At 33.6% G+C, this 62299-nt stretch overlaps 1 pseudogene; it reads right to left on the minus strand.

Moving 5' to 3' along the window:
• Positions 1-15727: 15727 nt before the first annotated feature.
• Positions 15728-50404, minus strand: LOC115277416 (annotated as a pseudogene).
• Between the last annotated feature and the right edge of the window lie 11895 nt (positions 50405-62299).

The following is a 62299-nucleotide window of genomic DNA, read 5'->3' on the forward strand; positions in this document are numbered from 1 at the left end:
GAGAAATCAAGAAACTGATCCCATTCACAATTGCACGAAAAACCATCAAATACCTAGGAGTAAACCTAACCAAGGATGTAAAAGACCTATGATGAAAACTATAGAAAACTTATGAAAGAGATTAAAGAAGACACCAAGAAATGGAAAAACATTCCCTGTTCATGGATAGGAAGAATAAACATTGTGAAAAATGTCATTACTACCCAAAGCAATCTACACATTCAATGCAATCCCCATCAAAATTGCACCAACATTCTTCTCAAAGCTAGAACAAATTATCCTCAAATTCATATGGAACCACAAAAGACCCTGAATAGTCAAAGTTATATTGAAGAAGAAAATCAAAATGGGAGGCATCACAATCTCAGACTTTAGCCTCTATTACAAAGCTGTCATCATCAAGACAGTATGGTGTTGGCACAAAAACAGACACATAGACAAGTGGAATAGAATAGAGAGCCCAGAACTGGGCCCACAAATGTACGGCCAATTAATTTTTGACAAAGCAGGAAAGAGTATGCCATGGAAAAAAGACTGCCTCTTTAGCAGGTGGCGCTGGGAGAACTGGACAGCGACATGCAGAAGAATGAAACTAGACCACTTTCTTACACCATACACAAAAATTAACTCAAAATGGCTGAAGGATCTGCATGTGAGACAGGAAACCATCAAAACCCTCCAGGAGAAAGTAGGGAAAAACCTCCTAGACCTCCACCGCAGCAATCTCCTACTTGACATATCCTCAAAGGCAAGGGAAAACTGAAGCAAAACTGAACTCTTGGGACTTCATCAAGATAAAAAGCTTCTGCACTGCAAAGGAAACAATCAAGAAAACTAATAGGCAACTGACAGAATGGGAACAGAGAGTTGCAAATGACATATCAGATAAAGGGCTAGTATCTAAAATATACAAGGAACTCACCAAACTTCACACCCACAAAACAAATAACCCAGTGAAGAAATGGGCAGAAGACATGAAAAGACATTTCTCCAAAGAGGACATCCAGATGGCCTACAGGCACAAGAAACGATGCTTAAAATGGTATTTTAAAGCAGAAGAAATCAAATAGTTGTATGTCAAATTGTATAAAGTAAAAACTAATGTCACATCTCTACCACCACTCTGCTTACTCTGCAGAGGTTATCCTAGTGACTTAATATGGAAATCTCTCTTCATTTTACTGTTCTCCTTCTTTTCATTTCTCTGTGTCTTCATCATGCTCTTTTTTTCTGTTTCAGGAAGTATCCCTTCCTTCAAGGTTAACTCTTCCACTTATACCTTTGTTTCTTTCACCAGATAGTTTTAAAAGACTACCTTACCAATTATTTCCTTATATCACATTCTCAATGTTTCCTGTTCCCATGTATCCTTCCTACTTTGTCTTTACTTATGATTGGCCCTCCTCTAAAACATCATCTGAATAACAAACAAAAATGCTTTTTCCTTCTCATTTATCCTCCACTCCTAGCAACTTTAATAAAGCACTCTTCCTTTTATCTTACGTAAATTTCCATCCTCAAATCCTGTCAAAATACTTCCCATAGTTGACTATTTCTCAGCCCCTCTGTGACCACCACCCTAACTTAAGCCACATTTTTCTTTCTCCTCACATATTAAAAGGATTACTCACCAGTTTCCCTGCTTTTGCTCTCTTCTCCCAATTCCGCATTATGAGACATAGGAAGAAGACACACTAAATGTTTTCATTTTTTAATAAAAATAATTAATTTCCCATTTATGTTCAGAACTCCAGTAGTTCTCCCCTCTCATATGAGAATAACACCTAAAACCCTTAGAGTAGCATGATTTTATTTTCTAATACCTCTCTGATTCTGTTTTCTATCATCTCTTTAAGATTACACAACACTCTGGCCTCACTATTCTCCCTCAGCAGACCATGTGGGCTCTTACCCTGGGAACTTTGCCCTTACCTCTCTCTTCTGCCTGAAAACCTTTATCCTGGTATGCACATTGCTTGCTTTCTATTCTCTTCACATCTATGCTCAGATGCCACCATCTCAGAGAATTTGTCTTTGACTACTGTGGTGGCTCATTTTTTTGTGTCAGCTTTACTGGGCTAAGGGTTGCTCCGATTGCAGGTAAAACATTATTTCTGGGTGTGTCTCTGAGGGCATTTCTGTAAGAGTTTAGGATTTGAATTAGCAGATTGAGTAAAGAATATCTACCATCAACAATGGGTAGGCACTGTCAGATCAGCTGAGAGACCAAATAGAGCAAAAATATGGAGGACGGACTTTCTTCTTTGGCTGGGGATATCTGCCATTTATCCTGCCCCCAGACACCACAGTTTCTGGTTCTAGGGCCTTCAGACTCAGACTGCAAGATACACCATTGATTTCCTATTTCTGAGGTCTCTGCACTCCAAGTAAATTAGGTAGATTGTGAGCATCTCAGCCTCCATTAACAACATAAGCTAATTCCTATAGTAAACCTCATATCAATCTCTGTATCTGTCTGTCTATCTATCTATCTATCTATCTATCTATCTATCTATCTATCTATCTATCATCTCTATCCATTTCTTATTGGGTCTGTTTCCCTGGAGAACCCTAATACAACTACCATCTTGCTTCTTTCCTTTAAACATGCTAAACTTTTCTTTATAGCATACAGAACCTCTGGATCTACTTACACATTTATAGTCTTCCATGATATTTGGTTCTTGGTGAGCAGGTTTTATTCATTGCTGCATATAAAGCAGTTAGAACAGTGCCTGGAACATGGTAGGTGCTCAAAAATATTTGTTGAATAAACAAATGAAATCTTTGGAGCTCATTCTAATTATACTTATACTCTTAATGATGAATGGCAAATCATGTTCTGCCAGGAAAACTGAATGAATTATCCTGGGGAATGAAGCAGCATCTTTAAGTGAATTCATTTAAAATGTGAAACAGTTTTCAAAGTATAAGGAACATGAAAGAAGGTGTTTTGGGAAGCTATTAAAAATTAAACTAAACATATAAAATTTGTTTTTACAGTTTTTTTCTTAATTCAAGCTTATTTATTTATTTTGAATGAGAGAGAGACAGCATAAGCAAGCAAGGGAGGACAGAAAGAGAATCACTAGCCCCTGGGTATAGGACTGGGTCAAGATCTGAGTCAAAATCAAGAGTCAGAGGCGTACCTGACTGAACCACCCAGGGGCTCTTAGTTTTGCTTTGCATTTTAATGTTTGGGATTATAATAGCAATACATTGCCAGTCTTAGAATCATACAAACAATTAATAATGAATATTTAAAATAAATAAATAGATAGGTAAATAAATAAACAAAATATTTGCACAGAACAGTATTTTCTATATTTTTCCAATGCATTTAAGTTTGAAACTGACTCTTTGAAGGTTATTTTTAACAACATCAAAAAAGTAAAGTTTCACCAATTTTCAAAAGAGCTCAATAGTTTTGTACTTAGTTCACTCATTTTGGAAATTTCCTATTGATTTTCTCTCCTTTGAGTATTAATAGATCAAACTGTCAGATTCTAAGTAGTGATGAGCTTGAATATGATTTAAAAACTATTCCAAAGTCACCAAATGAAATACTGAATCCTTTAAAGGATTTGTTTGTTCACTTTGCCATATATATAGTATTTTATTTATAGCACAAATATGTATGAAACCAAAAAAGTTTTAATGCCACTAGACATAATATGCCCTGAAGTAGAAGTAAGTGACAAAAAACTTTTGAGAGCAAAAGTTTTATGTTATAATGACTTTTGTTTGAGGATTGTGATAACTTTTGTTTTCTGTGAAACTCACTTTGTGAGGATTCAGATATAAATACTCAGCAATAAAGAATGATTGTTTTGCTAAAATAGCTCAATTTAGCTTAGAAAATAGGGTTGAATATTTTAGCTCTGAGTTTCAACTCTGTCCCTTACTACTAATGATAACATTTTCTAGTGATTTACAAAGTTATCAACTAATTAACTCTGCAAAATACATACCTGAAGTGAATGGTTTTATAACATTGTGAATGAAATTATGAAATTATGCAGGCAGGGATACCAGCCATGGAACTTAGCATGGAATCAGTGTATGGCAATGTATTATTTTATTCAGATGACATAAATAGTAGAGAGAGAAAGAAAGAAAGAAAGAAAGAAAGAAAGAAAGAAAGAAAGAAAGAAAGAAAGAAAGAAAGAAAGATAGAAATGAAGGAAGGAGGGAAGGAAGGAAGGAAGGAAGAAAGGAAGGAAGGAAGGAAGGGAGAGAGAGAGAGAGAGAAAGAAAGACAAAGAGTAAAACAAGGTGTTTCAGCAATTATGTATCTAAGTGATGAGTTCTCTGGGGGGCCTGTGTGGGGCAGTTGGACTTCAGCCAGGTCATGATCTCGTGAGTTCAAGCCCTGCATCAGGCTCTGTGCTGACAGCTAGCTCAGAGCCTGCAGCCTGCTTCAGATTCTGTGTCTCCCTGTCTCTCTGCCCCTCCCAACTCACATTCTCTCTCTCTCCTTCCATCCCTCTCAAAAACAAATAAACTTTAAAAACTTAAAAAAAATAACTGATGAGTTCTAGACAAAACATCAAATTGTCAAGAACAATTATTCCTGGAACACATATACAGTTAAAGGCAAAAGCAGAATAAAGTGATATAAATAAAAATATAAGTAATTGAGTTTTAAAGACCTCTGAATCTGAGTACACTAATAAAAGGGACAAGATTTTTCTATTGATATTTTAGCTTTCTATGGTAGATGATTCCCATAGAGGACTGTATCAGATGAATATTCCTCGATAATTCAGAATTTCTTGGGGAGCCAAAGTGTTTTCCGGGTATTAACACATTTTACCTAAAAATGTCCATGATCCTTTAAATATAGGAAACAGTGAGTTGAGCAAAGGCTGCAGATTTTTTGTTTTTGCTTATTTGCTTACTTTTGTTGTTGGTGGTAGTAATTTTTGTTGTGTTGGAGATGGAAAGAGGTATAAATAAATTGACTTTATTTCCTCTGAAATTTGTGTAGACAAGTGTGCAAGCATTTGAATTTGTTAATAGGGAATATGAAATATGGCATTACTAAAATTATCTACGGATTGCTTAAAAAATCAAAAGTATACTCTAAAGACAACTGTGTTAAAGTTACTAAATCCCTACTCTTCTGCCTATGTAGTTACCAAACAATGGTTGAAAATAAATTGTCTTCATATTCCCATTTTCCATAGAAAATGGGACAGATTGGCCAATCATATTGCATTCTAATCTCCCTAGAAAATCCTCTTTTTGTTGTCCTTTTGTTTTCTAGGCCATTGCTCCATCATTAGAAGACAACATGCTCTAAGTACAATATGCTCTTAGCGTACTTAGAGGCTCAGAAAACTGAAGTTCCAAGGAGAGTGGATTGTACATAAGTGTCCAACCATATTTTGAAAATATGTTCATTGGTAGCAAACATTTCGTATCAGCTATACTTAAGGATATAAATTAGGTAATACAACTTATCTCTAATTAAGAAAAAGAAAGAAAGAAAAAAGAAAACATAGCCATCTTTCCTGGATGGTGGTGTGGATGCAAAGATCACCGGGGTAACTGTGTTCCCTACAACTGTCAAAAGATATTAGGCACAAATCCAATAAAATTCAATGACCTCCACTGGCTGATAAGCTAATTCAGAGGGTAGTTTTATGACCTCATTCTGAATTTAACCATAGTATCTTTTGTGTGTAATTATTAAGCCAGGTTTGCCAAAAACTTGTACATCCTTCTCTAGAGAATGTCTTTGAAATACTCAGTTTCTTCAACACTAGGAATAAAGAATGTATAGATGGTAGAATAACTCCCTACTTAACACAAAACTGCTTTCAGGTAATGAGCAGTAATGTTGAATTTAGCATATTCTTTAAGATTTGGCCATTCAGGAAAAAATGAAAATGTTCCTTATGGTAAAAAATAACCACTCTGGGAATCTTCAGTTCTTTATACATATAACATATTCATTCCTTACTAAAAGAGGAAGAGGTAAGGGGAGGCGGGAGGAGAGAGAAAGAAAGCACGCACAGTCACACATACACACACATACACAGAATTAGAGAGAGAATACTGTTTGATGTGAATTAATCAGCAATTTGTTAATTTCTTTTTATTTAGAACATATATTAACAACTTCATAGAATGTACGTATTCACTAAGGGTAAATCTGTAGACTATTTTAGCTGCCTGTGTGTTTTTCCCATAATGACTCTTATTGTACATTATTAGTTGTAAGAAACCAGGACAAGGAAGCACTAAAATTACTGAAAAAGCTGACAGAAGTTCAGGACTATGAATCAGAAATCTGCCAAAAAAATGTATTTTTGTCATGGACAACAGAGAAATAGTAGGTATGTGTTAGACTCTTGTGGACTTTAATAAACATGGACTAATATACCTACACTAAAATACATACAATTGGATACTTTAAATGAATGGATTGTATTTTATGTGAACTGTATTTCAATAAACTTGATTAATAATAAATAACCAATGAAAGGAAAGAAAGAGAGGAAGGAGTAAACATTAACAATTGTTGGAACATACCCACCCTCCCAGGCGTAACTTACGAGGGTGGGAATGTTAATGGCTTCGCAAATATTAATACAAAGACTTGCATGTAAAGATTCTCATTTTGTTAGTCTGACGCGGACCACACTTTGATACTTGTTAAAGTACCCTCAGATTTTTCCAATATGTGCTTGATTATGTTAAGAATCATTGAGATAGGAGGATTTGGAGAATAAATAAAAGGAAGACTGGAGAGAAAAATAGTTGGCTTGAACAGTATGTGCTATCAACATTGACAGGACATTTTTTGGTCTTGTTAGAATTTTTTATAATTATAACATTTTATACTCCCTTATTAAAAATCTAGTAACAATTTTCCATAAAAGATCAATAGAGTATAAAGCTTTTTTCTGTTTTTCATGTAAATAAATTTTATTATTATTGCTACTTGGAAATGAAGCAGAAAATAAGCATATTGAACATCTAGCACTATTAAAACAACTCAGTTTTTCTACATTTGTGAGATTTCTTCTTAATCACATTGAAATTTCAAATATTTAACGTTATTCACTGCATAGGATCTGGATGTCGTGTCAAGAATGGACAGTATACCCGTCCAGCTCTTATGTTGTTTTTGTGTTTGGGCGCTATTTACCACAAATATTACACCAGTCTGAGAAGACGTTTCTCAGGATATTTGGATTTAAAATTACCTGTGTGCCAATCTTTTCAGTTTTGAAAACTGCTTCTTCTTATAGCTTCACTAGCTTCATTCTCAAGGAAGATTTTCCCTTTGTAAATATTGACAATTAATGTCGATTACTTTCATCCTACAAAATGATTCAGTCCAACCCTCAGCCCATTTACTAAACTGAAACTCATATGCAACAATTTATGCAAATGCTGGTATGGGTGGTATCTAACAAAAATTATTACTTCCATCATGGAAATGTGAATGCATAATTAAGATCAAAGGTCAAAATTTCCATAATGATGTAGCCAGATGAAATGTGTTCCAGGATGCCTTTGGGAATCTAGCAACTTTGTCACACATTAATGCTTATTAGATGAAAATGAGTTTCACTGTCCAAATTAGATCTTGAAAGCTATTCCTCATCACTTTTGGGCTGATTGCTATCAAATATTAGCTGACTTAATAGTATTTATTCAATAAATCTGATAGTTATATTCTATCAATTAACTGCAATTGATTTAGATGTAAATATCACTATAACATAAGAGTAGATGAACAAAGTCCTTGAAGCCTAATGCTTAAAATTTTAAAAATAATACAATATATGAGATAATTGGAAAATTATGTGTATATGATATATACATGTAACATATGAAACTTAGTTTCTATATTTAGTGTTTCATTTGTTAGAAATTTTTGCAGAGTAGGTTATGGATTAATATGTGAAAAATTGAAAGATTCATGCAAGTATGATAACATAATTAATGAAGAGAACAAATGACTGTGACTACATCCAAAATGAAATCTTTTCCATATCCACCATCCTTCATTAACTGTAATGAATTGAAACATTTAAAATTGTAATATAGAACTTCAAGTGTTTTTTTGAAGCATCTTTGGTCAATGTGGCAGTAGGCATTATATCATTTATCAAATACAAAAATGATTTCTAATAACAAAAATAAATTTGGCAATACTTTATATCTGTTAAAATATTATTGTGAAGGTAAACACAAATGTGTTCTGTTGGGTAAAATTAATGACAGATCATGGAAATCAGTTTTGTTTTATTGATTAAGAATGCTAAATTTATTATGAGATTTTCCTAAAAACTTCAAAACAAGGTTTTTGTATTAACTTTTAAACAATGATTTAAAAACAAATTCTGAAACGGTTAAGCAATAAAATGATAACTTGAGCTTATTCTTATATTATTCACTTGGGCTAATTGAAACAATCTGTGCAAAACTCTCAAAACCATCAATTCACTTATTTTCTACCTTGTCTGCTTTTCCAACCCAACTAAACCTGAAGTTCTTTAATGGCAGGCAGAGTATCTAATTTGTTTTTTATTCTTAAAAATAAGCTAAAATAGGCACTCAAATGTTTATGTAATAATAAATAATTGATTCATTATTAGTGTATAGGAATGCAATTAATTTAATTTCCTGCAACTTTACTGCATTCACTTATCAGAACTAGCCATTTTTTGTGAAATCTTTAAGGTTTTCTATATATGATATCGTGTCCTCTGTATAGTTTTACTTCTTTACCAGTTTGGATGCTTTTATTTCTTTATGTTGTCTAATTGCTATGACTAGGGCTTTCAGTACTATATTGAATAAAAGTGGTGTGAGTGGATATCCTTGTCTTGTTCCTGACCTTAAGGAGAAAGCTCTCATTTTTTTCACCATTGTGTGAAAAATGTTTTCTGTGAGTTTTTCATATAAAGCCTTTATTATGTTAAGTTATGGTCCTTCCAGATCTATTTTGCAGAGGGTTTTTATCATGAATAGAATTTGTACTTTGTCAAATGCTTTTTCTGAATCAATTGAAATGATCATTTGGTTTTTATCCTTTCTCTTACTGATGTGATGTATCACATTGATTGATTTACTAGTATTGAACCACCCTTGTATTCAGGAATAAATCCTACTTGATCATGGTGAATGATTTTTTAAATATATTATGGGATTTGATTTGCTAATATTTGTTGAAGATTTTTGCAACTATTTTCATGAGGAACATTGGTCTGTAATTCTCTCTCTCTCCTTCTCTGTCTCTGTGATGTTTTTATCTGATTTTGGTATCAGGGTGATCCTGGCCTCAGAATAATTTGGAAGTTTTCCTTACTCTTGTGGAGTTTTATGTTTGTTTTTGTTTTGTTTGTCTGTTTGTTTTTGGAATAGTATGAGAAGACCGGGGATCTACTCTTTTTTAAATGCTTAGTAGAATTTGCTTGGGAAGCCATATGGCTCTGGATTTTTTATTTTTGGGATTTTTTTTTTGGATTACTGATTTAATTTCATTGATGGGAATTGGGCTGTTCAAATAAGAAATTAAGAGAGCAACCCCCCTTTATAGTAGCACCCAAAACAATAAAATACCCAGGAATAAATTTAACCAAAGAGGTGAAAGACCTGTACTCTGAAAACTATAAAACACTAATGAAAGGAATTCAAGATAATGCAGAGAAATGGAAAAACATTCCATGCTCATGGGTCAGAAGAACAAATATTGTTAAAATGTCTGTACTAACCAAAAAATCTACACATTTAAGTCAGTCATCAAAATATTCAGAACATTTTTCACAGAACTAGAAAAAACAAGCCTTAAATGTATATGGAACCACAAAATACCTCAAATGACAAAAGCAATTTTGAAAAATAAAAATAAAACTGGATGCATCATAATTCCACATTTCTAGTTATATTACAAAGTGGTAGTAATAAAATAATTATATGGTTAATTAATCTTCAACAAATGAGGAAAGAATATACAATGTGAAAAAGACAATCTCTTCAACAAATGGTGTTGGGAAAACTGAACAGTCACATACAAAAGAAACTGGACCACTTTCTCTCATTATGCACAAAACTAAACTCAAGATGAATTAAAGACATAACATGAGACCTGAAGCCAAAAAAATCCTTAAGGAGATGACAGTCAGTGATCTCACTGACATCAGCCATAGCAACATTTTTTCTATTCATGTGTCCTGAAACAAGAGATATAAAAACAAAAACAAATTGAGACTATATCTAAATAAAAAATTCTGCACAGCAAACAAAACAGTCATCAAAACTAAAAGGCAATTACTGAATGGTAGAAAATATTTACAAATGGCATATCCAGTAAAGGGTTTGTAGTATCCAGTACATGTAAAGAATTTATAAACCTCAACACCCAAAAACCAACAATCCAATTAAAAATTGGTAGACACCATGAACAGATATTCCTCCAAAAGTCTCCAAAGAACACATTGGATGGCCAACAGACACATGAAAAGATGCTCAACATCACTCAGCATCAGAGAAATGGAAATTGAAACTACAATGAGATATTACCTCACACCTGTCAGAATGGATAAAATCAAAACATAAGAAATAACAAGTGCTGGTGAGGAGATTGAGGAAAAGGAACGCTGTTATGCTGTTGCTGCAAACTGGTGCAGCTACTGTGGAAAACAGTCTGGAAGTTTCTCAAGAAATTAAAAATAGAACTACCCTAATATCTGAGAATTTCACCACAGGGTATTTACCCAAAATATACAAAAACACTAATTCAGAAGAATACATGCACCCTTATCTTTATTGCAGCATTACTTATAATAACCAAACTATGAAAGCAGCCCGTGTCCACTGATAGGTGCATGGATAAAGATAATGTGAGATATGCCATTAGAAATGAATGAAATCTTTCCATTTGCAACAACATGGATGGAGTTAGAGAGTATAATGCTAAGTGACATAAGTAAGTCAGAGGAAGACAAATCCCATAATATCTCATTTGTATGTGGAATTCAAGAAACAAAACAAATGAGCACAGGAAAAGAAAGAAAGAGAAAGAGAGAAATTAAGAAACAGACTCTTAACTATATAGAACAAACTGAGGGCTACCAGTGAGAAGGTAGGTCGGGCGATGAATAAATAGATGGTGGGGATTAAGGCGTGCACTTATCATGCTGAAAAACTAAAATAGAATAAAGTAAATCTAAATAAAACAAAATAAAATGCTATTTGCTTAGGAATGTCACTTATGATAATGATAGCTGTAATAAGATAAGAAGACTATTGAATGAGTGAATGAATGAATGATTGAAAACTAAGGTATAGCACTGTACATTTAATGACTTCAGTCAGTTTAAATTTAACAAAAGTTTGCAAAATATTAGATCTATTTTTTAACATTGTTAGGAATATTTTTGGCGTTTGCATTTTCTGCACTGTTTATAAGTCCCGATTCTGGTTCTTAACAAGCCGTTTTTTTAATTTGTATTTAGTTTAAAATAGGTAGTAACTCTTGTCTTTATGTACCTAGTATACATTATAACTAAAAGTGATGGAAAAGACTGTATTTTGTAGCATTGATTTGCGAGTTTGACCCATTGAATGAAAGTATTATGTCCAAAAGAAATAATCATTGATTCTATTTGCAACATGGATTTTTTTTCATAATATTTTATTGTCAAATTGTTTTCTATACAACACCCAGTGCTCTTCCCCTCAAGTGCCCTCCACCATCACCACCACCTGCCACATGGATTTTTAAAAGAACCCTGACATCTAAGTGTGGATTTTTCTTTTCTCCAGCACAATTATGTTAATATGGTCGCCGGTTTTTTTTTTTCCAGTTATTTTTGGGAGAGGGTATACATTGAACCATGGGCAGTGGGGTCTACCCTTGATTTTCTTTTAGCACTGACCCCTCTATGAGGAGGATACATTTTGTCCTGGATCACTGAGCTGTTTTTAAGATGTTTGCCTTAACATTTTTCTTGAAGGAGGAATGGATTGATTTTTATATTTTAAAATATTTCCTTAAGCCAGTAAGCAGTTTAATCACAAGTCTTTTAAAAATCAGTTTCTGTTGTTGTTTAAAGAGGAACATATTACTGTTATAACCTGGCAAGAACTGCTTGCCAGGTCCATTCTCCCCCCACTCCCCCTTTTTTTTTTTTTAATTGGGTAAGAAACCCAATATAAAAAACAGTCAATATTTGACAATGTGGAGTTACTAAAAGAGAATATTATGAGTGTATTCGTATTTTTTCTATATCGAATAAACAATGTAACATAGATACGATGTAAATAAAAGTGGTATGACCAGAAAAAAAAAAGAATACCAAGCTGATCAAATAGAGAAAAGATAGTGTTTAATAAGTGATATTGAAAAACTAGATATCTACATACAGAAGAGTGACTTTGGGCCCTTATGTCTCACCATATACAAATATCAACTGAAAATGTATCAAAAACTTAAATGTAACACCTAAGCTGTAAAACTACTGGAAGAAAACAGAGAAGGAGCTTCTAGACATTGGTCTGGAAAATGATTTTTAAACATGACCCCAAAAGCAGAGGAAACAAAACCAAAAATATGTAAGTGTGATTGCATCAAATTAAAAAGCTTCTGCAGAGCAAATGAAACGATCAACACAATGAAAAGACAAGCAATAGGGTGGGAGAAAATATTTACAAACCATATATCTAATAAAGGGTTAATATCCAAATATATAAGGAATCAAGCAACTCAATATCATGAAAACAAACTACTTAAAAACAGGCAAAGGACTTAGAGGGACATTCCTCAAAAAGAATAGACAGATGGCCAACAAGTACTAGAAAGTGTGCTTAATATCAATCATTATTGGGGAAATGCAAATAAAAATGATAATAAGATATTACCTCACATGTTAGAACGACTATTATAAAATAATAGCAAGAATTGGAGAGGCTTCTCAAACAAGGTACATTTTTGATAGACTTGGAAAATCTATGTACTGTTGGTAGAAATGTAAATGGTTGTTGGTATAGCCATTATGGAAGGCAGTATGGAGATTCGTCAAAAATAAAAATAGAACTCTGATATGATTCAGCAGTACCACTTCTGGATATGCACCCAAAGGAAATGAAATCACTATCTTGAAGAGATAAGAGCTCTCAGGTTCACAGCAGCATCCTTCACAATAGCCAGGATACGGAAGCAACCTAAGCGTACACTGATGAGTGAATGGATAAAGAGAATGTGATGCAGGTTTTGTATATAAAATGAAATATCATTTAGTTTTAAAATGAAGGAAATCCTGCTATTTGCAACAACATTGACAAACTTGGACAACACTATGCTAAGTGAAATAGCTAGATACAGAAAGGTAAATCCTGCAGGATCTCACTTGTATGTGGAATCTATGAAAGTCAAACTCAGAAGCAGAGAGTAGAATGATGGTTGCTAAGGGCTTGGGGGATGACAAAAATGAGATGTGGGCCAAATGGTACAAATTTTTACTTATGCAGGATAAGTAAGTTATGGACATTCTAATGGACAACATGATGACTACAGTCAGCAGTCCTTTACTGTACACTTGAAACTTGCTGACAGTGTTCTCACCACACACACAAAAGGAAATTGTGTGAGATGATGAATATATTAATTAGCTTGATTGTGGTAATCATTTCGCAATACATATAAATATTAAAATATCACATGACATCTCAATAAAACTGGAACAAAATAAAATAAAATAAAGTTACCAAGGCAATTAAATGAATATCCTTATTTCTCTAATGCATTCAGCTCAGTAGTTTGAGATTATTGCCTTTTATATTATATACATATTATAAATTAAATTAAATATTGCATAGTAAATTATACTCAAAGAAAACTTTCTCAAGCAGTAATTATAACACTGATCTAGTGATGAGTAAAAAGATATGCTAAATCTTTTAGTTTGATTAATATAGACTGAAGATATATTTGTTTAGAGACACATCTCATGAAAACTAGCTTTTCTGACAGCTAGGTATATTTCATGGCAATTGAAAATATTTTTCTTCACTTTGTGCCATGAATGGAATGCATTTATAGAAATATACTGTTATGAGTCCTAATGGAAATGGATAAACTATTCCCGCCCTCATGTCATTTCAGTCAAATGTGACCAAATGCGTTATATATGATCATAAGATTCTGCCCCTTCTTCCAAGCTAATATATGATGTGTTACATTATTTTAGTAAAAAATTAACATTACTTTAGTTTCAGTATCACCCATTTCTAGAAAGAAGAACATTAGATTTTTATTTTAAATTCAAAAGCAAGAAGCGTGGCAACTGTTCATTGTATTCAAAGAAATTCAATTTTAATAAGAACAAGGCTAAAATTTCATTTTGAAAAGATAAGAAAATAAAAACTATTTGCATTTATAAAATTGTTTATACATTTTAATTGTGTTCATTCCCAATAAATACCAGTAGGTGACCAATTATCTATCAGTATGCTTTATACTAGAAATAAATTTTATTTTTTCAGTGAAACAAAATCCTACTATTAAAAATCACACCCTGATGTGTACATGCATGGCAGAGCATGACGGCAATAATACTGCTTCACATTCGTTGCAGTTTGCCAGGGTTGACTCTGTCCCTGGCAGAAATCTTGATGTAATGTTTACTAATAGCTCTGTAGAGGAGCGCTATTTCCATAGCAACAAATGAACAATACTAGAGAGATTAATCGCTTCTACATTATCAGTGTGCAGTTTTCTGTAAAGCAATGTTTTGTAGTTTGATAATTGCAAGTCTAGAATGATTGTACATTATGAGTTGATTAGCATAAACACTTAAGATGAAGAATGTCTCTGTTGAAATGGGGAGAGCACTGCAAAATAGGCAGGGCTGTATAATAAATATGGCCATGCTTCAAAGACTGTGTGTAGAGCTATTAAATTGTAACATTAGTCATATTACTTGACACTGGTCATTTGATATGGCCCATTCTTGGTGGGCCCTTTATTGGCAACACACACACACACACACACACACACACACACACACAACGCATGAAAAGAGTGACTTTAGAATTGTAGGCAGAAATCCTTCATGAAATCATTTCTACACAGCCCTAGCTGGTCTCTAGAAATTTCAGTCTTGACTAAACATAGATACTACATGAAATCTATTACCTGGGTCACTTTGCATAAACATTTATATTTTATTTAAGTTATCTGAGTATAGCATAGATCTATCATAGATTGCTTCAGGTTACTGTACTGCCCGGGTAGTGTCCTTAATGGAGAACTATGTATTTTACAAAAGAAGGGTTACTGTTTGAAGGCTTTGTGAACAGTACCCTCCTAGAAGCACAAGGCTGGTTTCGTATGTGTGTAGACACAAAAGATTTCACTTACCTAGTAATTCACTACTACTGACACAAAAATAATTGGAAGAAAATTAACTTTTTATTGTATGGAAAGACCTTCCGCGTTTTGTTATTTCATTTGTAAGAATACGAAGTTCCATAAGAATGAATTAGAAGAAAAAACCTACAAAAACTTCTGTAAAATCAGAAGAAACAACAATTTCATTTAAATCTACTACAATTGGAACTAATCTATAAATTCCTTTATATTTGTATTATGGTTTTTTTTTTTTCACCATATGGAGTTATTATTAGGGCAAGTGTGTACATGCTCTGAAACTTATTCCACTTGCAAGTGCGACTGGTGAGGCGTCTTCCTCTCTCTCTCTCTCTACATGGGCCGCTCCTGGGGCCTGGTCAGAATATGCCACCACAGGGGGGGCAAATAGCCTTCCTCTCTGGAGGGGGCAAAGCGTCGGTGTTGGGACCACCTAGCGGGGTTTCCTCCTGCAGCCGCTTACCCTCCTGCTCCCAGCTCTCCCTCCGCAGCTTCTTGCTCTGCTCTCCTGGCCCCGTAGTCTGGATACATGGCCTTCTCCGACGATGCCAGTCGTCTCGGCGCCGCTCAGAAACCTTGCTGCCCTCGGATCTCTTGTAGGAGGTGTCTCCTGAGACTCGGGGAGGACGTAGGGCTGAGGGCGCTGATGGTGGCAGACTTGTTCCTCGGCCTCCCTCAGCAGTTGGACGGCCTTCACCATATCCTTTTCATCCTTCTGTTCTTCAAACCAGGCTCTCAGCACACAGCAAAGTAGCGGCTTTTGTCCCAGTGAGCACAACACGACCCCAGGTGGTGCAGCGCCCGCTTATAAGGCCGCCACACCTTCTGCTGGTGGGTCAGGTGCACAGAGCGCCACGTCCGCCCGCTTCCTTCAGCGGCCGCGGGGGCTCTTGAATTATTTTTTTTTTTATCAATGAATGGCAAAATAAATAAGGGAAAAAGTATTTAAGTGATTACTATAAAAATTGTAAGTTTATATTTTTCATTGGGTAGCATAGTAAATAGTAGGTGTACCATAAGCAACAATCTCTGAATTTTGGATATTATGTTTCTCGTGTTTATTTTTATTATATTTATAAGGATTCTGTATTTAAAAGAAATAAAAGGATACAATATATGACAAATGAAAAAGTGCCCTGCAGCTGTTCAGTAATCAGAATATCATTGACGGAACAATACTTGAAGATTTTCATTTGTACTGAATATACTTAGTATATAGGGAGTACTGTCCAATTTGGGCAGCAAGTACTGCACATATGATTCCACTAAAACCACACCACAGTTCCCAATGGTTGTAAAGGAAACAACCACCACCAGTGCACCTGGGGACTATGTAGTTAGCATCTCTGGAATGAACCCAGTAAATAAGATTTTTTTTCCAGTGTGGAGACCAGCTATTCTTTCCATGGTTTCCATAATAGCTACTTTCCCATGCACTATGGATTAACTAGCAAATTGATCAGTCCCTTCATTAGCCCATAGTTATTCTCACAGATTGTCCTGAGGAGGCTCAACTGAATTTTATAACACAAGGTATCAAATAATTCTTTTGTGAGAAATAGCAAAATTAAAATTAAATGACTATTCTATATATTCATTTATTATACATGTAGATTCTATATTGATATATTCTAATACTTTTGTCTATACAATAAGAGAATCTCAAAAAATCGTGCCAAATTGTTTTGTAAACAAAATGCTTTTCAAACAACTCTGGAACTAAAATTTGATAGATGGTTGTATTGGCATTTGATTTATTTCCCATTAAAAGAGTACCTAATATGTTCATTAATTTCACTGATAGTGCTTAATAGGCTTCAAAAAAACAGATACCACCTGTAAAATTGCCACGAGGAACCTTCTTTAAAATATTTAGTAAGTCTCTTTTAGTTTTTTTTTAATTCAGATTTTCATATATCTGACTTTATAAAGGCAGAGATTACATGTAGAAAAATGGCATATCCTCTAGAACAGTACAGGATATTGTTATCTGCTAAATAATACTGTTTGAGTAACAACATTAAATTACATTTATTTTTAAAATAAGTTATTTATTACATATTATATTAGCATAGTATATATTCTGTTGTAGTAGGGGATAAAACCCTAAACCAAGACACTAAATTCTAAATGTAAGTCTCCAGATATTAATATTCAAATTTGTTTTTCCTAAAAGTGCTTTCGACATTGTTCTGGTGGAGATGGTGAGGAGGGTGTGTATCTTGGGGAGGCAGAGGAGGGTGATTGCTGTTGTCAGTGATGTGGCTCCTTTTCCTTCTCTTTGGCTCACTTGGTGTTTTGGATACTGGTAATACATACAGTACACCTTTAAATAAATAGATGATGCATCTGCTTCAAGAAAATATAATAATACATATGTTTTACATTTACAATAATGTTTTAAATTGGGAGCAATCTATTTATAAATTTTTTCTGAATTTTTGATAATTAAAGCACTCAATATTACTAAAATTATGAGTAACTATGCAGTATGTAAACATTTAAAAATGTACACAAGTGTATACATACAGGATGTATGTATGTAATGTAATTGCATGTATGCATGTAAATGAAAGTATATATAAGTATATCTGACTATGTAAAATTTGGTGCTTATTTTTAAAAAATTTTCAGGGAAGAGTTGTGTAAAGTCCTCAAAAATTTAAAACAATACGTTTTTCTTTAAGTTGAAGTATAATTAACATATAATGCTATATTAATCCTGGGTGTACAATATACTGATTCAACAATTTTATGTATTACTCAGCACTCACCATAAGACCATAAGTCACCAAACAGCTTTTAATGAATGTGAAGTAATACTTTTTATCAATATAAAATATTCAGTATTATCCTATAGCATTAAATTTTATATATTTTTTTTCTATTTTGATATTATAAAAGTGTCATAAAAATCTCTTAAGTTTACATATAAGGCATATAATTTACATCTGAATAAATTTCTTAATATTTGATTAAGATAGTGTATTAGATATAAGGTTATATTTTTTCTACCTGTAAATCCCAGTTTTTAATTAAGATTTTAGTTTATTAGGTCAGTTTAAGGTCCAGAGCAACACTGAGGAGTGGATACACGGATTTCCCATATATCCCCTGCATAATACTCCCCACTACAACAATCTCAACTGGAAGTTACATTTGTTACAATTGATGAACTCATATTAACATATCAGAATCACCCTAAGTCCATAGTTTACATTACAATTCACTTGTTATAAATTCAGTGGTTTTGGGCAAATGTATAATGACATATCCATCATTATAACATCCTAAAGAATTTTTTTCCTGTCCTAAAGATCTTCTTTGCTCTCTCTATTCATCTGTTCTCATATCACCTGTAACTACTGAACTTTTTTGTTGTCTCCATAGTTTTGCTTTTCCTATAATATTATAGAGTTTGAATCATGCAGTATGTACTCTTTCAGATTGGCTTTTTACACTTAATAATACACATTTATGTTTCCACCCATGTCTTTTTATAATTTTATAAAGTCCATTCATTTTAGCACTGAATAATATTCCATTGTCTGATTGTGCCACAGTTTATCTATCCATTCACCTACTGAAGGATATCTTGGTTACGTCCAAGTCTTGTTAATAAATAAAGCTTCTATAGACATCCTTGTGTAGGTGTTTTGCTTTGTGTGTTGTTTGTTTTGCTTTGTTTTGTTTTGTTTGTTCTCTGTGAGCATAAATTTGCACCTCATTTGGGTAACACCAAGGAGCTTGATTGCTGGATTGTATGGGAAGGGTATGTCTGGTTTTGTCCAGAAACTGCCAAACCTCCCACCAAAGTGGCTCTCCCATTTTGGTTTCCCACTAGCAATGAATGAAAGCCCCTATACTTTTACAGTCTCCTCAGTATTTGGTGTTGTCTTGGTATTCAGATTTAGGGCATTATAATATATTGGTAGTGGTACCTAGTTGTTTTAACTAATATTTCCCTCATGATTTATGATGTGGAGCATCTTTTCATATGCTTATTTGCAAAAAAAAAAGATCATTCCCCATTTTTAAAAATCAGGTTGCTTGTTTTCTAATTATTCAGTTTTAACAGTTCTTTTTGTATTTTGGATAAAATAAGAGTTACACTTTTTATCACTATGTAATAAATTGGTTTTAACCATTTATAAAAGATTAGGCTGGTTGAAGGAATATCAGTAATATAACTTTGTTTTTCAATTTGACAACTATAGAAATACTAAATCATTTAAATCACTTTCATTAAATATTTTAATGTCAGAAATATAAAATTCATGAAGATAATATTTTCTAAACCTGCATATATAATTTCTGCATTTTCAATTGTGAACTCAAATGAAACCATTCCTGAGCTCATACTTGGCTTTTAATATTCTTTTTTTTCCCTTGATAGCTAGTCAGCTATTGAGTAAAAATCATTTAAAAATAGTCTTTTATGGATTTCCATCCTTGAATATGTTTTAACATGCAGCAATTCAATGTTAAGAATCTCCATCAACTTACATTTAGTTTACAGACTGCTTCTTTAAATTTACATAGAAAACTAGAAATAAAGTCTTATCTGCACAAAATACAATTCTATGAATCTATTTATTCCCAGCAGATGGAATTTAAATGCTTCCACCAAATAACCACTTCAGCCATTTAATACACAAAAACTACTTTAGCCATGGGATATTTCCAGGGCTGGGTATTGGAATCATTTCTCTAGAGAGGCTCATGCAAGAAAGAAGGGAGGATGAACAGATCAGGAAGAGAGAATAATGTGTTAGAAAAAAGATTCCTGGCAGGGCATAGAAGAAGGAGGAATAAAAAGGGAAATACAGGGTTGGTACCACTATCATAGTTCAGCTTTTTCCTGAAATTCAAGTTAACCTGAAAGAGGAGATAATTTTTTGTCTACAAGATGTTACTTTGGTGTTAAATAAAATTCAGGATCACCCTACTTTTTTAAGTTTATTTTTTCAAATAAAAAGTGCCCTTTGGTGGGGCACTTTTTTGTTAGATAGTTTGGGGGAAAAATAAGGGTCATTTTCTTAGGACCACCTTGTGTTGATAACAGATTCAAGAAGTCTTATTTTATTTGTTGTAATAGTTGTTTTTTTGGCCTAGAGAAAATATCAATTTAATAATTGTCAGCAGAGAACTAGTTTATTCTTTTTTTAAATCTTTTTTTATTGTTTGTTTATTTTTGAGACAGAGCATGAATGAGAGGGAGACACAGAATCTGAAACAGGCTCTAGGCTCTGGGCTGTCAGTGCACACCTGAAGCGGAACTCGAACCCAGGAATCATGAGATCATGACCTGAGCTGAAGTCAGACATTTAGCTGACTGAGGCACCCAGGCACCCCACTAGTTTGTTCTTTAACATTTATCAGTTGAGGCTGACTTGCTTCAGAATATGAATAAAAATAACGGGATGAGAGTGTATGAGATCTGGAGTCAGTCACGGATTTTCTTCATTGTTTATACACTTATGATTTAGCAATTACTAACTTATTATTTATAATGTGAACAATTTCTCACCAAATTAATACTACAGATATTTTAAATTAATATTACATTAAATTCATAGGGTATTTTAAAAAATATATTTTTGGATATTTTTTAAACGTTTATTTATTTTAGAGAGAGACAGAATGCAAGTTGGGGAGGAGCAAAGAGAGAGGGAGACACAGAATCCAAAGCAGGCTCCAGGCTGTCAGCACAGAGCCCTATGCAGGGCTCAAATCCACAAACCGTCAGATCCTAACCTGAGCCAAAGTCAGATGCTTAACTGACTGAGCCACACATGAATAGGGTATTTAAAGAAAATGTATTCCTTTGTTCAGAAATTAGTTTCACTCTCACTTTTAGTTTTATTACTAGAGTAATAATTTTTTGTGTGAGTACAGTTAATGCTTGACAATATGGGTTTGAACTGTGCAAGTACATTTATTTTTTTCCCAACAAATATATATACTTATAATATTGATATAGTACTGTACTGTAAATGTATTTTTCTTATGATCTTAATACCATTTTCTTTTCTTTAACTGTTTTACTGTAAGAATATAGTTTTATAATACATATAACATACAAAATAAATGTTAATTGACAATGTTTTGGCAAAGCTTCTGGTCAACAGTAGGCTATTAGTAGTTAAATTTTTGGCAAGTCAAAAGTTATATGTGGGTTTTTGACTACACAGGAGGTTAGCACTCCTAATACCCATTTTGTTCAAGGAGCAACAATTACTTAAAATCAAAATATATTTGACCAATTATTATATGACTCAGCAGTTGCACTACTAGGTATTTGTCCAAAGGATACAGGAGTGCTGATTTGAATGGGCACATGTACCCCTATGTTTATAGCAGCACTCTCAACAATAGCCAAATTATGGGAAGAGTGCAAATGTCCATCAACTGAAGAATGGATAAAGGATATTTGGTGTATATGTGTGTGTGTGTGTGTGTATATATATATATGTATATATATATATATATATAATGGACTACTACTTGTGTGTATATATATATATAATGGACTACTACTTGGCAATGAAAAAGAATGAGAATTTGCCATTTGCAACAAATAAATGGAACTGGAGGATATTATGCTACAGGAGGTAAGTCAGTCAGAGAAAGACACATATCATATGTTTTCAGTCATATGTGGAATTTGGTTAATTTAACAGAGATCATAGAAGAAGGGAAGGAAAAATAAGATATAGAGAGGGAGGCAAACTATCAGAGACTCTTAAATACAGAGAACAAACTGAGGGTTGATGGGTGTAGGAAAAATGGGTTATGGGCATTGGGGCAGGCACTTGTTAGGATGAATACAGGGTCTAGTGTGTAAGTGATGAATCATGGAAATCTACTCCTGAAACCAAGATTACACTGTATATTAGCTAACTTGACAAAAATATATATATATACTAATTTGATGACAAAATGACATAATTAATTAAAGGATTGAAAAGAGAAAAGCATAATAGGACATCTTTTTTATATATGTAATTATTGTCAGGTTAGCTAACATACAGTATATACAGTATGATCTTATATAACACCCTCCAGTTCTACCCACGTAGTTGCAAATGGCAAAATTTCATTATTTCTAATTGCAGAGTAATATTCCATTTTATATACATTCCAAATCTTCTTTATCCATTCAACAGTTGATGGAAATGTGGGCTCTTTCCATAATTCAGCTATTGTTGATAAACATTGGCTATATGTTGATAAACATTCTGCTATAAACATAGGAGTAAGTACATGTGCCTCCTGTTTCCCTTGGATAAATACCTAGTATGTTATTGCTGTGTCATAATTCTATCTTTAATTTTTTGAGGAACCTCCACACTGTTTTCTAGAGTGGCTGCACCAGTTTGCATTCCCAGTAAAAATGCAAGAGGGTTCCCCTTTCTCCATATCCTAGACAACATCTGTTGTTTCCTGAGATGTTAATTTTGAACACTCTGACCAGTGTGAGGTGGTATTTCACTGTAGTTTTGATTTGTATTTCCATGATGATGAGCGATGTTGAGTATCATTTCATGTGACTGTTAGCCATTTGGATGTCTTCTTTGGAGGGTATTTTGAGAATTTGAAGGCAGAGAATTTAGCTATGAAATCCTTTGGAGATTTGGTTACTGACATGTATGCTTCAAGAACAGTCTACCAGACCTATGTTGTATCACATAGAGAATACATTGAGCAAGACTGAGCACATTTTAGTCTGATGTCTAACATAATTTCTTCATTCCTATCACAGTCAATTTATTTTCCACCTAATCAGGTAAATTTTAGTGATAAATAATTTATCCATCTTTAGGAAATGTCCCTGACATATTCCTGAATATAATATATCCCAAGTTTTTATTTATTTTTTTAAATTTTTAAAAAATGTTTTTATTTATTTTTGGAGAGAGAGAGACAGCATGAGCAGGGAAGGGTCAGAGAGAGAAGGAGTCACAGGATCTGAAGACAGGCTCCAGGCTCTGAGCCAGCGGTCAGCACAGACCTGAGCTGAAGTCAGACGCTTAACCGACTGAGCCACCCAGGCTCAGGGATAGGTCCCAACTTTTTAAAGGAAAATATTCAGTAAGAATGGGATAATCTTTGTTTAGGTTGATGCATTTTGGCAAATGCTACTATTAATAAGGAAAAACGCATCAGTCTCATAGTTCTAAGGTGCTTTAAATATTAAAGTGAATCACATTTGACAAATTTTAAAAATATATTAAATAAAATTTAGAAACAAATGTAATATCAGTCAGCATAATCAGTTGGAGATGCATTCCCACCTTCAGTCATTTTTAGCATTTCCAAATTCTCTATTCTTGTTTAATTTTGTATTTTTATGGTGAATGATATAGTTGAGAGAATAATAAAATATATATCCATGAAACTTATATCCCACTTAAGAAATAGAATATATCTCCTTTTTCAAAGACCTCTATGTACTTTTGGTAAATGTCATATTGTTTCTTCCCCTGAGGTCACTACATATCCTGTTGTTTTCTGCTAGTCACTCTTTAATTTTCAAAAAACAGATTTATACACCTGAATGTATACATAAAGATGTATTTTTAGTTTTGATTTTTGAAGAGCATATATTGTAAATAAATTGTATTGTTTGTGACTTGCTTTGTTGGCTCAGTATTCGCTTTTCAGTTTCAACCACTTTGATGTGTGTATTAATATAGTTCATTTGTTTATCCTCATTGCTGTATAATATTATATTGTACACATGCAAATAACTTAATTTTTCTAATCTATTATTGATTGAAATTGTGTTATTGCATTTCTATTGCTTTGTGTTATTATTATGTTACTTTTATAATGTTATAAACATATATACTACATAAGTATCTACTGGTACACATTTTAAATTGTTTCTTTAGAACATATTTATAAGAGAAGACTGCTTTTGGAGGCACTTGGGTGGCTCAGTTGGTTCTTGGTTTGGGCTCAGGTCAGATCTCACAGTTCATGGGCTCAATCCTCACACCTGGTCTTTCCTCTCTCTCTGCCCCTCCCCGACTCGTGCTGTCATTTTCCCTCTTAAAATAAATCAACTTACAAAAGGGATGGGGTTGCTTTCGCTCACAGATTCAAAGGAGTTATGTATTATATAAATACTTCATAAATTGTGTATGCTGCACATATCTGCCTCGAAGTTGTGAATTATACTTTCACTTTTATTATATCTGCTGAATAAGAGAAATTCTTAATTTCAGTGTATTCAAAAGTATTGCTTTTTTTTCATTTATGATTAAAACCATTGGGTTTTGTTTCAGAAACTTTTAGTCAGAAGTTATAAGTACATACATACATGTTCACTTTTGATTTTGAAGTTATTCTTCTAAATCTGGGTTGTTTATTCACCTAGAATTGATTTTCATGTCAGCTGTCAGATAAGAATCAATTATAATATTTTTAATTTAGATAAAAATTTTTTCAGAATCATTTGCCGACAAGGTTGTCTTCCTCAGTAACTGTCAGTGCCATCTCTGTCAAAACCCAGATGTCAGTGTGTGTGTCAATTTGTTCTGGACTCTGTGGTATTCCACAGGTTTCTCTGACCTTTACTCTGCCCAAACTCACAGGTTAATTACTGTACCTTCTAAAACTTCTTAATGATCAAAAACATAAAGGCCTCCACAACATTGTTCTTCAGGTACCTCTTGGCTATTTGCTCTTGAGCTTTTGTTTTTCTATCAAGTTATTCTCAAAATCTTAATTGGATATTTATTGCAATTGAATTAAATATATAGATTAATTTAGAAAAGTCAACTTATGCAATATTGTTTAATGTTTATTTTGTGAAAATATGCTTAGGTATTTTTAATGTCTTACATACTGGATTTTTATATAAAGCTCTTAAATTATTTTGTTATGTATTATTTGCAGACATTGATTGCTGATAAAAATGTTTACATTAAATTATATATTCTCTCTTTATGAAAATACCATTAATATTTTAACAGCTCACAATGTTTCTATAACTACTTGTTATAAACAAGTAAATAAATAAATTACTACTAGATTTTAATATATTTTTATGAATATTTTCTAACAGCTATTTGGCCAACTATATATATATATATATATATATATATATATATATATATATGGTCATGTCATCTCTAAACAGACTCAATATTCTTTTACAATTTGGATGCTTTTATTTTTATTATTTTTGTGCCTTATTGATCTCGTTAGGACTTCTTTATGCCTACGGTAAGAGTGAGCACTGTTGTCTTATTCCTGGTGCCTACTCCTATCACAGAGGGAACATTTCCAACCATCCACTATTGAATATTATCTTAGATGTGGGTTTGTCATATATGGTCTTTATTGTGTTGGTCTATGCCCTTTCTATACCCAATTTATTGAGAGTATCATGAAAGGATGCTGATTTTTATCAAATGTATTTTTCTTCATCTATGAAGAAGATTATGAATTTTATCCATTCCATTGTTATAGTGTATTATGTTTATTGATTTGTGCGTGTTAAAACACTGTTGCATCCCAAAGATAAATTCCACTTAATCATGATATATGATTCTTTTAGTGTGCTGTTGAATGCAGTTTGCTAGAATATTGTTGAGAATGTAGTGACTTTATTTGAGATCAGTTAGTGTGTAAGTAGGATTTATCACTATAAACTTCCCTTTTATTTATTTAGTTATTATTTATGTTTTAAAGCTTATTTATTCATTTTAAGGGAGAAATAGATAGAGTGTGAGAGTGAGGCAGGGGCAGAGAGGGAGAGAGAGAGAGAGAGAGAGAGAGAGAGAATCACACCCAGGTCCTACATTTTCAGTGCAGAGCCTAATGCGGGGCACAGACTTGCAAACTGTGAGATCATGACCTGAGCTGAAATCAAGACAGACCCTTAACTGACTGAGTCACCCAGCTGCCCCAAAACTTCACTTTTAGAACTGCTTTTGCTGCATCTCATAAGTTTTGATATGTTGTGTTTTCATTTTATTCATCTGAAGATCCTTCTTTTGTTGTTGTTTTGTCAAGATACTTTCTGATTTAATTTTTGATTTCTAAGTACACCCATTGGTTGTTCAGGAGTGTGTTGTTTGACATCCATGTGTTTGTGAATTTTTCAGTTTTCCATCCATTATTGATTTCTAGTTTCATACCACTGTGGTCAGAAAAAATACTAGCTATATTGTAATCTTCTTAAATTGATTGTGGCTTGCTTTGTGACCCAACATACGACATATTTACAATATAATGTTTCATGTGCTCTTGAGAAGAATGTATATTCTGGTGTAGTTGGATGGCACACTCTGTATTTGTCTGTTAAGTCCATTTGGTTTATTGCATTATTCAGATATGCTGTTTTCTTATTAACTTTCTGGATGATCTATCCAGTGTTGCAAGTGAGATATTAAGTTCCTTAGTATTGCATTGCTGTCCATTTCCCCTTCAGTTTTGTTAATATGTGTTTTAAACATTTAGGTGCTCCGTTTATAGGTGGGCATACACACACACACACACACACACACACACACACACACACTATCATTATATCCTCTTGATGAATTGCTCACTTTATCATTGTATAAGGCCCTGTGTCTTGTAACTGAATTTGACTGAAAATCTATTTTATGTGATATAAGTATAGTAATTCCTTCTCTCTTGGTTACTATTTCCATGGAATACTTTCATATCCTTAAAGTTAAAATGGATCTCTTATATGTAGCATATTGTTGGATAAGGTTCTTTATTCATTCAGCTACTTTATACATTTTGATTAGAAAATGTAATTCTCTTACATTTAAAATAATTGTTGATAGGTGAGGACTTGACTTACTATTGTTATTTCATCAGTTGCTTTTGTACATTTTTAGTTCATTTTTCCCCCTCCTCTGCTTTAATCCCTTTCTCTTCATCTTTTGTATAACTACTATAGGTTTTTTCCACTATGTATGCATCATTATGTCTAGGTAATGGGGTACCTTATTTTCAAAAGAAAAAACTAGAGATACTGGAGAAATATTGTTGATGTCTGTCATAGATAGTGCTTTAGAAATGCTATTAATATTCAAAAGCATCCAAAATCATAAAATAGCATTAATTCTTTGGCCAGACACAGAAAAATATATCACCATTAGCTATAGGAAGATATCATCCAGAGTTATTCACTTTAAAAAAAATACTGTATTTTTTGCAAGAAAGAGAGTTAGAGCATGAGCAGGGGAGGGGCAGAGAGAGAAGGACACAGAATCTGAAGCAGGCTCCTGGCTCCCAGTTGTCAGCACAGAGCCCAATATGGGGCTCAAACCCACAAACCGCGAGATCATGACCTGTGTTGAAGTCAGATGCTTAACCTAATGAGCCACCCAGGAGTCCCAAGTTATTCACTTTTTAAATGCAGATAATCTGCTTCAGGCTTTGTTTTAGAAGCCTTGCATTTGATAATTTCTCATAGATCTATTCTCTTTGTCCTATCTTCTCATCATTCTTGTCAAAATTTATATAATACAATGGTTAATTAGAAAGATTCACATAAATTCATCTACATTAAAACTTAATGAAATATTTGAAATTATATTGGCATTTTAATAGAAATTCCATTCTCTAACAAAACAATGAAAATTGTTGGCCCCAGATAGAAGCAAATGGACAAATTAAGGCAAATATTTGGGACATTCTCACTGTCTTTCATGTATTCCAATGTAGGAGGTTGACCTTAAGATTCAGCATATAATGCTGATTCTATTTAATTCAGACAGAAGAGAAAAAAATTTAAGTTGAAAAACAAATTTACACACTGTCTAAAATCTCATTGTTTTGAGTCCTATAAGTATAGGAAATTTCCATATGGCTAGTCAGAGTAAAGTTTATTGTACCAAAGAAATATTTTAATAGTATCTTAAGGAAGATGATCAAATCGATGAGGTTTGAATTTGCTTAAAGTCAAAGTAGAGTTTGGGAACAGATAATTTACATTATGCTATCTTTTGTGAACAATATATGTTCAGATCGAAATTGCAATATTTTAAGTTTATTAAACCCAAGAAGTTTATCTACATTTATAAACTATCATATTGAATGCATGGTCAACTTAATATGGAATTAAAGACATCTTAGCAAATTTATTTCCCATTACTAATGATGTAAAGCAAAAATTTGTAATGACACTTGATTTATCCAATCTGCTTTGCATAGAAATGGTGATATATGTAACTGATAACGTGACACTAAACACAAAGTGGGATTTGTAATTATCTAGGATATTCATTTACCTTCATCACTTGACAACATCCCAACATTTTTTAAGGCTAAAATCTTATGTTCCAGTATTTTCTGACAGTTTTATCTATTTGTTTGGAGTTGAGTTATTTTAAAAACACCTTGACTTTTTAGGCAATAATAATGCATTTTACAGTGAAATAAAAGATCCTATTAAAAAATCCAACCAACAAGCTGATAAGATCTGGTTCTTCAAACCTTCATTCTTTCCTAATAAATTAGGCTCATATGCTTATTAGCTGACTGGGGGGAAAAGTACCAAAACTTGAAAATCACATGGAAACAACTCTTTTTTTCCAGAATAATTAATATATAGCATTATATTAGTTTCAGGTGTACAGTATAGTGATTCAATAATTCTATACATTACTCAGTGCTCATCAAGTGTACTTTTAATCCTCCTTACCTGTCTCACCCACCTTGCCGCCTACCTCCCTTCTGGTAACCATCAATTTGTTCTCTATAGTTCAGAGTTTGTTTCTTGGGCTGTCTCTCTCTGATTTTGCTGTTGTTTTTCCTTTGTGGTTTGTTTTGTTTCTTAAATTCCACACATTGAGCGAAATCATATAGGATTTGTCTTTGACTGTCTTATTTGCTTAGCATTATTCTCTAGCTCCATCCATGTTTCTCCAAATGGCAAGATTTCATTCTTTTTATGGCTAAATAACATTCCATTGCATTTATATACTAAGCACATCTTCTTTATCCATTCATCTATCAAAGGCTTGGGCTGCTTCCATAATTTGGTTATTGTAAATAATGCTGCTATACACGTGGAGGAGATGCATGTATAATTGCTGACATATAAAATTTATTCATAAAAGTAGCAGATGTCAGTATAAAGTTGTACAAAATTAATCTTATATATATTTTTTAATTAGAATCAGTATGGAAACAACTCTTTATAAGGGGAACACATGGTTAATTTCCCCTCAAGATACTTCCATACTGTCCCTCAAGTTAGGTTCATTTGCAAAATATTCAAAGTCAAATTGCTGATTGAAAGCACCTGAATTTGAAACCAGCCTTTGTAAGTACAACTTTCCCGTTATTTTTTTAAAAATACTGTTCTATAACTTAATAATAATCAAAGCCATCATCATCAATCTATACAACCTATAATATGGATGCTGTGTTTGCAAATATCAAAATGAAACTTAAAAATTATTTTTTAAGAACTCAGGAAAATAGTAGCCAAATATTTATCCCTTTTCATTCATAATACATACCAGTTATATTCCAGATGAACTCCTGTAATAGACATTTCAACTCAGGGGTATTTACAAAATATACTGGTAGAACATGTTACTTTGAAACACCTTCAATTTTATCTCCAAATATAATTTCCCAAAATAGTCATATACTCTTCAACAGATGGTGCTGAGAAAACTGGACAACTATATGTAAAAGAGTGAAACTCGACCACTTATTTACACCACACACAAAACTAAACTCAGAAGGATTAAAGGCCTAAATATGAGACCTGAAAATATTAAAACCTTTAAAGAGAGCATAGACAGTAATTTCCTGACATTGGCAGTAGCAACATTTTTCTACACGTGTCTCCTAACACAATAGAAACAAGAGCATAAATAAACTATTAGGAATACATCAAATAAAGTTTCTGCACAGCAAAGAAAACAATCAACAATAACAAAAAGACAACTTACTGAATGGGAGATGATATTTGCAAATGATATATCCAAGGAAAGGTTAGTACTCAAAATATATAAAGAACTTATACAACTCAACACACACACACACACACACACACACACACACACACACACACACATCCAAAACCAAACCAAACTAAAGCAAACCAAAAAACCAAACCAAAAAAACTACACACCCAAATCCAATTAATAAATGGACAAAAGACATACGTTCAATAGGCAAATGAAAAGATGGTCATCACTAATCATCAGAGAAAAGCAAATCAAAACCACAATTAGATAGTATCTCCTACCTGTCAGAATGGCTAAAATTAAAAACACAAGAAACAAGTGTTGGGGAGGATGTGGAGGAAAATGAACCCTCCTGCACTTTTGGAGGGAATGAAAACTGGTATAGCCACTGTGGAAAACAGTATAGAGTTTCTCAAAAAAGTTGACAGTAGAATTACCTGTTATTTCATGACTGGGTATTTACCCAAAGAATAAGAAAATGCAATGTGTATTGCAGTATGATTTCAATAGCCAAATTATGGAATCAATTATCCATTGATAGATGAATGAATAAAGATGTAGTCTATCTAGAGAGATATACCATATCTGTCTATTGATCTATCATCTATCTACCTATTTATTGAGAGAGAATGGAAAATTCAGCCATAAAAAAGAATGAGATATTGCCATTTGCAACAACATGGCTAGATGTAGAACATATAATGCTAAGTAAAATAAATTAGTTGGAGAAAGACAAATGCTATGTGATTTCACTCATGTGTAGAATTTAAGAACAAAGCAAACAAACAAAGAAAAAAATGAGATAAAAAAAATAAACAGACTCTTAAGTATAGAGAACAAATTAGTGGTAACCAGAGGGAGGTGGGGGAGATGAGTGAATTAGGAAGAGGATTAAGAATATACTTATAGTGATAAGCACTGAGTAATGTATAGAATTGTTGAATCACTATATTCTATACCTGAAACTAATATAACATGATATGCTAATTATACTTGAATTAAAATAATAAAAAAATGGGAAAGTAAATTTTTTTAAAAGTCATATACTTCTCATTTTAAGACTAATTTCTGGTTGCTATGATAGTTCATATATTTCTTTCACATTAGAAAAACTCTAATGGACTGTATCCACCTTTCTTCAAAACAATGCAAAACAAAGGAAACAAAAACAAGAACTGTTTCTTAATTCCCTCTTCTCTCCCCTACTCATGGAAGTGAGAAGTGGAAATGACATCATATCCCCAAATGTTTTCAGTTTTCACATAATCTTCAAAACACATGATTACTTTTTCAAAATCTATTTAAACATTAGTAAATAAATCTATAACAAAAAATCTATATCTCTGCATTAGTTTCAACTCACCACTGCAAGTTGCTGTAACAACTTACCACAGTATTCTCTCAAAGTTGCTGATGGACAGAGTGTATACATGAGCCAAAATATAGTTAAATCTAACATATCCATGAGGAACTCAAGTAAATAGCAGCAGCAAGAACGTTAGCATCAGCAACATCTCCAGCAGGAGAATAGGCAGAGCCAGAGTGAAGAACTCCCACTCCCTGGGGAGAATCTGTGCAGACTCTTCACAGTATCCTCGCCCCTGCCAGAAGGAATTCCCTGCTCCTTTTAGGCCAGATTAACACCTACTGCCAAAACATCAGAGTTCACTGCCTGGAACTTGGGCAAACTCCTCATGGCCCAGGATTTTTAGGAATACAGTAATGTAAAATAAAAAGAAAGTTTGTTTGTTTGTTTTAAAGGAGTTAATATTTAGGACTCTTGAGATTACAATGGGGCAATTCTTCAAGGAAATACACTTACATAATTAGAAGTCTTTATAGCTAGTAATAAAATAAAAATGACACTAATAAAAACATGATGCCTTAAAAAATACAAAGTTATTATCTTATTCTTCTCAGCCAGAAATCCAGAATGAGTTTCATTGGGGTACTCACTGGAATACAATCTATTCCTCCAAGCACATCTGTATTCTTTCCTGAGGTTCTAGACCTGTTCTCTTGCCTTTTCCAGATTCTAGAGGCTGTACGCATTCCTTGGCTTCAGTCCTCAAAGCCACCAATGATAAGTGGAGTCTTATTGATGCTGCATCAGTTTGCCTCTAACTCTTCCTTACTTTTTAAATTTTTTTTAATGCTTATGTATTTTTGAGAGACAGAGGCAGAAAGTGAGCAGGGGAGGGCAGAGAGACAGGGAAACAGAATCAAAAGCAGGTTTCAGGCTCTGAGCTGTCAGCACAGAGCCCAAGGAGGGGTTTGAACTCACAAGCTGTGAGATCATGACCTGAGCCAAAGTTGGACAGTTAACAGACTGTGCCACTCAGGTGCCCCTTGCCTCTGACTCTTCTGTCTCACTTATAGATACTGGTGATCACATTAGGTCCACCTGGCTAACAGGGGAAGCCCATCTCAAAGTCCTTCACTTCATCACATCCCCAAGACCCCCATGTCCCAGAATTTTCGACATATACCATTATGCCTTCTTAAATGATGTTTTATTAACCCTATGAATTTTGTACTGATATCAACTTTCTAATTTTTTTAATATTAATTTTTCTGTTCTCTCTTTTTCCTGATCAATTTTGCTGAGCCTTAAGAATTGGTTTATAGTTTCATAGAATTTTCTTTTTTTCTTATTTGTACTGTATTAACTTTTGATTTTTATTATTTCCTTCTTTTTGCCTACTCGGGGTTAACTTGCTATTTTTTTCTTGTTCCTTGAGTTGTAAGTTTAAGTTTATAATTGTAAATAGTTTTTCTTTCCTAATATAAGTATTTAATGCTATAGATTTCCTTCTAAGCACTGTTTAAGCAGTATCCCTCAGATTTATATATGGTGGGTTTTGTTCATTCAGTTCAAATTTGCTAATTTCCTGATTTCTCTTGAGAGTTCTCTGAACTTGGAATTTGCATTTGAGAGTTATGTAAAACCTTATTTAGTTTCTAAATGATGAATACAACTCTTTTCCTTTCTTTTCTTATTGAAAAACAAAAACAAAAACAAAAACTGTAGCCTGACAGTATATTTTGTTTTAGTACTTTAAAGATATCTTGCCACTGATTTCTGACTAGCATAGATTGTTATGAAAGTTTCTGAGTCATTGTCTTTATTCCTCTATATGTACTGTCTCTTTTTTCTGACAATCTTTAAGAATTTTTCTTTATTACTATCTGGGGTACCTGGATGGCTCAGTCAACTGAGCTCTGTAGACTGACTTCAGCTCAGGTCATAATCTCACAGTCTGTGGGTTGGAGCCATGCTGTATCAGCTTCTGTGTGTGTCTCTCTCTCTCTGCCCCTCCCCTGCTCACATTCTGTCTCTTTCTCCCTCTCAAAAATAAATAAACATCAGGGGCGCCTGGGTGGCTCAGTCGGTTAAGCCTCCAACTTGGGCTCAGGTCAGATCTCACGTTTGTGGGTTCGAGCCTGTGTCAGGCTCTGTGCTAACAGCTAGCTCAAAACCTGGGGCCTGTTTCCAGTTCTGTGTCTCCTTCTCTCTCTCTGCGCCTCCCCCTCTCATGCTCTGTCTCTCTATGTATCAAAAATAAATAAAACATTTAAAAAATTTAAAAATAAATAAATAAATAAATAAACATCAAAAAATTTTAAAAATAATATCTTTTTATTACTGATATTCAACAATTTATTTATGCTATACTTTGTTGTATTACTGTGTTGTTACCCTGAATAAGTTATTGTATTTCTTGGACCTGCAAGTTTATACTTTTTTAAAAAAATATCTCACTTGGAAATTCTTTAGCTGCTGTTTTGTTAAATGCTTTTCCTCTTTCTTGTGTTATTCAATACACATATATTGAATCATATGATATTTTGCCATAAGTCACTGAAATACTCTTCATTTCTTTCAAGCTTTTTTGTTTCTACCTTTCTGAGCCACAATTTGGATAGTTTCTGTCACTACATGTGCAAATTCACTCATATTTTCTACTATAGTACCTACTCTGTTAACTTTGAGTAGATTCTCCCTTCCACACATTATATATTTCTCCTTGTAATTTCAATCTGATGTCTTTTTCTTATATCTTTAATTCCCCCAATTATTTTGATGTTTTTCTTATAGTTGCTTATCACATTTATAATTTTATAACTATATATCTTTGTCAATAAATTTAATAGAAATCAAGATATCTCTGTCATTTCTGAGGATATATATATAAAGGTTGATTTTCATTTTGGTTAGAAGTTTTACTTTTCTTGTTTTTTCTTGTGACATGGCAGCAAATAATGTTGCCATTTGCCACGAAGATGTTCATGTTCTATTCTCTGGAATCTCTGAATATGGTACTTTCTATGATAATGGAGACTTTGCCATTATTGTTCCAGACATTGAGGAATTTGGAATGAAGAAATTATACTGGATTAGGTAGGTGGGCCTGGCTTAATTACAGGAGTCCTTTAGAGTAGAAAACATGAGTGAGGTCAGGGAGATATAACATTAGAAAGAATGTACCTCCGTTCCTGGCTTTGAAGACGGAGAAGGGGCGTATATGCCCATAGATGTGATAGCTACTTGAAGCAGGTGATGACTCTGATGTTATCACCAGAAAGACTGTGAATAAGGCAAATAACAGGACCTCAGTCCTAAAACCACAAGGAACTGATTCTGCTAACAACCCAAGTAAGCAGGAAACAAATTACTGGCTAAAGCCTCTAAAAAGTGATGGAACCTGTCAACCCCTTGATTTCCGTCTGGTGAGACTCTTAAAATAATTTAATCTATAGCTCTGTGGATAATAGGTTTGTTTGTAGGTTCCAGCCACTAATTTGTAGTAAATATTATGAAAGCAATAAAAATCTACTATACATTTCTAGTAAGTTTTCATCTGTTGCCGGACATTATGAATATAATATCTTTGAATGTTCAGGTTTAGTTTTCTTTCTTAAAAGAGTGCTGGATTGATTTGACAGGTAATGTTACTTGCAAAGCAGACTGTTTACAAAGCTTGTTAGTAAATTACTTTAGGAGGAATCAAATATAGCCCTAATACTACGACATGACCTTTGTGTGGCCTCCAGTAATTTCCCAAAGTATTTAAATAAATGTATTCTGGCCAGATAAAACTCAAATGTCTCTCAAACTTACGTTGTTCTGAGAATTGCTCAATACATAGGTTTCCAACAAGTCTTATTTTCCTCCAGCGCATGATTTGTCAGTACTAACATGTGCAAATTTTTAGCCAAGATTCAGAAGGACCTCTGCAGAGGTCTCCCACTATCTCTTATGCTTCTCCTTTCTGTCCAGCATCTACTCCACGACTTCTCACTGCATCCATCTACCCAAACCTGGTAATAGGTTTTTAGTTCAGCAGATTGCCATGTCCTGCTTTGGGTCACCTTTCCCTTTCTAGGAAGTATACGGCAGACAGCTACCTTAGGAATCTTCTCATTTGTCTCCCTCCTCTGAGTGTTCAGAGTTTTGCTCTGCATGATAGCCAAAACATGAAAATAATTGCTTCATAAGTTTTTATACCTTTGCCCAGTTTTCCCTCTGTTTACAACTTTGTTTTGAATAAAAGATTAATTTACACTCTCATGAGAAAAAAATGCAGTTTGTCTGCCTTTTGTTTTTGTTTAGAGACAAACTCAATTGCATGATAAAGGTTTAGAAAAGACACACACATACATGCACATACAATCTTAATAGTTATTTTAAGTAGGGGTTTATGCAGTTATGCATCCTCCAGAGATCATTCCCTAAATACTAAAATATGTAGTCTTTACCCAACTATGTATACTTTATAATTTCAACAAGAAATTTGTCAAGTGGGAGAAAGAAAAGACTGTTATTTGACAAATGGATTATTTTAAGAACATTGACTATAAATTTAGTGAAGTGTGTCCCTTAGTGCAAAAGAGACCCAGTTATCTATATTTATATGTGCATACATATATATCTACATATACATTTGCATACATATCTACATTCTTAACTCAATGGAGAAAATCTTTGGTTCACAAACACTATTTTTATGTTAAGAAGAGATTCATTAAGAACTGTGGTTTAATAAGATTGACCACACAGAAGTGTAGAGAAAGAAGGATCTAGAGTCAAAGAGACCAATTAGGAGACGGCTGCTTTAATCCGGGTCTAGACTTGATAAGGATTTAAAATATGGTAGTAGTAATGAACTGCACTGAAAAAGTCAAGGGTCCCTAAGTACTTATCAGGGTTGCTTTCTTTTTTACATTTAAAAATATATACATACTGATATCTGTCATTATTATCACCAAAAACTTTGCTGTCTCAAAGAAAGATATTCAAATTAATGGATTTCCAGAGTAGTTAATATTTTACACTTCAAAGGGAAGAGAAATTAGCTAAGATCTTGAAAATTTCCTCCACTAATGTCTTGTAGTAAATCCATTAGAAAACTCTTTGTATCTAATTGTCTAGTCACAACAGAAGACCAAGAGTGACATAACTCTAATGGGATGAAAGTAGATTATGGTTCAATACCCTGTACTCTGATACAGTCTGCAATAGCAATAACCTTGGAGGCCATTTCATTTAATTTACTTAGAGCAAAAGAAGAAAGCCGGGAAATTTTTTTATTAAATGGATTCATAATAATTAAATGGACTCATATTAAGTGAAGATTCTATTAAACAGGACTCATAATGGTTTGTTGTATGTTTAAAATGTAAAGTTAAATCTGGGCTTAATTATTACGTTGTCCTTCAACCACAAAGAAGGAAGGCTATGATTCAAATTGAGTCTCTAAAAAGAAGTCAACTGAGACTCCTCGAATAAACAAGAAGCTGCAGGAAGATTGGCTCAGTAGATTGTAAGTTAGATAAGAAAATAACTTTCAATGCTCCGAGTAACTATGTCACAAAACCTTAGACAATCTGTAGCCCTCTTTGCTCTTACAAAATTCCATTTTCACTCTTTCTCTGTAGAGGAGATATTGGATTCAATGCAAGGCAATTCTTTTTATGACTCTCACTTTATTTTATATTTTAAGATGCACTTTCCTCCAGTTCTCCTATACACCCACTATAAGTGGTAAAGCCCACCACTCAATGAAAAGTATTCTTTTCCAATATCTGCTAATAATTATAGTGACTATTGTATTGCTGTATCTAATAGTCCATTTTCGGTTTTAAGTTGTAACACTCTTCGCAATCAGATGAGTCCTCCTCATCCCATTACTTCTCTGGCCTCATGTCTTGCCTCCTTTCTCTTTACTCCACTTCAGTAGTATAGGCCTGCCTATCTGTGAGTTTCAGCATTGCTAAGCCCCTGACCTTTCTCAAGCATCTGATCGAAGGACACCTTCTCAGTGATAGCTACCCTACCACTGTGTGGGTGTGTGTGTGTGTGTGTGTGTGTGTGTAAATATACACATAGCATAAATGTACCCTTTCAACCATTTTTAAATACAGTAAAACCTTGATTTGTGAGTATAATTCATTCTGGACACATTCTTATAATCCAAAGCACTTGTGTATCAAAGTGAATTTCTAGAACCATTGGCTCAGTTGTGATTGTGTAACATTTGGCGTCACATACTACTTGTATTGGAAGACATTGCTCTTGCATCAAATTAAAGTTGATGTTTACTCGTCTTGCAGAACACTGGCAGCACAAGTTACAATCCAAGGTTTTACTGTATATTGTTCAATGGAGTTAAGCACATTCACCATGTTATGCACCCATCACTACCGTCCATCTCTAAAACTATTGCATCTCAAATGAAACTCTCTGCCCATTACATAATAGTAACTCCCCATGTCTCTCTCTCCAGCCTCTGCAACCAGCATTCTACTCTTTGTCTCTATAAATTTGATTATGCAAGACACTCTTAAACAAGTGGAATCATAAAATATTTGTCCTTTGTGATTGGCTTATTTCACTTAGCATAATGTCTTCAGGGTTCACCCAAGTTCTAAACTATGTCAGGATTTTCTTGTTTTTTAGGCAGAATGATATTCTATTTTGAATATATACAACATTTATTAATCCATTCATTCAACAGTAGTATGAATAATACTACTATGAACAGGGGTATGCAACTATCTTTTTAAGTCTCTACTTTTTTTATTTGGGATATATACCTAGAATTAAAATTGCTGGATCATATTCTATATTTAGGTGGTTTTTTTCAGGATTTTTGTACTGTTTTCTATAGGAAGTGCATTATTTTACGTTACCCCCAGCAATACATAAGAGTTCCAATTTCTCCACATTCTATGTAACACCTATTTTTTGTTTTATTTAGTAAGTTTTTCTTAATATTTTTATTTTATATCTACCTAATTATAAAACAGTTGTTAAATCTATAGTAATATGAGGATGGATAATGTATGTATGTATGTGTGTGTATATATATATATATTTATTTATTTATACACTCATATATACTTATATATTAATGTGTATATTTATACATACATATATATACATACACACACACTTAGATATAATATTTATAAAGAATTACAACATTCCAGAAGAGAATCAAGAGGCACTCAATTTTGAGTTAAACGTGATTGTTTGTACATAAATATATTCTTTTCACTGTTTCAGTTGAATCCTCCATAAAATGGAGGAGGAGGGGTAAGGGGAAGGGAGAGGGATTGAAGGAGAAGGAGAGGGAAAAGAAGAAGACGTTATTGTTAATCAAGGCAAAGAAAAAGCAGAAAAAAAAGGATAATTTATTTATTGGATAAGGATATTGCTTGTTGCAATATTGATGGACAGGGGTCATCGTACTAAACAGATCTCTGAAAGTGGAAACTAATTGGTTTGTGAAAGAATCAAAAAGTCAGTCAATGTGCATAGAAGAAGAGCATAAAACATCAAGAATGAAAATGTCAGTCTCTCATAAAATGATGTGTTGGATGGCACCAAAATAGATCATTTTTATAGACTTTAGGTCCTAAAAATCCCTTCCCCTAGGTAATGCTGTCCTAGAGAACTGAGGGGCTATTATATCGGAAACAGAGGAAGTGAAAGACTAGATAATGAATGATGAGGACACTAGATTCCTTCTCCCACTCAGCTCATGAATGCTGTCATCCCAAGTAAGAGATTACAGAGTTCTCTAAGAAAACTGCTTAGTCCAAGGAAAACCACTATAGAAATGTATATTTAGCATTATCCCAACTAATCACTACAACTAGATAATTGGAACAAGCACAGCTTCTACTGAGCTTTTCAGAGTATCTCTTTAAGTGTAATCTCCTATCCAAACTTCTCTGCCAGACAGATATGAAACAAGTAGAAGAAAACCAAAATATACTGTGCAGATAGAGGAAGAAATTTTCAAAGAAATAATAAAAATACCATCAGATATGTAAGAGAGGATACTGAATTCACAAAATAAGGATAGCAGTTTATAAATAAAAGAACATTCAGAGACCAAAGTAGGTCTCATAAAATAAAAACATGATATCAAGACTGAAAATGAGATCACTCAAAAGTTTGAAAGTTACATTTGATAGTTCTTCTAAAAACTGGGAAAAAATATGAAGATGAAAAATTCAAGTAAAAGATAAAATAATATTAGTGCAGTAAATTATAAAGTGAGTGAAAAGAAAATCCCTAGAAGGAAAGATTCTGAATTTTTAGACAAAGAAGTCCCAGTAACTACCCTGCACAATATGTACAAATAGACCTACTCCAATGTAAGTCATTTAAAAAATTCCAAAATGGTAGGTAGGAAAAATATCCTGAATGCATGTAGGGAGAAAACCAAAATAGATCTCATGTGACAACCTGGACATAAGAATGATATATGACTTCTTCAGAGCCTAATTGAATTTTAGAGGATAATGGACCTGAAAAATGGAGCTCTCACCTTTCATCCACATCCTGGGAGTTAGCTTTATCAAGGAGTAACTGGAGGCAGAATGAGAAATGCAGATATCTTGCTTTTCTCAAGAAGAAAGCCCTTTGACTGGATGCTGGGTGAGGGGAGGCCCTGTGCTCTTGGCTTGTAGCAATCTGGGCTTCAGCCTTCCCCTTACTAAGCTGGGTCAGGGAAGAAGGAAATATTTTGTTGTTGTTGTTCAAATACTACAGTCTTGATTTTCTTGCTGAAATTTCATAGATGGTCTTGAATAGATGTTTCTTCATTTACTACTTTCCCTCAGGATCATTTCCAAATGCTTATTTGCTTCTTAATGATTTGCACCAGTTTCACTGGAGACCAGGTCAGAAAAGCTCCTATTAACATTATGTGGTAGTCAATCTCAGCAATTGTTTCTTATTTTTATTTACTTATTTTTTAAATATTTATTTATTTTTGAGACAGGCAGAGAGACAGAGAGAGAGACACAGAGTCCAAAGCAGGATCCAGGCTCTGAGCTGTCAATACAGAGCCCAACATAGGGCTTGAGCCCACCAACTGTGAGATCATGACCTGAGCCAAAGTCGGATGCTCAACCAACTGACCCATCCAGGTGCCCCTCACTGATTGTCTTTTTTAAATTGAGGAGTAGCATATACATATGTGTATACATATACACATACACACATACATGTATGTTTAACTTATACATGTATATCTGTATCTATACATGTATATCTAATATCCATGGATATTAGATGTATATCTACATGTATATATCTAACATATAGATACATATGTATGTAGTAGAAGATAATTTTTAAACAGATTTAACAAAGCCAAGAAATATCCAATTAATCTTTACTATGTGTCAAGCGCTGTTCCATTGTTAAGCTGAAGACACAATAGTGAATAAAAGAGATTAATGTTCTTGCTCTCTGGAAACATATGTTCTAGTGAAAGAGAAATTAAGTTAGCAAATAAATACATATCAGGTGGAGACAAGTACTATGAATACAAATGAAACAAGATAGGAAGATGGAAAATGAGGGAAGAGTGAGTTCTATTTTAGGAAGATGGACAGGGAAGAACTTTTTGATGACATGATATTTGAGTATACTTCAAAATGATATGAGGAGATAAGTCCAGTATTTATCTCAAGGAAGAGAGTATAAGCGATAGTGATATCAGGTGCAAAGGCCCTGAGATAGGAACATGCTTGGCATGTATAAGGAAATGGCAAAGAAGCAAAAGTGACTTGAATAAAGTTGGCAAAAGAAAGCATGTTAGGAGGCAAGGTTAGAAAAGCAATGGATAGAAGATTGCGTAGGCTCTTAGGAGCCTTGCTTAGGATTGAGTGATACAGTAAACTGTTGAAAATTCAAAACAGAGAGTGGGATGTTCTGAGTTATCTTTAAAAATAATTTCTAAATACAGCATGGATAATAGACTGTAGGGAAGCAGGTGGAAGAGTTAGAGGGCTTCCAACACCAAGCGATAGAACATGGTGGGCTGGACAAGGATATTTGTGGAACAAGGTAGTGAAAAATAGTTAATTATATGTACATTAAGGAAGTTGAACCTGTATGATGTCCTTATGCATTTGTTGCCATATGAGAGAGAGTTTTTTGAAAATAGAAGTTAGAAAAGTGGTGTTACCATGTAATTAGATAAAAAGTTTGAAGGAGAAACATTTGGAGTGTGTGGAAGTAGAATTTTTTTTTGATTCATTGGGTTTAAGATGATGCCCGAAAATCACATTTAGAAAACAAATGTTTAGGGAAAAAGAATAAATGGATATAGGAAAACAACTTAGAGATTTCACAAAGTGACAGTAGAAATGTAGAGGCATTACTCTTAAATAAAGATAATTAGTGGGTAGAAATAATAAGATTGTAGATTTATGAATGAAAGGGAGGAGTCCAGGGTGACTTTGTTTTCTGGCTTGGTTGACTATTTGGAAAATAATTCCATTTATCAAAATGGGAATGACAGCAGGAGGCATATACACTTGAAACTTCATTGTAATTGATTTTTATAAGTACACATATTAACTGAATAGTACTTCTATAATGTCAAATTTAGTGACTTTGGGAGATTAAATATTACTCAGTTAAGGAACTATCACACTGGGCTTTGAATTCTTGGAAGGGACAATGCTCCCAGACTGAATAAAAAGATGATACTCTTAGCCACTGTAAGAATTTAAACAGCACCTGTTAGACTACTAACCAATTCTCCAGTTAGTCTCCCTTGAGCCCTACATTTCTATATCAGGTAAGGATATCCATGGGTCCAATAAATACCGATATCTTCTGGAGGTTTAAAGGTATTACCAAAGTAGAACTGTTTTTTTAATGGCACTTGGTGAACATTTTACAATCTGAGATTGAAGCTAAAAATCTTAAAATCATCCAAAGGAAGAATCATTACCCACAATGAGTAAAGGGTATTGATTTCTGAAAAATATTTCATAATTTATTTAAAAATATGTTTATAGCTAAGACACTAAGACAAGTTTTATTGCTTTTCAATGTCAAACACTTCTCTCTAAACTCATGGACTGAGTCCTGCAAACTCTCATGGCCACCATAAGACAGCATCTTCTGTCAAAGTAACTACATGGATCTTGCGTTAATCCATGCACCTGTGTTTCCTTGTGAGTGGCTAACAAGATGTTATTTGATCAGATTTGCTTTTCAAAGTAATATATTGTGCTATCTTCATGTTTTGAACTGTAAATTAAAACAATTGCTTTTCATTATCCTCAAATAAATGAGATACATTTTACTGGCTATCAAACAATAAATGAAATAGTGAACTTTACTTGTGATTCCTAGTGAAAGAACATTTACATGTTTCATGAACCATCTCTTAGAAAGCAGTTATCTATGATCAGTACCAGTTATACTCCTCATCTCTACAAACTGTTTTGTCTGCTCAGGTTTTCTTCTTCCATTAGAGCTATTTAATATTCTCCTTTCTCTTACGCGCTCTCTCTCACATCCTCCTTTTCTTCCATCTGGCATTTATTCTATGTTTGCTATATATAGATATCTGCAAAGTGTTGTGCCAGGTTCTGGAAAAATAAGATGAATAAAGCACAACTTATGCCATATCAAAGATTCTATAATCCAGTACACATATATAGATAAAATACAATAATCAATAATTAATCAATAGTGAGATGTCCAAAACTATGTCCTCAGTAATGGAAACACTGAGGGGAATAACATGTTCTATGTAGGAAAATCAACTTCCTAGTGGTATCTAAGATTGAGTTGATGTTTACCTGTTAGGAAAGTGGGTAAGAGACATATCTGATACAGAGGTCAACAGAGGTATAAAAGAACTGTATTTAGGGAACCATGCTGAAGCATACATAGTCAGTGTTATAGGGAGTGGCTAGGCATGTCTCTAGGAATGTATATGGAACTAGATTATAAAGACCTTGAATGTAATGACAAGAAGCAGACCTACTGTTAAGAAGGGGCAGAGTCAACATACATTATATCACTACCGATACAAACTTAGCTAAGAGGTGTGCTGAATGTGGGGACTAAGGTCAGGAGGAATTCTTTTACAACAGAGGAAAATGAATATATTTAAGGGAGAAGTACTTATTAACTAATGACAAAGTTGAATTGGGTTACATATAAAAGTAACTGAACTCAAAATTACTTAAATAATAAAAGAGTTTCATTTGCTTGCATAGCAAGAACTTAAGCAGTCTTCAGGATTTGGATTGAAAAAATTTTTTAATATGGTTTTTGGACCTTGTTTCTTTCCATCTCTGTGTGCTCTTACTTCCATGTTGCCCATTGGGTCCCCACTGTGGTTTCATGACAATTGTAAACAAAACCTTAAGTGTCATTCCTCATCATGCAACTACAGGGACCATCTTAAAACTGGAGTATTTTAATTTGTGAATAAAACACAACAGCAATGGTTTCTTGCCTTTACCATCATCACATTAAGAGAGCAATAGTATTTTGGATCTAGAGGGGACATATCTAACACATTAGTGGCCACCTTTGGGAACTTTAATACCAAGCTTAAGTTCTAAGAAGAAACTGAAGGGAAAATAAAAACTTGAAAAAATTCCATTGCACGGACTGAGTGCAGTTGGTAGGGTAAAGGTTGTATGATGGGAAGGGCTGATAATTTAGTTTACAATGTGTGTCCTTTACATCCTTACTTGGCATATTTTTGGTACCTACCATTATTGGGTGCTCTAGATCCATTTAATGTATATGCTGAAAGATAAACACAAATATAAAATTCCTAAAGGGATATATACTGTACTTTCAGACTAAATAGAAATTTCAGATTAAATATGCAAAAAGTATAATTCTAATATTTAATCTACTACACATATTTAAATCCCCAAATAATATAAAGTAAAAAAAAAACTATTTTACTTAAATTTTAATTTTCAACATCAGAGACTCTCATTTTATCAGAGTGACTTTTTGGATTTATATAACACAGACTTCTGTAGAAGATCATCGTCTTGATCATCCATGTTGTCAGAGAGGTGGCCAATGTTGAATCACGTATTATGCTGTCAATGAAAATTTTACCCAAAGGCACAGCAAGTCATTTGTAATATAAAACATTTTTTGCTTACTCTCTTGGAACATCTTCATGATCTCTACTACATAATCATTTTCTCTATTGCTTCTTTAAAGTATTTAACAAGCTTGTTTGTAAGTGACATGCGGCCTTTAAATCTGTGAGGTCACACTCTTAGAAATAATGACTAATTGGTGTCAATTTTCTTTGCTTCCTTTTTTACTTTTCTATTGCTGACCTCTTTAAGTTTCCCAAATTAGCATTGATTGAAGTTATTTCAGGCTAATGTATCATCTCTCAGCATTACTTTAATTCTCCAAATAAAGCAATTGAAAAAAGTTCTCATAATAAGAAAGATGTGGTGTATGGATTCAAATACAAAATAATTCTTTTTTTAGAGATTTTTTTGTGGGGAAGGAGTTGTGAGGGGAGAAAACCTCTTATACTTAGGAGTATAAGGCATTCAAATGCTTACAAGTTTCCTGAATGCTTAAAATGCACCTCAAATTCAATAGACTAAAATAAACCTAATATCTTTTTCTTCAAAAAAAATGGCATTCCATCCTATATTCAAATTCTCAAGGAATAACAACAATATTGATCAATTTATCTTTTTTATCTTCAATATAATCAGCCCCGAAATTCCTCTATTTTATATGCTTTCTGTTTCCAATGACCCTGTTCATTTTAGACATCATTATTGAATCCCATTCACACTATAGAAAAATCCTCAAATATCCCTGTTTCAATTTTTCACACTCCAAGCCACATTAGATTGTTGTTCAAGCTAACTTTTGAAAATATACAGCTGAAAATGTGAATCTCTTGATTTAATCACATGTAGCTACCTGTAGTTCCTTAAAACCTATAAGTCTTCTATCATTGGCAAAATTGTTGCCTGCTGATGTTTTTGCTAGGAATATTCTTTCCAATATGTGTGCCAATATGTGTTTATAGTCATTCTGGCCTTCTCTGGTAGAATAACCCCTCAAAGTACTTACCACGATTCACATATCACTGCTTACATATGTGGCGTTCCAACACCCTCTGAATCCTTCAAGAGGAAAGGACACATTCTATCTTGTTTCTTCAATATAAAATATCGATAAGTTGAATGAGTAAATTAGTGAAGACAAGTAATTAACTCAAAGCATGGTCTGTTTTTTTTTTTTGTTTTGTTTTGTTTTGTTAAAGAGGAAAAAAGAACATTAGTTAGAAGTAAAAAGTAGACGATGGTGTTAGGAAATTTGACAAAACTGGTAAATGTAAAATGCATTGCAAGAACTCCATCTGCGGACAAGTATATTTATTGTCTAGCAGTAGTGATGGTACTAAATTAGAGTGTAAACTCTATAGTCCAATATATTAAGCAGTAGAATTGTATACATCACCCTGTAGCAGCACCAGGATGCAAGAGAAGAAAAATGACTCTAGAAATTAAAATAAAATATTTTATTTGAAAAGAGTCTCCATGGCTTTCAGAATGAGAAACAATATCAAGGGTGGGAAAATTTAAGAGGAACTGTGATTTTTCAGAGGAGATTTATAGGAAATGAAGGCATGAAAGATGTGGAAATATAGGAGATTGTATCCAGAGCATAGATTTCTTATGAATTCTGTTTAGGGTGCTGCCATATTCTATGCTATAGAAGAAGGAATGTGATCTCTGAACAAAAGGTCAAGCTTCTTTGGGGTTCTGGGACTACAAGCATTTTTGCATTTTACTTCTATTTAAACCACCCAGCTGAATTGCTGAATCAAGGTGCCAAGATAGATTATGTTCCCAATATGTGACATCCATGAGCTAAAATGTTGGGACCCTCTAACCATTAGGCAATTAATGATCATGTTATCCAGATGCTATGAGCCTTGAAAGACAAAGAGACTCTAATGCTCCATTTATGCATCATAGCATTCCTCCAAAGTCCCAGCTTCTTGGTTTTGTATTCATTTTTCTATAAGCAATATAAATTACTATATGATAAAAAACAAAAAGAATAATCACATCACCATAAAATATATAGCTTCTCAAAAACTATACATATTTATTCATGGACCTTTTGTTTTATTTTTATAGAATATCTGGTGACATTTTCAGTAGTTAAAAAATCCTAAAAAACTTAAATTATTAAGTTTGGCTTTCCAAAAACTTAATTATGAAGATAACATCAAGATTGGTGAACATTTGTTTTTAGATATATCATATACAATGATATATAGATTGATGCACAAAAGCATCATTTTTGTTTGTCCATTTTACTAGAAAATCCAATGCATATGTATGCATATACACATACAAAGTCATTTCTGGCTTAATGAGAACAGTGACAGAAATGGCAGCCTTTGCTTTTATATTTAAAAAATCTTGCACTTAATGAACACAATCACCCAAGGGAAGAAAAGATTGAAAGCAGAAGATGGGACTATCAAGTATAAAGAAATAAATTTAAATAACCATCCTTTAAATGAATAAATAAAGCTTGAAACTTTAGCACACAATACTCTTATGCCTAAATATGTATTTTACATGTTACATTTCTAATGTTTTATTTTATTAATTATCCCTATTCTGCTGAGTTACTTACTCTCTTCACCTTGGTTTTTATATAAAAATAATGCGTGTTTCCAGTATATTATGAAGGGAAAAATTTGACTTATAGCTATATTATTTATAAAGATAACTCATTATCAAGTGATTAATCTTTTTACAAAATTACACATTTAAAGTTATTGAAGAAATTAAGGCTAAATTTCACGGAAGTTTGTAATTTTTTCAAAAATAAAAATAGTTAAATGTCATCACTGTCTTTCTCATGATTTTGAGACACCTAAATATATATCGCATACATATACCAGCAATATGTAGTGAGGGTGTTTTTGACTCACTAAAGTCTATCATGAAAAATAATAAGCACATACATGGTAAAAAAATTTATATCAATAAATGTTTTTGCATTCAAATATGAATGTTTCTTCCATCTCAAATTTTTAAACTCACATGCAATAGAATATCTAACTTCAAAATCTATTGTGTATCCTAAAGAAAGTTATTCATTATTTGTATATTTTTCAAACAACTAAGAAACAAAACAAACTATAACATACTATACCAGTTGTTTTGATAGTACTACTTACTCAAAAATATATAATTTTTCACATTTTTCTTTCAAGTGACATAGATTCACCTCATTCTTTCAATGGCTACATATTATTTCTAGCATAGATGTGCTATAATGTATTTGTTTTCTATTGATGGACACTTATTTTGAATGTTAGTTAGATCCTGGTCATAAAATATTCCAGACATCACTTGCTATCTTTTGATCTTTGATTACCCTGTCAATTACTTAAGTGTTAGTGCTTGATCAAATTAATAATTTAGGTTTCCTGTATAATTTTGAGTTAAACAAATGTGTGTTTATATTTTTAGAAAGTATATTTTCAAATCTTATACTCTAAGTCAACCAACAAATTCCAAGAGTTCTATCTTAATAATACATGTAGGATGAACTATTTCTCATTTACTGCCATGGTTTTGGTGATAGTCACCTTTATGTCTAACTTAATTGTTTCCTACCTGGCTTCTTTCCTTTTGAACTCGCCATTCTCATTTTCTACACAAAGCAGACAAACTTGAATTTTGTTTAGACACATTTCTCCACTGCAAGAACTCTCCAATGGCTTTCTTTCTTTTTTTAAAAAAAGTTTATTTATTTTGAGAGAGAGAGCAAGAGAGAGCAAGTGGAGCAGGGGCAGAGAGAGAAGGAGAGAGAGAATCTCAAGCAGGTTCCACACTGTCAGCACTGAGCCCAAGGTGGGGCTCAAACTCTCTAAACCTGGGATCATGACCTGAGCCAAAGTTCCATGCTTACCCAACTGAGCCACCCACATGCCCCACTTCTAATGGCTTTTATCTCATTTCAAGTAAACCTAAAGTCCTTAATATGACTTAAAAGGTTCCATAGGACCAGGTGCTTGATTACTTCTCTGGCCTCATTTTCTACTCTTCAGCATGCCCTGCTCCCTTTTCTCTAAGGTTCTCTGCCTTTCCTCAGATATATGGGGTGAATTCCTACTTCATGAAACGGTTTGATTTGCATAAAATGCTCTCTCTAAGATATTTAACTGGTGGGAGAGTCTTGTTGTATGAATGGAGCTCTCGGTTCTTGGATTCTCCATGAAAGATTTATGTGAGGAACCACACTGGAATGAAAACAGCCAGAAGGAAAGTAGCAAGCACAAAGCAGTTTATTCAGGACAGGACACTCTCAAGGTGGGAGACCAGGCAGGCACAGATGTGTCAACTGCTTTGTCTTTTCATGTTTTCATAGGTTTGGGTCATAGCTAGGGTGGTTCTGACTGAGATTGATTCCAATCATCAAAAGGCTTCCTACTCATTGGGAGAAGGATTTTTCAGCCCTACAAAGTTCCTGCTGGAACTGTCACAGCCATTTTCCTCCAGAAGAGTGGTGGGGGGGGGGGGCGCTCAAAGGTTACCCTGGGCCAGAGGTGGAAGAGGACAGAACATGTTCTGTACCTGTGACTCTTGTTTTGTAAGCCCTGAGGTTTTGGAAGCCATAAGGACAGGATGTTAAAAGCCCACAAAGTCGGGATTTGTGCCTTCAGTTTTCTAATGTGTCACCTACTTATCACTGCATTTGCCTACAGCTCATGTCCAAATAACTGGCTACTCTGTCAATATGTGTATGATTTACTTAAGAACTTCTTTGACCATTTTGCTCAATTTTACTTCTCTGAGGTCCTTCCTTACCACCCAATCTAAAAATTGTCACCCACTTTCTTATTTTATTGTCTTCTGTAATACTTATTATTGTCTGATATGTTATACAGTTTAATAATTCATCAGATAGATATACTCACTATCTCTGCATGCTAGTGTAAGTTCCAGAACAAGAGGGATTCTATTATGCTACTGCTACACTCTTAGCACATAAAGCAATATCTAGTAAATAGTGGTTGTCGAATACTTGTGCCTTAAGTAGATTAGGCTTTCTTTCTCATTCATAGTATTATTTATATCCTCCTTTTCTTCTTTATATTTTCTTTTATTCAGGTTTTTCCTGTTTATTTGGTCTTTTGAAGACTTACATCTACTTTAAATCAAATCTTTTCTACTTAGTATGAATTTATATTATTATTTTTGTTTGTTTGTTTTATTAGCTTCCTGAGTTGAATGCCCAGTTTGTTGATGCTTTTTTCCTTTAATACATTTTCCTCCAGGAAACATTCCACATGATCTTATTTGCAGAGATTTTATTGTGCTGACTTCTAAATAATTTGTTCTGATTCTCCTCTTTATTCTTTAAAAGAGCCTATTCCTTTGTCTGTTGGGTTTTGTTATTGCTATTCGCTGGTTGGTCAGTCAAGTAGTTTACATTTTAAAGATAAAGGTAGTATTTTGGCATCCTTATCATTGATCATTTTTAATTTATTACACAGTAATCATATAATATTTTTGTATTCTTTTCACCTTTTTTTTACAATTTTTAGTTTATATTTAAACTTTCTATGCTACCCAATCAATGAAATTTCTCTTACTGTATCATTAGCTCCCTGATGTCATCATTAGCCATCTTATTGACTTCCATCTTACCCTTCTTCTGGTTATCTTTCTTGTCCATATTTTAAAGTGATTAAAAGAGGTTCAAGAACATTTGGGGGATAAACAAATCTCAGGAAATTATGAAAAAAGGCTTTTGAATAGTCTTCCTCTGAACTCTTTAATCACTTTGGAAGAGTAATGCAGAATATAACTTTTTCCTGTGTGGCAAAGATCTGGAGAATAAGAAATATGATACAAAGGAAATGTCCCAATAGAAAAATTCCAGATTACATGATATAGTCATTTCAAAAATAAAACACACATACACAGGAAAGTTGTTACTAAATTAAAAACTTTATTGTGGAAATTTCTTCTTTGCACAGATACAGAAAGAGACACATTTGCCAGTGTACCATGAGCTGATATTAAAAATAAGTATAATAAGTTGGGTCAATCAAATGATTTATAATATAGGTTTACTTTGATCTAAAGGTCAAAACATGAATCTAAACTTTTGAGTGATATAAGAAATGAAATATTGTGGTTAATTAATGTTTTCTATAGGTTAAACATTAATTCTAAAATTATTTCCCAAGAATTTATTTTTTTAGTCTTCCAAAGGAAAAATCCTATTTACTTGGTAATACAAATAAGTTTACATTATACATAGCAATTTCTATGACTAAATTGGTATATATGAACTGCCTGAGCACCAAGATAAGTAAATTTATAAGGTATAATTGATTTTTTCTTTTTGATACTTTACTGAAGAAAAACAATAAAGATGTAACTTAAAGTCTTAAAGGTAGAAAATGGCTTCAAATGTATGTATATAGCACTAAAGACCTTTGAATTGAGTTTTCTTCAAATCAAAATCACAGATCAATATTATTCTGGAGGTAAAACAAAGACAATATACAGGATTTTTTAAAGTTTATTTATTTATTTTGAGAGAGAGAGCAGAGGAGAGACAGAGATGGAGAGAGAGAATCCCAAGCAGGCTCCATAATGTCAACAGAGTGCAACAGAGTGCAGCATGGGTCTCGATCTCACGAATTGTGAGATCATGACCTGAGCCAAAATCAAGACTCAGACCCTTAACCAACTGAGCCCCTCCCCTCAAGCACCACAGGGTTTATTTTTAAACTGAATGTATTCAATCTAAGGACCTTATTAAAATTTTAATTTAATATTCTCCTCATTGTGTGTGTGTGTGTGTGTAAACATTTATTTTGTTTTGATGATATACTAATATAAGTTTTTAATGTGCTTACTTGTTAAAATGGAAATTGGCAATCTTGTGGATTCCCCCTCAAGTGTCTCCCCACCCATAAAATGAAAATATGTGGGGATCTGGGGCTTATGGTGGGCCAAGGGTAACAGGTACTAATTGACCTAAAAGTTCTGTAACTCAGCTTTTCTTTATATACATGAAAGGGTTTCTCTTTGTATTTATTCCATACATAATTATGAACTTTCCATGAACTGGAAGTTCATTCTAAGTTTTATAAGCTGATATACCTCTCCTGCTTTTCCTATTTTGGAACCATCATGGTTAAACCATATAGGGACTAGAAAGAGTTATAGAGGAAACTTGTTTTCTACTGCCCTTCCCCAAAAAGAAAATGGCTAACACTTCCTGCTGTGTAGAACAGAACTTGCTGAATTCGAACTGGCAATTCACAAAAGAGCCTTCTGTAAACAGGAGCTTAACATTTAACTGCCAACATAAGAAATTTAGAGTAAATTGAATTTTCTATGGCCTCCCAGGCCCATCAATGGAAATCAACAAGCGGAAGAAGCCCCACTTAGCTGTTGCTAAGTTACAGTGAATACCCATTGTAATGCACGTGGATGTACATTAATTCCAAGTACTGTCATTATGCATTGTGGTAATACAAAGAGAACAAATAGATTTAAAATGATTTTTAAAACCCATTAAATTAAACAAAGCCATATCCTCTAATTCTATTTTTCCCTTTGTATTTAAGCCTTTTTTTATTGGTATTATTAGAATTTAACAGTAAGAGAAGGGAGGAAAATGTGGCCTTGCAGGTAGAAATATAGCACATACTATGCTGCCTACAAGACAACATAGGGAAAGCAGATCTAAGAGAGGAATAAAGTGTGCATACACACAATAAAAACGTAGAACATACCTTCAACATGTTCTTGCTGCTCAGTGATAACACAATGCTGTTACTGAAGCTTACTTAAAATGAAGTTTATTCTGAGACAGAAATTTAAAATTTCTACATGAAAACCAATAACTGTGGCTCAGCTCTCTTGAGTTCCTGAACTGAAAAAAAGAGAATTGTTAGCACATCATTCTGAAATAGACATTCCTTATAAAGTCTATTCACTCTAAAGACCCAAATTGCCAGTATAAATGCCACAGCTTCCTAAGAATCCTGAAAACGTTTCACTTGTATCTTTAAAAAAGCAACAATTTTTAAAAACGGATTACTCATTGTGTATGAATTATACTTGACAATTTATTAAACAAGTTACCTAAGTTCTTTCTTTGTAACATGAGATAGTATGTAAATCCTTACAATATCTAACAATATGCGTCTACATAAATACCATAAGTAAAATGAATATATACATACACTTGATATTAACTCATAATCTCTATTCACTGTGACCCATGTTCCATTATTTTTTTACTTACTAATCTGATCCTGCTCTCCTTGTCATCCCATTCTGAGCATTTCATACTCTCCACAATGTAACCTGTTTATTTTCTTATGTCGTTCATTTAGTCAACAAATATTTGAATACCAAGCACCAGGTCAGTGCTAGATACTAAAATGCAGAGTAGCAAGTAGTACTAGTTTGGGTTTCTGCCTTCTAAGGGCTTATGGCTTAAATGTAAATATTAAATAGATGATATATATGTGTGCATGTGTGTATACCTATAATAAGTGCTATGAAGAAGGAGAGTTGCAGGGTGCCTTGAAACCACATAACTAGAGAAGAGAGGTCAAGGAAAGCTAACTTAAGGAAGTAGGAACTGAAGGGAGAGCTCTAAGTTTATATTTAACCAGGCGAAGTGAGTAGAAGTTGAGATTTCCAATCAAAGGCATGAGAATAGAGGCACTTAGTGACTCTGTCTGTTAATCCGGCTGACTTTGGCTCAAGTCATGATCTCCAGGTTTGGGAGTTCCAGACTGCGTTGGGCTCTCTGCTGTCAGAGCAGAGTCTGCTTTGGATTCTCTGTCTTCCTCCTTCTCTGCTCCTCCTCCTCCTCTAAAATAAATACACATTTTCTAAAATGGCATGAAGATATATGGCATGATTAGGGAACACAAATTAGGCCAGTACAGGGTGTGAGTGAAAGACCTACGTGAAATGAGGCTAATGGGACAAGGACCAGTTAATGTGGTGCCTTGAACAACAATTAAGGAGATTGGTATTTATCCTAATAGCTATGGAATATTATTGAAGTAAGATGTGGCAGCTAACAGAATTTTAAAAGGGGGAAAATTTATTAACATGGACACTCTACTTAAAAAGGAGTTGCCCTAATTAAGTTTAGAAAGGATGATTCTTTGTATTAAAGTAGTGGTAAGATCCAGGTAATTAGATGGATTTGGAAACATTGACAAATTAACATTAATAGATAGATATTGGTGACGCATAGGATATAGGTCATGGGTGGGGGGTGGTGGATATATTAATGATTACTACTGTGGGGATGATTTTCACAAGTTTGGGAGTGAGAAATGAATTTGATTTTCAATACATGAAATTTGAAGGACCTTTGAAAAATTCAGGTTGAAATGATAAACTCAACAAGTTCTAGTATGGTGGTTGCAGTATATAGGTTGACCAAATGGTGAAAATTGAAGCAGATGCATATAATTCATTAGAGAGAGAATATAGAATACAAAAAGAAGAGAACCCAGGAATAAAATTGGAGTAATCCCAGTATTTAAGGACTATGGGTAGAAGAGCATTTCCAAAAGTGAGGCTAAGGAGTGACTGCAAATGTCAGGAAAATTCAGGAAAGTGGGGAAAATATTTCAAAGAAAGGGTATTTAGAAATTCCCTTGATTGTTACTAGGAAGCAAACAAATAAATGAAAGAATATCCCTACTAAATTTAGAGATAAGGAGGTTATTCATTAATTATCCTAATAACAACTGGAATTAAGAGCAGATTAGAGTGGGATGGAAAGTGAATGAGAAGGTAAACAGTGAAAAAAGGGAAATACAGAAAATCATTTTGATAAATTTCTTAGCTTTTCTAGTATTTCAAAATTCAGTCTTGAATATGTCTCTGTAAATCTGAGATTTATTTTAGTTCTTATTATATAATGAAAAATATGCATGCTACTCTGACACACATAGGTGCTATGTTGTATTTTCTCCCCAAAAGTAATGTGACAGAATGCAATCATTTTATACTTGGGGATACCTCATAGATCTTACTAATACTGAACAAAAAGCAACAACAGTTAGAGTTGTAATTTATGAGATATATCTCTTAAGTTTGTTAGAGTTTTTATTCTCTGCCAGCTTATTTGTTTTTGTTATATGCTTGCTTCTGCCTCTCTATAACCATTCAGGTTTAAAAATTGTACATTATTCATTTCACTTGTGATTCTGATTAGATCTGCGTTCCATGGTTTTTACACTAACCTATTGCTTTCTAGATGCAGAGGGGAAATTAAATCAATTATTTCTTTTTCTATCATTCTTATTTTTCCCACTTTAGTATTTTCCACCTTGATCCACTAAGTGGAGATCTCTAAACAGAGAATGGAGGTATACATAGCTACTGGACTACACAGTTGAAAAAGCATTCACTGTCTTATTTTAAAAAATAAAGTGTCTTTAAAATTTGAATGACCGGATTACCAGCAAAGAAATGACTCAGTAGTCAAAAACTCCTCACAAATGGAAGTTCAGAACCAGACCCTTCATAGGTAAATTCTACCAAGCATTTAGAAAAAAGTCAATACCTATTTTTTCCAACTATTTCAAAAAATAGAAAAGAAAGTAAAACTTCCAAATTCACTTTGTGAGATCAGCATTACCTTATTACCAAAACCAGATAAAGACTCCACTATAAAGAAAACAACAGGTCAGTATCTCTGATGAACATAGATGCAAAGATCCTCAACAAATACTAGCAAACCAAATCCAAATATACATTAAAAAATTATTCACCACAATCAAGTGGGATTTATTCCTGGGTTGCAAGAGTGGTTTGATATTCATGAATCAATCAATATGATACACCATATCAATAAGAGAAAGAATAAAAACCATATGATCATCTCAATAGAGGTAGAAAAAGCATTTGACAAAGTATGACATCCATTCATGGTAAAAAACCCAAAAAACAAAAAGCAACAAAACCCCAACAAAGTAGATCTAGAGAGAATGCATCTTCATAATAAACACTACATATGAAAAACCCACAGCTAACATCTGTGGGGAAAAACTGAGACCATTTCCTTTTATAAGGTCAGGAATAAGACAAGAATGTCCACTCTCACCAGTTTTATTCAACATAGTACTGGAAGTACTAGCAACAGCAATCAGATAATAAAAAAATATATATATAAGGCATTCAAATCAGTAAAGGAGAAATAAAACTTGCTATTTGCAGATAACATGATCTTATATATAGAAAATCTAGGGTTGCCTGGGTGGCTTAGTCAGTTGATACAGACTCTTGATTTCAGTTCAGGTCACTCTCCCAGGGTCATGGGATCAAGCCATGTGTCAAGCTTTGCTGAGTATAGAGCCTGCGTAAAATTCTCTCTGTCTCCCTTTGCTCTCTGCCCCTACTCTCTTTCTCTCTCTCTAAAATTAGATAAAGGAAAGGAAAATCCAAAGGACTCCACCAAAATACTGCTAAAACTGATTAACAAATTCAGTAAAGTCTCAGGATACAAAAATCAATGTATAGAAATCTGCTGCATTTCTATACTCCAATAATGAAGCAACAGAAATAGAAATTGGGAAAACAATCCCATTTACAATTGCACCAAAAAAAATAAAATACTTAGGAATAAATATAAGCAAAGAGGTGAAAGACTGTACTCTGAAAACCATAAAACACTGATGAAAGAAATTAGAGACAATACAAAGAAATGGCAAAACATCTCATGCTGATAGGGGTAGAAGAACAAATATTGTTAAAATATCTATATTACCCAAAACAATCTACACATTTAATGTAACCCTATGAAAATAACAGCAGAATTTGTATAAAAGTGGACAAGCAATCCTAAAATAAGTATGGAACCACAAAAGATCTCAAATAGCCAAAACAACCTCGGAAAAGAATAGCAAACATCGAAGCATCATGATTCCGAGTGATATCACAAAGCTACAGCAATAAAACACTATGGTACTAGCACAAAAAACAGGCACATAGATCAACAGAACAGAAACGAAACACCAGAGATAACCCAACAGCTGTATGGTCAATTAACCTTTGACAGATCACCAAAGAATATCCACTGGGAAAAAGATGGTTTCTTCAACAAATGGTGCTGGGAAAACTGGACAGCCACATGCAAAAGAAGAAACTGGGCCACGTTTTTTTTTTTTTTTTACCACACACAAAAATAAATTCAAAATGGATGAAAGAACTAAATGTGAGGCGTGAATCCATAAAAATTCTAGAAGAGAGCACAGACAGTAACTACTTTGACTTCAGGTATACCAACTTGCTTCTAGATAAATACCCTAAGGCAAGGAAAACAACAGTAAACATAAACTATTGGGACTACACCGAAATAAAAATGCTGTACACAGAATAAGAAGTAATCCACAAAACTAAAAAGCAACCTATAGATGGGAGAAGAAATTTGTGAATGACATATAAAATAAAGGGTTAGTAGTATCCAATATGTATACAGAATTTATAAAACTCAGCCAAATAATCCAATTAAGACATGAATAAGCATTTCTCCAAATGAGACATACATACGGCCAACGAACACATGAAAAGATGCTCATCATCATGTATCATCAGAGAAACGCTTCAAAACTCCAATGCAGTATCACCTCACACCAGTCAGCATGCCTAATAGTAAAAGAAAGCAAACAAAACGGAAAACCACAAGAAACAATATGCGTTGGCAAGAATATGGAGAAGAAAAAACTCTCTTGCACTTTTTGTGGGTATGCAAACTGATGCAGGCACTGTGGAAAACTCAAAAAGTTAAAAATAGAACTACCCCACCATCCAGCCACACACTATTGGGTATTTGCCCAAAGAATATAAAAACACTAATTCAAAGGAATATATGCACCCCTACATTTATTGCAGCATTACTTACAATATTCAAAGTATGAAAGTAGTCTATGTCGCCATTGATAGATGAATGGATAAAGAAAATGTGGGATATATATATATATGTGGAATACTATGGAACATATAAATATGGAATACTATTCAGACAAAAATAAAATGAAATCTTGCTATTTGCATTGACATGGATGGAGCTAGAGAGTATAATGCTGAGTGAAACAAGTCAAAGACAAATACCATATGATTTCATTCACATGAGGAATTTAAGAAACAAAACCAACAAGCAAAGGGAAATAAAGAAAGAGAGGGAGAGAGAGAGAGAGAGTCAAACCAAGAAACAGACTCTTAACTACAGAAAACAAACTGATGTTTACCAGAAAGGAGGTGGGTCAGAGAATGGGTTAAATAGATAACAGGCATTAAGGAGGGCACGTGTTATGATAAGCATCTGGTGACGTATGGAAGTGTTGAATCACTAAATTGTACACCTGAAACTAATCTAACACTATATGTTAACTAACTGGAATTAAATAAAAACTTAAAAATAATAATAAAGTCTTTTCACTTTGTGAGGTAAGGAGATAAAGCAAGTTGGTAAAACATCATACTCTTCCCTACCAGTCCTTAATTTTGCCCTCCGATTTCCTAAGCACTTTAAACAGAGATTGAAGAAACTCTTATCTTTACACTCCTGCCTTTCTTTGACCTCTGGGGACTGTACAATAGCAGCAACTTGGTGACATAGAACATAAATGGGTCAGTGGCCTCTTTGGAAGTGGCCAAGATTGAATAGGAGAGCCAGAGGGAAGATCTACAAACACAGATGCCAGGAGGTGAAATGAAGGTTGGGTTAGTCTGCAATGTGTTTTCCTATCTAAGGAGAAACTCATATGTATTGGAAAATTGGACTAAGAACCAGATGCAACCTAATTTCTGTAGTAGAATTAGTGGTCTCTCAGCCCAGGGTAAGGAAGGCCCTGTGGACAAATGCACAGCAACTGTGAAAACAATACTGAGTTTGGAGAAACTGAAGTTGGTGATAAGAACTGTGTGAGCCCCTAAGGGTTAGAGTATGTTGATTCTCAAAATTCCAACTCTATATATACATAAATGTATAAAACAGATAGACTCATTTACAAACGTGTGTGCGCACACATACACACAGAGTTAAAAAATTACTGTTTCATTAATATTGCCTGTAGAAGAGAGGCAAATGACAAAAATTATAGTCATTCAGTTAAAATAATGTCCCATATTTATGTGGACATTCTTTGAATTTATCTTTTTTAAAAATATTTTTTAACTTCAGGTTCTATGAAATGTACTACAGTATTTGACTGAAGGTCACCTGCAGTCTGGACCTCCAGATGCTTCCAAACGCTCTAGAAATCATCTAAAATTCAGAATATAAAGAAACAATACCTAGATGTGTAAGTGTGCAATATGTAATATTATTTAAGCTGTCAATGGCCAATTAAGTTATCTACTTGAAAAAAGGTTAACAACTCCATTGTGCTACCACAGATACATGGTCAATCTTCCATACCTAAAATACAAATTTGATTGAAATTGTTTAATATCCAACAGATTCCCATGACAAAGTACACTTTAAGTCTCACAAGATAAGTGCCCTACAGCGTCTTCTTAAGCATAAGCATCACTATATAAAGAAGGACTGAGATCATTTTACTGAGACAAACAAAACCTTGCCAAGAGTCAGGTTTAGTGTAATGCAGCCTTAGGAACTAATAACTATAAGGTCTCAGCAGCCCATAAGTATGTCTTTGCGTTTACTGCTGAAACCTACCCATTCTTCATACCTGCCTGACATTTACACCTTTTGGTACAAGTAGAATTCAATCTCCAGAAGGCCCCAAAAGCTAAAGGGAAAACTCAGACACTCCAACCTACCATTATCTTCAGATAAAACCCATATGTGAATTCACAGATTGTTCCTGGAAACAACAAAATAGAGGAGGTGCATGGGTAGGACAGGAATAACAATAATTTTCTCCTTCATAGTCATACTTGCTGTCTGTCTGAATCTTCACTTCCCCATCCTGTGGACTCTTACTTGAATAAACTTAATCCTGATGGAGAAATATAACAAAAAGTAGACAAAATATAGTTCATTATTTTAAAATTAAGTGACTAAAACACAGTGATGTGATTAATTAGTGAAACCATACATTAGGTCCTGAAAATGCAATCATTTAGGGAAAATTATTTGTTAAATGTGACCATGGAAAATACAGAAAGTGACCCATCCCACACAATTCTACTTCCTTATTTAATAGTTTTCCAAATTGTGTTTTGGGGAAAAATAACATTTATTTTCTCAATGTGCTAATACAATTAAGAAAAATGTACTGAAAGTTTCTTTTCTCATGTGCTTTTCAGTGAATTTAGAAAGTTCAAAAAGGCCATGTGTGCATTAAAAAAGAGGCAAATGATATATTTTATGTCTAATCTTTCCTCTACCAATTTGACATAGATTTATCATAGAATTGAATTCTGGAAAATACTGGAATTAGTCAAAAGAAATAGCTTGACTTATTTGGTAGAATTCCCACTTAGCTTAGTAATGAAGGAACATTTTGTTTGAATTGTTAAATACAGTAGATGTTGCCAAGAAAGAACAGGGTTTCAGGCAAGACTAACCATTTCTGACAGTTCATCTCCCCATAAATTTAAGCCAATGCTGTCAGATTAAGATAAATGCTTCGAATCATCAACCTTTGCTTAGGTTATACTGTGTCTTCAACAAGTGGGTCAGGATCAGATTTTTCAAGCAACACAGAATCAATGCATAACTTTTACGTCACTAACTACTATGCCTGTCAGAATTGTAATCCAGTTTTTATGGTTTTTAAATTCAGCCTTATGATTAATTTTGCCATTCCCTCTCAAATGTATAGCCAGAAAGCTCTAAGGTCTGTTTGGTACAATTAGCAATAGTGCCCACTTGTTCAGCAGTAGATTATTTATTTGTTTGTTTTCATTCTTCATTCAAGATGAAATCATTGATTTCTTTTCCAAACAAATACACACACACACACACACACACACACACACACACACACACACATCCTTCCCCACTCGCCTCTTAATATCCACACTATCTATTATTTAGCCTTGGAATTTTGGAAGTGGGGAAAAACAGGTCCATGGATTGTATGTGCCACATATAGCCTTTGCTCCAATAGAATCTTGGAGTGTTCTGCTACAAATATTTCTTGCTTCTGATGACACTGACATGGAATTTCCTTAAGTGTTCTGAGAGTCATGCCGGTGGGAAAAGTGCCAGTTCACAAGCAACAGCAGCTTCAAAAATACCCTTTCTCAATAATTTTTATCAACGTGTATTCATCAACTTTGTCCTGCATGACAAATAATCACACTGCATGATCTATTTTTCTAACCATGATTTACATTTCAACTCCCTAATTCAGGAATGTCCAGTTCTAGACGAGCAGACGCACCTGACTGGAGATCTGGGGATAAGAAATGCCAGGAGATCAGCTGTTCTAACTCCATCAGATTTCTTTAAACTCCTTCAAGATGTCAAAGCTGACTTGTCATTTCCATAAAATTTAAATTCATAAGCATATTTTTAGGTGTTTATTTATTTGAGAGAGTGGGGGAAGGGGCAGAGAAAGAGGGAGACATAGATTTTGAAGCAACAACCTAGAGCTGATAGCTCAGAGCTTGTTCAGAACTTATATGTTGTCTATATTTAGATCACTTTTTAGCTACTTCTATTATTACTACAATTACAATGTTTGTCAATAATATTTACTTTGTTGCTTCCACAGTACTGTGATCTTCATTGCAATATCAGTGCTATATCAAAATACTGCGCACTGTGACTCATAATGCACTGTAGACACAGGCTTTCCCACTTGTGAGTAATGATTAAAAGAGCAATAGTTAAAATATGTCAACATTTCTCAAGTTCTTACAACTTATAATTGACCAGTGTTGAACCTTCATCATTGTTCCTAATCTTCTTCAAATGAAAGATGTAATATATTTTACATATAAAGTGATTCCCTTTATCATCCCTCCTCAGAGGAATCTATTGTCATAAATTTGATGTGTGTGTGTCCTTTCAGTGTGTGTGTGTGTCTGTGTGTGTGTGTGTGTGTGTTTATCTCCACAAACATATTTTTTGGAGAGTGTATTCTTTTATTGTCATAAGTGACTTAAGAGATATATTACATTTGTTTTACTCAGCATTGTTTTTGACATGTTGCCCTGATGATCAATATAGACTTAATTCACAGATTTAGATCATTCATTGTTATTGCATGGTACTCCTCCATAAGCATCCAACACAATTTATGCAACCACTGGAAGTTGGAGTTACTTCTCATTTTTCATTATGATAAACAGTATTGGAATAAATTTGTGCCCTTATGCACAACCACACATTTCTCTAAAGTAAACAATGAAGATGGAATCCCTATGTTATAGGTACATGCATTTTTATATTTTTTAAATACTAAGAAAATCCAGAGGAAATTTAACTTGACCTACCTGTGAGAAAATTCACACTCTATTCATATGCAGTGCTTTGGGTTATCTCATCATCAAAACATCTGTGGATCAGGATTTGAAAGATTTTTGTGTCAAGAGTAGAAATTCAACAGTTACAATTTGGTCATTAGTGCATTCCAAAAAATATCATTGATGG

The sequence above is a fragment of the Suricata suricatta genome, chromosome 14 (assembly GCF_006229205.1).
Source record: "Suricata suricatta isolate VVHF042 chromosome 14, meerkat_22Aug2017_6uvM2_HiC, whole genome shotgun sequence".
Classification (NCBI taxonomy): domain Eukaryota; kingdom Metazoa; phylum Chordata; class Mammalia; order Carnivora; family Herpestidae; genus Suricata; species Suricata suricatta.